Genomic DNA, 72089 nt, shown 5'->3' with positions numbered 1-72089 from the left:
TTGCAAGCATGTGAACATGGCAAAAACATAACCAGATTCAGACTTAGTGAAAAAACTGGAGCATGGCAAAACAGTTAACGACTAGGCATGTTTACGAGCTTGATGCACTCACTACAAAGCATGGCATGACAGACTAAGCATACACCCATCAAGAAGACATGGCATAGAATCTATACATGGCAAGAACAACAACATAGCATGCACGGATCAATAACAACAACCTCGGCAAAATCGCTAAACATGTTAACAATCTGCCAGAAACATTTTATAGCAAAAGTAGAGCTCGATTGACTCAAGCTAGGGTGCTCCATAAATGCAAACAAAGACATGGATGGATAGAGCACCACAATATTAACAAAACATCCTTACTGACCATCCTCAAAAGAGGCACGGATCACTAGGCAACAACATAAACATATGGCATAATAACAAAATCGGGACAAGGACTTAGTGAAATTCTAAGTCCCTGAAATCAGCATCAACGAATACGCTACTTTGCATGCTTGTGCTAGTCACCACATAGATCCCAAAAATACATGGCAAGCACCCCTGTAAAGATAACATGGCATTCTACAAAACACACGTAGAGCTCAGGATCATAGCATGCACACATAAATCATGGCAAAAATGACAAAAGGCTATTTGCTGAAACAGATCTGCTAAATTCCTCACATAGCTCTCTTCCAACAGCATTTCGGGCATCAAGATGAGCTCAAATGAAAATGATGCAATGAGATGAAATGATGTACACGTCGAGACGAACATTTTGATATGCTACACATATGAATCGGAGCTACGGATGCAGAGTTATGACATGATGAAGATGGCATAAAATAACTGAGATCTGGGGACTTGGTAAAAAACGACCTCCGGGAAAGTCAACGGGCGGAGATGGGCCAAATCGGCGATGAGGCAGGCCGGCGCTGTAGCTGGGCCTGGGAGGCCGAGGCCCATGCGGTGTTGGAGGCCGGCCCAGGAGGGCGCTGGGGCATCGCCGACCTTGATCCCGCATGGATCGAGGGAGGCAGGGCGGCGGCGCTACTCCGATGATGACCGGGCGACGACAGGACGGGGTGGTACCGGCCCGATCCGGTCGGCCGGAGCCGGATCCGGGCGGTGGCGGGGCGGACAGAGTCGGCGAGGTGGAACGGGGAGGTGGCGACGAACGGCGGCGGGGCGCGGACTGCCGGCGCGGGGCGGAGCCGGAGCTCGGCGACGGAGGAACGAAGGCGGCGCGGCGAGGACCACGGCGGCGGTCGGCGGCACTGGGCGGCGCGTGGGGCGCAGCTCGCGCGGGAAACGGTGGCCCGACTCGGGCCCGGGGAGGGCCGGATCTGGGCTCCTCGGGCCCCGACGAAGTGGGGGCGGTGCGCGGCGACATGGCGCGCTTGGAGTGGCTGAGGCGGCGGGGAAGGTGACGTGGCGGCCTTTGATTGGTCGGGCGATGTGGCGGCGGCCGACGAACATGTCCGACGCGGTGAGGACGCGTCCGACGGCGCGAGGGGAGGAGTTTTAGGGTTTCGGGGAAAAAGATCCGAAAACGAAAATGAAGGGGTCTATTTATAGAGGTAGAGGGAGCTAGGAGAGTCCAAATGAGGTGCGGTTTTCGGCCATACGATCGTGATCGAACGACCGAGATGATGGAGGGGGTTTAGGTGGGTTTGGAGCCAGCTAGAAAAGGTGTTGGGCTGCAACACACACGAGGCCTTTTCGGTCCCTCGGTTAACCGTTGGAATATCAAACGAAGTCCAAATGGCACGAAACTTGACAGGCAGTCTACCGGTAGTAAACCAAGGCCGCATGACAAGTCTCGGTCCAATCCGAAAACGTTTAACACCCGCACACGAAAAGAGGTAGAAAGGGACACTGGGTGACATAGGAGCGCCGGATTGCAAAACGGACAATGGGAAAAATGCTCGGATGCATGAGACGAACATGTATGCAAATGCGATGCACATGATGACATGATGTGAGATGCATGACATGCAAGCAATGACAAGGCAACAACAGCGAATAACTGGAAGGCACCTGGCACATCGGTCTCGGGGTGTCACAGCTTGGTCGAACCGAACAAAATTTAAAACTAAGTTTTTTAGCATGAAAGCGAGTAAGCGACTTAGTTGGTTAATGAGCTCGATGTTGATGACGCAAGCCGAGATTGTGGCGGGACGAGATCCCAGCCCCTAAGCCGGCCCCGAGATGTCCGAGTAAAGAGCTCGGCTTGATGAAGTGGTGACGCAGCATAGTCGATGGGCGAGGTGAAAACCCTAGTCCGACCACGGCGACGGAGCAGGCCGGCAGTGTGACGCCGAAGCCCCCAGCGTGTGTTAATGAAGTGATGATGAAGCCCCCGGTCTAGCCGAGGTGATGCGGTTGGTCGGCAAGGTGATGACAGAACCCCCACATCAGCACATTGGTGCGCCAAGGTAATAGCGTTGCCCGGCCGAAATCATTTACATATGCACAAAAAATAGTGCGATCCGGAGATAATAATAATAATAAAAATAAAAAAATCTCTGCATAATTAATAATTTAAGCAAAGTGAATAATAAAAGAAACATGGCATGTGTGTCGAACACTCGATGAGGTAGAGATCTCTTAGTGATGCCGAAGTCCCCGAGGCAACCGAACATGTCGGTATGGCGATTCGACCAACAAGGTGATCACGCGAGCCGATTTATGCCGATTGGGACAACGACGTCGGATTGCCAAAGTGACCGTGTGACGCAGTCGAAGTTGATCACCTACACACATAAAATAGTGCGGTCCAAAAAGGATAATTGCTTTTCGCAAAAATAATTTATTTAAAGAGGTGTAGCCTGGCGCCGAAGTCAACGTCGATGCAGGGCATCGGCGTGACGCGGTGAAGGCGTGGCAAAGACTGACTTCACAGGTCGGTTTGAGTTCCGGATGCGGCATTCGCCGAACTGTATACAGAAACTGACCGAACCACCACGCGACCATTGTTAATGCGGTCACCATTTGATAGACTTGTGTACAGATGATGAAACAAACTAGAGTAATAATTCCTTGGGAAAAATAAACCCAAGCAAGAAAAAAATACTAGGATTAATAGCACTTGGTTTATCTGTTGTAGCAATCTGGAGAAAGGTTACTCCCAAAATTAGGACTCGATCCGCACACCCATTGCCTGATGGGTGATGAAGCAGTGGCATGGTGATGCTGGCAAAGGTTGGCTCACCGAGGCAAAGCCCGTGGTCCAGCTAATGTGATGAAGTTGGTCGGCTGGTGACGCCGAAGTCTCCGAAGTAAGTTGATGAAGAGATGGCGAAGCCCTCGGTCTAGCCGAGGAGACAGAGCAGGTCAGTAAGGAGATGTTGCAGCTGCCATGTCAACTGAGTTGTTCAAGCAGTTCAGCGTGATGGACATCGGCTTGAAGAAGCAACAGTGCGGCCATGCCGACGCAGGTTGTAACTTGTGACACGGTCAATGCCGGCTTGATGAAGTGACCATGCGGCGATGCCTGTGTGCCCACTTCGTGTAGTCCGTGGGGCGGCGATATTGGTGATGATTTATCCTTGGTGATTCCAAACTCTTGTTCGCTCGCCGAGAAGATGATCTGAAGAAGTTGAGCTCGGCTCAAAAAGCGACGACGTGTCTAGCACAGGTCGGCAGCCGTGGAGCAATATTGCCGGACTGGTTTGACACCAGCATGATGGTAAAGATTACTTCAGAGGAGGCTTAAAATTTTATGGGCACGTGTTTAAAACAACGCTTAATACCCTAGAAGAAAATTCCTTTAAGAAGGTTGTCCAATATCACGTTCATATGAAACATGAATTCGGGTCGAATCCGTATTCGCGCAGGAAACAGATCCGAAAATTGGTCCACTCATCGGAAGGTTCCCAGAGTTTGAACCGTCGGATCGAGCTGAAATTTTGAGGGGTGGTAGATATGGGAATTCCGCATCTGATGAATGGTTGGATCTTCCAAAGGACATCCGAGCTGGGGTCTGGAGACCGCGTCCTAAACTCGTCCAGATTCTCGTTCATATTTGACAGGGCTCTGGTATATCATAGATTGCCGGAGATTCCTCCATCGGAACTCGACGAAATTTTGCATGGTTGTTGTAGACTCAATTCCGCACAATTTCACCAAAGGGATCATCAAAGCGATGCTTGAGGAGGTGGTGGCAGCGGATACAAGTTCGTTGTTTGGAAAAACAGCACGGTCTCCCGAGGGCAATGTTGACGTTGAGCCCCCGGGCTCCATGGATGATTCCTCCATGATCTTGATAGAGATCGGAGTTGATGTTGATGAAGGCCCCTGTCCAAACATGACAATCAAAGATGGAGCGCGGTCCTTGGTCGAGCCAAGGTGACCAGTCGAGCCGACGACGAAGATGTCGGCGTCGCAGTTGATCTGCGGGCGAGCCATTGATCCTTTGCCGATCACACAACGAAACTCTCAATGAAAGCATCATTGTCGGTGTCAAAACCGGCGGATCTTAGGTAGGGGGTCCCAAGTTGTGTATCATGGATCGATGGGTAACAGGAGACAGGGGACACGATGTTTACCCAGGTTCGGGCCCTCTTGATGGAGGTAAAACCCTACGTCCTGCTCTTGTTTATATTGATGGAGTATCAAGTACAAAGTTGATCTACCTCGAGGTCATATGTTGTGGTCTAAAACCTAAGGGTATGATGAATAATATCATAATCATATATTGACTAGCCTGGCCTCGGCTTATATAACATACCAGAGGCCTAGGATAACAAGAGTCCTAGTCGAATACGTCGGTGGAGAAGAGTCCTTGTCTTGATCACCAAGTCTTGTGGAATCTTCCTCGTATATGTCTTCGGCTGTCTGAACTGGCCCATGAGTAAATGGCCATCGGGGTCCTCGGCCCAATCCAACTGATCGGGAGAAGATGTGGTGAGTACCCCCTAGTCCAGGAAACCGTCAATACCGACGATCGAATCTCGGGCAAGTAACATACTGATGACAAAGGGAACAACATATACCGTTATGCGGTTTGACCGATAAAGATCTTCGTAGAATATGTAGGAACCAATATGAGCATCCAGGTTCCGCTATTGTTTATTGACCGGAGATATGTCTCGGTCATGTCTACATAGTTCTCGAACCCATAGGGTCCGCACGCTTAACGTTCGGTGACGATCGGTATTACGAGTTTATGTGTTTTGATGTACCGAAGGTAGTTCGGAGTCACGGATTTGATCAGGAACATAACGAGGAGTCTCGAAATGGTCAAGTCGTAAAGATCGATATATTGAAAGCCTATGTTTGGACATCAGAATGGTTCCGGATGAAAACGGGAGTATACCGGAGCACCGGGAGGTTACCGGAACCCCCCGAAAGGTATATGGGCCTTATTGGGCCTTAGTGGGAGAGAGGGGAAAGGAGCAAAGGAGGGGGCGCCCCCCCCCAAGCCCAATCCAAATTGGGAGGGGGGCCGCCCCCCCTTCCCTTCCTCCTCCTTCCTCCTTCCTTCTCTCCTAAATCCAACAAGGCAAGGGGGAATCCTACTCCCGGTGGGAGTAGGACTCCCCTTGGGCACGCCTAGGAGGCCGGCCCCCTCCCCCTCCTCCACTCCTTTATATACGGGGGAGGGGGGCACCCCATAGACACACAAGTTTATCATTGATCTTTAGCCGTGTGCGGTGCCCCCTCCACCATAATCCACCTCGATAATATCATAGAGGTGCTTAGGCGAAGCCCTGTTCCGGTAGCAACATCATCACCGTCATGACGTTGTCGTACTGACGAAGCTCTCCCTCGAAGCTCTACTGGATCGTGAGTTCGCGGGACGTCACCGAGCCGAACATGTGCAGATCGCGGAGGCCATATCTTCGGTACTAGATCGGTCAATCGTGAAGACGTACGAGTACATCAACCGCGTTGTCATAATGCTTCCACTTACGGTCTACGAGGGTACGTAGACGATACTCTCCCCTCTCGTTGCTATGCATCACCATGATCTTGCGTGTGCGTAGGAATTTTTTTGAAATTACTATGTTACCCAACAGTCGCATCCAAGCCAGGTCTATGCCTAGATGTTATATGCACGAGTAGAACACAAAGGAGTTGTGGGCGTGGGTATATACATATTGCTTGCCGTCACTAGTTGATTCTTGATTCAGCGGTATTGTTGGATGAAGCGGCTCAGACCGACATTACGCGTACGCTTACGCGAGACTAGTTCTACCGACGTGTTTCGCACACAGGTGGCTAGTGGGTGTCAGTTTCTCCAACTTTAGTTGAATCAGATTCAATGAACAGGGTTCTTTCTGAAGATCAAAAAGCAATCACTATACCGCGTTGTGGTTTTTGATGCGTAGGTAAGAACGGTTCTTGCTCAGCCCGTAGCAGCCACGTAAAACTTGCAACAACAAAGTAGAGGACGTCAAACTTGTTTTTGCAGGGCATGTTGTGATGTGATATGGTCAAGACGTGATGAGATATAAATTGTTGTATGAGATGATCATGTTTTGTTAAAGTTATCGGCAACTGGCAAGAGCCTTATGGTTGTCTCTTTATTGCATAAGATGCAGGCGCCATACAATTGCTTTACTTTATCGCTATACGATAGCAATAGTTGCAAAAGCAATAGTTGGCGAGACGACCATGTGATGACACGTTGATAGAGATCAAGATGATGGAGATCATGGTGTCATGCCGGTGATGATGGAGATCATGACGGTACTTTGGAAATGGAGATCAAAGGCACAAGATGATAATGGCCATATCATGTCACATATTTTTGATTGCATGTGATGTTTATCTTTTATACATCTTATTTTGCTTAGTTCAGCGGTAGCTTTATAAGATGATCCCTTACTAAAATTTCAAGGTATAAGTGTTCTCCCTGAGTATGCACTGTTGCGACAGTTCTTCGTGCCGAGACACCACATGATGATCGGGTGTGATAAGCTGTACGTTCACATACAACGGGTGCAAGTCAGTTTTGCACATGCAGAATACTCGGGTTAAACTTGACGAGCCTAGCATATGCATATATGGCCTCGGAACACTGAGACCGAAAGGTCGAGCGTGAATCATATAGTAGATATGATCAACATAGTGATGTTCACCATTGAAAACTACTCCATCTCATGTGATGATCGGACATGGTTTAGTTGATATGGATCACGTTATCACTTAGATGATTAGAGGGATGTCTATCTAAGTGGGAGTTCTTAAGTAATATGATTAATTAAACTTAAATTTATCATGAAACTTAGTACCTGATAGTATTTTGCATATCTATGTTGTAGATCAATTGCTCGCATATAGCTTCCCCATTTTATTTATGATATGTTCCTAGAGAAAGCTATGTTGAAAGATGATAGTAGCAATGATGTGGATTGGATCTATGATCTTGAGGATTATCCTCATTGCTGCACAGAAGAATTACATCCTTGAAGCACCGCTAGGTGACAAACCCGCTGCAGGAGCAACGCCAGATGTTATGAACACCTGGCAGAGCAAAGCTGATGACTACTCGATTGTTCAGTGTGCCATGCTTTATGGCTTAGAACTGGGACTTCAACGATGTTTTGGAGGTCATGGAGCATATGATATGTTCCAGGAGTTGAAGTTAATATTTCAAGAAAATGCCCGGATTGAGAGATATGAAGTCTCCAATAAGTTCTACAGCTGCAAGATCGAGGAGAATAGTTTTGTCAGTGAACATATACTCAGAATGTCTGGGTACCACAACCATTTGACTCAACTAGGAGTTAATCTTCCTGATGATAGTTTCATTGACAGAGTTCTTCAATCACTGCCACCAAGCTACAAGAGCTTCGTGATGAACTATAATATGCAAGGGATGGATAAGACAATTCCTGAGCTCTTCGCAATGCTAAAGGTTACGGAGGTAGAAATCAAGAAGGAGCATCAAGTGTTGATGGTCAACAAGACCACCAGTTTCAAGAAAAGGATAAAGGAAAGAAGGGGAACTTCAAGAAGAACAGCAAGCCAGTTGCTGCTCAAGTGAAGAAACCCAAGTCTGGACCTAAGCCTGAGACTGAGTGCTTCTACTGCAAAGGAACTGGTCACTGGAAGCGGAACTGCCCCAAGTATTTGGCGGAGAAGAAGGATGGCAAAGTGAAAGTTATATTTGATATACATGTTATTGATGTGCACCTTACTAATGCTCGCAATAGTGCCTGGGTATTTGATACTGGTTCAGTTGCTAACATTTGCAACTCGAAACAGGGACTACGGATTAAGCGAAGATTGACTAAGGACGAGGTGACGATGCGCGTAGGAAATGGTTCCAAAGTCAATGTGATCGTCGTCGGCACGCTACCTCTACGTCTACCTTCGGGATTAGTTTTAGACCTAAATAATTGTTATTTGGTGCCAGCGTTGAGCATGAACATTATATCTGGATCTTGTTTGATGCGAGACGGTTATTCATTTAAATCAGAGAATAATGGTTGTTCTATTTATATGAGTAATCCTATATACCTAAGAAGTTCACCCCCACTACTATATTTATCTCTACATGCAGCCTATCCACATCATCAAGTGGGCCATGTGTGACACATGAGCAGCTCTTACAACATGCATAATGACACGTGTGTTCAATAAGCAATTTAAAAAATGAACCGTTTCCGTTTCCAACTTTCCATGTAGACCCATGCATCACCCATCGTCCACACAATTACTCCCCATCATTAGTTTTGCCGGTCTCTACATCTTCTTCACCAAATCGTTTCTTTTCATCTCCTTCACTATTTTCGGACGGATGGATCTATGTTTTGCCTATTCATCTTCTCTTGATAACCCTCCTTTTAATCCATGGGTTCGTTCCCGTCACCTACACCAAAGCTGAATCGATCAATTGCTTGATGGCAGGAAACACTCACATTGGAGGAAGAGGCGTTGGCAGAGAAAGGGCTTGCATCGTCTCAGCTGGTGTGTGCCAAGGTGAGGAGCCGCCATGACGGTCGATCCCCCAACCTCCCCTAACCCTCCCCAATGTGTGGCTCCATGAGTTCCATGCTTTGTGTTGCGCTCGCGGCAGAGAGATCGTTAATGTCTGGTTGCATGGTGCAGCGGCTTGCCACGAGACTCCACGGTACGGTCGCCGGCGTTCTGCACCTTCCACCGTTGTCTCCTGTAGGTGTATAGCTCCCTTCCTCTGGCCGCCCATGTCCCTGCTACAGCCGGTGGACCTCCACAGATCGGGGACGACAAGGGCACCGACGACCATGGTCAGTCCCGTGACGCCAGGCATGTTCGACCTCTTTCGGTGGCTTTCTGCTGCCCCTACATGTGGAGCTCAACATGGAGGAACTCGTCGTGGCCCGAGTATCGCTCTGGGCGCGGCTGCCCACCGCCCCGCATGACAACTGGTCCAACGCCCACCAAGTGTTTGGTGTAATGTCGATATGGGCGGATGGCTGTTGGTAAAAACAAAATTCAGTTTAGTCTAGAAATTGTATTGCTATACCCTTAATTTTGTGTTCTTCCATAAGATTAGATTTGAATTTACCACTAACATATCAAATGTATTGAATCTGAAGTACGATACCAAAATGAATGACTTACGTGAGTTTGTGAGACATCTCCTGCGAGTCTGGGACTGTTTTCAACAATTTGTACTGCAGGTATAAGCACTCAAGGTGATGGATGGCTTCATGTTGTAATCTGTTATGTTCACTCCTTCCCAAATTAAACTTTAGCAACCTTATCAATTGTACAATCTCTTGGTGTTGCTCCTGGGTCCAATATATATATCTGCTTGCTTAGCCAACTCATGGTCTCCGAAGTTAGGCCATAATAGACAAATATTTCCTTTACTCACATTCAACTGATGTATATCTCGGCGTGTTAGTTAATTTCCAAATTAATCTGTAAAGTAGGCTTATTGGTTACAATTAGAAAACCTCTTGGTGTTCTCCTTGGTCCAATATTTATCTTCTTGCTTAACAAAACTACGCCATATGATTAGTTCACATAAATAAGTGATATTCTACTTTTTTTGGCGGCTGGAAGAAGATCAGTTTGTCATATCATGTGAAAATGAGTTTATTTACCTACATTGTTGCTTTTATTTGTCAGTTAACAAAGATGTTTGTGAAACAGTAAATTAGTCAGCATAGTTTAGCTTGCTGAGAACCTGGATGTGGAGACTCAGAAGGTTCATTTCATTCATTTGCCGCTCTGAAATGTTGTCCTCATTAGATGGTTCTGCTTTGTAGAAATCAGGAGTGCAAGTCGAAGTGTTTCCTTCTCTAACACCGTGTTTCGAGGTATGGATTTCGTTACACCCGCATGTTTGGATTTTGCAGCATCGGCCACCCAACGGATCTGATTACCGAATGCCATGCGACGACCGCAGTGGTGCTGATGCATCATGCATGCCTGCGACATGACCGACACACTGGAACAACTCAACTCCTTCTAGCTTCCCAACTTCTGGCGTGCCCATGTGATGCTGCCTACAGCCTCCCATGGATCAGGTGAAGCTGCTGGAGATCATGGTGTGGGTTCAAGATGAACCTCATGGATGAACGACAGGGTCACAAGTTGCCTCCATGCCAGATACACTCTGCTGCCATGCTGCCGATGTTGCGTCAACGGCGCCGAGGGAATTTGCATGTGAGCAAGTAGCTAACCACTTAATCCATGATTAAATCTCCTAATTAGTCTCGTCATGTCGTTCATTTCAGTTCCTGCATCTCTGACTCTGTTCCTACAAGTCATGATGGGAAGGATGAATTTGTAATCCCCTTTGCCTGCTGGCATTGGATTAGGCCCGCCCTTCAATCCTCTCAATGTATTAAGTTTCTGATTCCTCCATGTCTCCATCCTACTCTAACATCTTGCTTCACTGTGAGGTTATCATATAGGATAGCTGACTATCTACTACAATGCATTTTGTAATTATGTTCTGATGAGTGAATGTTTGTAATACTTGCCATGTCACACAACATGCTTATTTACTGGCCTTTTAAATTGTTGGCAAACAGGTGCCATCTGATTTCCTATATCAGAACAACAAAGCATACATTTTTATGCTACGTGGGTTTTACTTATTGGAAACTATAGGAAATCTTCGTACTGAAAATAAATAGGACAACAACTCGCTGCTCACTTTAATCTCATTTAATATTGCCATATCTCCGTAATTTCTTATCAGTGGTTACGACATGGCTACGAGAATTTTAACATTTGGATACAGGTGAATAAATGCCTCTTATGAGGTCACTACAAGCCAACTAAGTGTACTAGAACCATTTCAGTGGTTTTACAATGCTATGAATATTGAGGAGAATTCCATGATAATGCTAAGCCTTTGTAAGTTTGCACAAAATTGTATTCGTTAAGATAAATACCAATATTTCATTGAATCTTTAATAGCCATCTTTATTTTCATTCGATCACATTGTTCATTGAAGCTAAGGCAAAAAGTCCCGCAGCAACGCGCGGGGTGTCATCTAGTATCTTTTATGGTCATGCACCCCTGATGAGTGGTCTATTTTTACTAAATCTTGATAGTAGTGATACACATGTTCATAGTATTGAAGCCAAAAGATGCAGAGTTGATAATGATAGTGCAACTTATTTGTGGCACTGCCGTTTAGGTCATTTTGGTGTAAAGCGCATGAAGAAACTCCATTCTGATGGAATTCTGGAATCACTTGATTATGAATCACTTGGTACTTGCGAACCATGCCTCATGGGCAAGATGACTAAAACTTCATTCTCCGGAACAATGAAGCGAGCAACAGAGTTATTGGAAATCATACATACTGATGTATGTGGTCCAATGAACATTGAAGCTCACGGCGGATATCGTTATTTCCTCACCTTCATAGATGATTTGAGCAGATATGGGTATATCTACTTGATGAAACATAAGTCTGAAACATTTAAAAAGTTCAAAGAATTTCAGAGTGAAGTGGAAAATCATCGTAACAAGAAAATCAAGTTTCTACGATCTGATCGTGGAGGCGAATATTTGAGTTATGAGTTTGGAATTCATTTGAAACAATGTGGAATAGTTTCACAACTCACGCCACCTGGAACACCACAGCGTAATGGTGTGTCCGAACGTCGTAATCGTACTTTACTAGATATGGTGCGATCTATGATGTCTCTCACTGATTTACCGCTATCATTTTGGGGTTACGCTTTAGAGACAACTGCATTCACATTAAATAGGGCACCATCTAAATCCGTCGAGACGACACCTTATGAACTGTGGTTTGGCAAGAAACCCAAGTTGTTGTTTCTTAAAGTTTGGGGCTGCAATGCTTATGTGAAAAAGCTTCAACCTGATAAGCTCGAACCAAAATCGGAGAAATGTGTCTTCATAGGATACCCAAAGGAGACTGTTGGGTACACCTTCTATCACAGATCTGAAGGCAAGATATTCGTTTCTAAGAATGGATCCTTTCTATAGAAGGAGTTTCTCTCGAAAGAAGTGAGTGGGAGGAAAGTAGAACTTGACGAGGTAATTGTACCTTCTCCCTTATTGGAAAGTAGTTCATCACTGAAATCAGTTCCAGTGATTCCTACACCAGTAAGTGAGGAAGCTAATGATGATGATCATGAAACTTCTGATCAAGTTACTACCAAACCTCGTAGGTCAACCAGAGTAAGATCCGCACCAGAGTGGTACGGTAATCCTGTTCTGGAAGTCATGTTACTTGACCATGACGAACCTACGAACTATGAGGAAGCAGTGATGAGTCCAGATTCCGCAAAATGGCTTGAAGCCATGAAATCTGAGATGGGATCCATGTATGAGAACAAAGTGTGGACTTTGGTTGACTTGCCCGATGACCAGCAGGCCATAGAGAATAAATGGATCTTCAAGAAGAAGACTGACGCTGACGGTAATGTTACTGTCTACAAAGCTCGACTTGTTGCGAAAGGTTTTCGACAAGTTCAAGGAGTTGACTACGATGAGACCTTCTCATCCATAGCGATGCTTAAGTCCGTCTGAATCATGTTAGCAATTACCGCATTTTATGATTATGAAATTTGGCAAATGGATGTCAAAACTTCATTCCTTATTGGATACCTTAAAGAAGAGTTGTATATGATGCAACCAGAAGGTTTTGTCGATCCAAAAGGTGCTAACAAAGTGTGCAAGCTCCACCGATCCATTTATGGACTGGTGCAAGCCTCTCGGAGTTGGAATATACGCTTTGATAGTGTGATCAAAGCATATGGTTTTATACAGACTTTTGGAGAAGTCTGTATTTACAAGAAAGTGAGTGGGAGCTCTGTAGCATTTCTGATATTATATGTAGATGACATATTGTTGATCGGAAATGATACTGAATTTCTGAATAGCATAAAAGGATACTTGAATAAGAATTTTTCAATGAAAGACCTCGGTGAAGCTGCTTATATATTGGGCATCAAGATCTATAGAGATAGATCAAGACGCTTGATTGGACTTTCACAAAGCACATACCTTGATAAAGTTTTGAAGAAGTTCAAAATGGATCAGGCAAAGAAAGGGTTCTTGCCTGTATTACAAGGTGTGAAGTTGAGTCAGACTCAATGCCCGACCACTGTAGAAGATAGAGAGAAAATGAAAGGTGTTCCCTATGCTTCAGCCATATGCTCTATCATGTATGCAATGCTATGTACCAGACCTGATGTGTGCCTTGCTATAAGTTTAGCAGGGAGGTACCAAAGTAATCTAGGAGTGGATCACTGGACAGCGGTCAAGAACATCCTAAAATACCTGAAAAGGACTAAGGATATGTTTCTCATATATGGAGGTGACAAAGAGCTCGTCGTAAACGGTTACGTTGATGCAAGCTTTGACACTGATCCGGATGACTCTAAGTCACAAACTGGATACATGTTTTTATTAAATGGTGGAGCTGTCAGTTGGTGCAGTTCCAAGCAGAGCGTCGTGGCGGGATCTACGTGTGAAGCGGAATACATAACTGCTTCGGAAGCAGCAAATAAAGGAGTCTGGATGAAGGAGTTCATATCCAATCTAGGTGTCATACCTAGTGCATCGGGTCCAATGAAAATCTTTTGTGACAATACTGGTGCAATTGCCTTGGCAAAGGAATCCAGATTTCACAAGAGAACCAAGCACATCAAGAGACGCTTCAATTCCATCCGCGATCAAGTCAAGGAGGGAGACATAGAGATTTGCAAGATACATATGGATCTGAATGTTGCAAACCCGTTGACTAAGCCTCTCTCACGAGCAAAACATGATCAGCACCAAGACTCCATGGGTGTTAGAATCATTACAATGTAATCTAGATTATTGACTCTAGTGCAAGTGGGAGACTGAAGGAAATATGCCCTAGAGGCAATAATAAAGTTGTTATTTATATTTCCTTATATCATGATAAATGTTTATTATTCATGCTAGAATTGTATTAACCGGAAACTTAGTACATGTGTGAATACATAGACAAACAGAGTGTCACTAGTATGCCTCTACTTGACTAGCTCATTAATCAAAGATGGTTAAGTTTCCTAGCCATGGACAAGAGTTGTCATTTGATTAATGGGATCACATCATTAGAGAATGATGTGATTGACTTGACCCATCCGTTAGCTTAGCACAATGTTCGTTTAGTTTGTTGCTATTGCTTTCTCCATAACTATACATGTTCCTATGACTATGAGATCATGCAACTCCCAAATACCGGAGGAACACTTTGTGTGCTACCAAACGTCACAATGTAACTGGGTGATTATAAAGGTGCTCTACAGGTGTCTCCGATGGTGTTTGTTGAATTGGCATAAATCAAGATTAGGATTTGTCACTCCGATTGTCGGAGAGGTATCTCTGGGCCCTCTCGGTAATGTACATCACTATAAGCCTTGCAAGCAATGTAGCTAATGATTTATTTACGGGATGTAGCATTATGGAACGAGTAAAGAGACTTGCCGGTAACGATATTGAACTAGGTATTGAGATACTGACGATCGAATCTCGGGCAAATAACATACCGATGACAAAGGGAACAATGTATATCGTTATGCGATTTGACCGATAAAGATCTTCGTAGAATATGTAGGAACCAATATGAGCATCCAGGTTCCGCTATTGGTTATTGAGCGGAGACATGTCTCGGTCATGTCTACATAGTTTTTGAACTCGTAGGGTCCACACGCTCAACGTTCGGTGACGATCGGTATTACGAGTTTATGTGTTTTGATGTACCGAAGGTAGTTCGGAGTCCCGGATTTGATCACGGACATAACAAGGAGTCTCTAAATGGTCGAGACGTAAAGATCGATATATTGAAAGCCTACGTTTGGACATCTGAATGGTTCCGGGTGAAAACGGGGGTATACCAGAGCACCGAGAGCTTACCGGAACCCCCCAAAAGGTATATGGGCCTTATTGGACCTTAGTGGGAGAGAGGGGGGAAAGGAGCAAAGGAGGGGGCGCGCCCTCCCCAAGCCCAATCCAAATTGGGAGGGGGGCCGGCCCCCCTTTCCTTCCTCCTCCTTCCTCCTTCCTTCTCTCCTAAATCCAACAAGGCAAGGGGGGAATCCTACTCCCGGTGGGAGTAGGACTCCCCTTGGGGCGCGCCTAGGAGGCCGGCCCCTCCCCCTCCACTCCTTTATATACGGGGGAGGGGGGCACCCCATAGACACACAAGTTGATAATTGATCTTTAGCCGTGTGCTGTGCCCCCTCCACCATAATCCACCTCGGTAATATCATAGCGGTGCTTAGGCGAAGCCCTGTTCCGGTAGCAACATCATTACCGTCATCACGCCGTCGTGCTGACGAAGCTCTCCCTCGAAGCTCTACTGGATCGTGAGTTCGCGGGACGTCACCGAGCCGAACGTGTGCAGATCGCCGAGGTGCCATATCTTCGGTACTAGATCGGTCGATCGTGAAGACGTACGACTATATTAACTGCGTTGTCATAACGCTTCCGCTTACGGTCTACGAGGGTACGTAGACGATACTCTCCCCTCTCGTTGCTATGCATAACCATGACCTTGCGTGTGCATAATTTTTTTTTGAAATTACTGCGTTCCCCAACAGAACAACCAAAATTTTGCATTGTTGTCCTGGTTCGAACCCATATATTCTCGACCAGCTCATAAGAGCACCCACACACTTCTAGCCACACTGCAGCTGAGCCATCTTCCACCCCACAAAACAATCACAATAGACGGCCATCTTGCGAACCAATTTTTTTATTTTAGCAAAGCGTACGAAACCAGCTGGCTCGGCCCGTTCGGGGGCTTTTTGTTTTTTAGGTTGCCCGCTAGCGGGGAACAACTAGTTAATGAGCGCTCCTTCAGGAGCATCGTAACGATCAGCGCCACTTGGCGCGCTCTCGGCCATTCGCCATGTGTCGTGCTCTGGGCGCTTTCTCTGGATTTTATTTTTTATTTTTCCGCACGCGTTTTTGTCTTTTTAAACGGTTTTTTCAACGTTTTGGTTTTGCACCGGTCTTCTTATCTTTTCAATCAAAAATAAAAAAAATTGCGCGAAAAAACATGTTTTTTCTCTTTCATGAGAGTCACGGTTTTGCTTCCGCGAGAGGCACGGTCGTGCCTCTCGAAAACAAAAAAAACGCTTTTCTGTTTTTTTTCGCGAGAGTCATAGTTTTGCTTCCGCGAGAAACACGGGCGTGCTTTCGCAAGAGTCACGGCTGTGCCTCTCGGAAACGAAAAAAACGCATTTTCTATTTTTTTCCTTTCGTGAGAGTCATAATTTTGCTTCTGCGAGAAGTATGGTTGTACTTTCGCGAGAGTCACGACCGTGCCTCTCGGAAAGGGAAAAACCGTGTTATATATATTTTTTTCCTTTCGCGAGAGTCATGGTTTTGCTTCCGCAAGAGTCACGGTTGTGCTTTGACGAGAGTCTCGGCCGTGCCTCCTCGGAAACGGAAAAAAAATTATTTTCTCTTTTTTTCTTCTGCGAGAGTCACGGTTTTGCTTCCGCGAGAGGCACGGTTGTGATTTCGTGAGAGGTACGGGCATGCCTCTTTCGGAATGAAAAACCCGTGCTCCCGGTTCGGTTTTTTCGTTCGTTTTTTCATGAATTTTTTTTCATAAAAACCTATCAACATAAGATCTAGTTTTGAAGATCTCGACGCGAGGGATCCAACGATAAAATCGATTCAAGATTTGGACGCACGGTTTGAGAGATAAAATATATTTTAAATAAACGGATATATGAAAAAAAAAACTCTCACGCACTGTATACGCAATTAGGGGAGTTGAAGTAGTGATTTCGCCGCTAGCGGCCGGTGAGAGCCATAGCAACAATCTCGTACTGGGCCACGCCGGATCGGTTTGGAGCCAAACAAAACGCCCCTTTCTCCCCTGCGCGGCCTTGAACCCCAACCGACGGCGTTACATAAGCAGCGCGATGCTTCCATCTCCCACGAACGCTGTCGCATAATGCGCGTTAAAAGAAGGCAAGAATCCGGCGCATCTATATCTGCTTCCCAATAATGCGCTAACAACTCCTCGATAAATGCCCCCATAGCGGCGGCTACGCAGCGCAGCACCCCGCCGCCGCCGTAGAAGAAGACCAGAGGACGACGACGCTACCTTCGCTAATCCCGATTCTGGAGCGTGCGGCGGCGGTGGAGAGTAGTAGGCCTGCCGGCTCTGTGGCGCTGAAGGTGCGCCCCCTCCCCCATCCCAGCGCCCCAATCTTGCGTTCTGTTTGCGTGTTTCCCCATCTTTTTGGGCTCTTTTTGGATCTTTGATTAGTCCTCATGTCCGTACTGGCGTGCCAAAAGTTTCAGCAATCCCGTTTCGTCTAGATCTGGGGTTCAAACGGGTTTCCTTTTTCTTTATGGCTGAAGAGAAAGTATTGGTGTTGATTGGCTTGTTAGGTTCATGGTTTTTCTTTATAAGATTTGACAATCTTTGCTTTCTTCTTCATATTATTCTTGTATTTCTTTTTTTTATTTCTTATAGTGAGTTGTTTGGATTTAGATCAGATTCTCATGTTTCGAGATTATATATTTATGGGTTTATTTAGGACACATCTAGATGTGACATAGTTATGTCATATCTAATCTGATGTCTACCATGTTTGTGACCTGTTTTTTTTGTCCTGGCTTTTTTTTTGTTCCTTGTTGCTACGTTATTTGTAGAAGATTAGATATAACATTCTTATAAAACATCTAAATGTGAATTAGACAAATTGATATTTTATTAAGTGATTTTTTATTCCTTCCTGATTGTTGATAAACCCCATATTGCTTAAGCTTGTTTCAACATATTTTTTTTGGCTTAAGCTTGGTTAAGACAAAATTGCATGTGTGTATCTTGTGATGTCTTCAAATTTATCACTTGTGGCAAAAAGAAAAAAAAAGAAAAAACAGTGTTTGTTAGAAAACCTATTGGTATAAGATATACTCGAAGTATCGTACTCTTATTACTGAAACTAGTAAATTTGTATGTTGATATTTAGTATTCTTTTCATACCAAAATGAGTGTCGCGCTCTTAGTTCAAATTTTTATTTTGAAATGAAGAAATTTTTATTGCACACTCATATTAGCTTGGATATTAAGCATGTTAGTTATGTGATTACTGATGATATTCGTATTTTGTATGATATTAATTTTACGCTAAAATGTTGAGCGTGTGCCATTTAAGCAATCTAGATAGTAAAATTGACATTGTTTGATGGCCGAGATTAATTTTTGAATCTTTTCATATTGATATAGATGCAAGTTAATCCAAAATTTTGAAAATTGGTGCATCTTATATTTTGGACCGGATGTAATATTTGTTATTTAATTTGTGCTCAAAGTTACACTCAAAATTAATAAATCTCACATTATATTCTGTTCGTTCCTTTATACTCCCTTCGTTCCTAAATATTTGTCTTTCTAGAGATTTCAACAAGTGACTACATACGGAGCAAGATGAGTGAATCTACACTCTAAAATATGTCTATATACATCCGTATGTGGTAGTCCATTTAAAATCTCTAAAAAGACAAATATTTAGGAACGGAGGGAGTATTAAGGTGTATTTGTTTTTCACAAAAATTACACAATGTAAGATGCATTTATTTTAACTAGATGATTTCCCGCGCGTTGCGGCGGGAACATCTGCATATAAACTGATGTGAATATTATTTTTTACTATGGATTATTGAATCTTTGAAGTTTGCAATTTAGTAATTCAAGGAATATTTAATTATTTCACAAAAAAGAGGCAAAAGGAAGATTGATGAGGAGTTGTCAAACAAAAAATATTGGTGCCACTCAACTGGAATTTTAGCTTCAATTGAAATCCAACTTGACTCATATCCACAAAGATAAATATTGCAGCCATCAAAACGATAGTCAATACTAAATTATCCCCCGAAGAGCCATTGTTATGTTCATCACGCCATTAATCATTGGACAGAAATTGCAAAATGCAATAACTGAGAAAAACCTAAAGACCTACTATATGGTGAAGTGGTGATTAGATCTGATAAAAAATCAACAGAGTTGTAGCCTCCAAAATATGAATAAACATGTTCAAATTTGATTTGTTGCCTCTGAAATCTGAATAAACATGTTCACAGAGAAGGAAAAATGAGAGGAAGTAGGGGATATACAGTGAAATAAATAAATACAACATGAAGTTAGTCTTGTGTTTATATGTGGACTTCTCAATGGCTGAAACCTACTGTCCGAGAACAGCAACAACAATCATCATTCCTGAACGTCTGCAAGAATGAGCCTAGAATTAAACCAATCAGTCAGGAATTCACAATGCATTCGAAGCAAACAACTGGGCAAGCAAAAAACATCATATGTTCGTGTGCATTACTAAGCAGAACTACCACATCGAAATAATAGCCAAGGAGAATAGCTTACAACCATGTCCGTTGGTGCTAGCGATGTCTGATGGAGATAACTGAATAAGAATGGAAGAGGCAAGCAGAACTGTAAAGACCCTCTCCTCTCCCTCTCCCAGCGTACACTATGTTGTTCGCTCGCTGAGCTCCACACCAAAGCAAAGGGAGGAGGGACCAAGGGACGGGTAGTGGCACGATCCTTGATGGCGCTGAAACGGTGTGGGGTGGGTGCCGAGGGTAGTGCCGGACGGTCAAAGCCGGTGCGGACGATCAGATATGGTTGGCCAGGCAAAGCCAATGAGGAGCACCAGAGGCGCTGCGGGCATGCGGCGGCGCCATCTAGGCGCAACGTCGTGGCAGGCCGAAGTTGTAGCGAGGAGTAGTGAGGCGCAGCGGACGTGCAGCGGCGCCGTCCAGGCCTGACATCATGGCCAAGCGAAGCGGACGTGGGGCACCAGGGACGCGCTGTAGGAGTGCGGCGGCGCCTTCCAGGCATGGTGTCGTGACTTGGCGAAGATGAAGCAGGGCAGCAGGTAGGCGCTGTGGGCGTGCGTCAGTACCGTAGCACCGTCGACGTTGAGGCGCGGCATCAATATCCATCTCGGTGTGGTGATGAGGCTAAACACCTCCGAGCTCAATTCTGGTGGAGACGACTCAATTACAAATAGGAGAAGAATGAGATGTGTAGATCAAACACTGTGTTACCCATGCATCGGGCCCTTTGACTACTCATTTACTATAGAAGATGGAAGAACAAACAACCAAGGGACAGCTGATCCTTTCCCCTATCCCATAAATAAAAGTGTTAGTGGAAGAACAAACGATTAATGATTAAGTAAAAGTTGTGTCGCACTATTTTTTTTCTGAGATGGAATGTGTGGGGCATGTGGGGTGACGTGGATAGCTTGCATGTGTAGATAAATTAGATAGTGGGGGTGAACTTCTTAAGTATATAGGATTTCTTGTAATTCCTTTTTAGTCGTCCATAAAATGGGAAGTATCTTTTTCTTGATTGTTTGTATCTCTTCTTGTAGCAAAAGAAGGAAAGCATGTATCTCATACTTTCCTGGACTAATTGATTTACTTGCCACAAACCACACATTTGCTAAGGGTAATTTTGTCCTAACATGTTCATAACCATGTGCCTTGTTCACCGTGTCAAAAACAATACATCTTATATAAAGGAACGGAGGGAGTATGATATATGAAAATAGTTGTGCTTGTCTTTGTGAGATTGTCCAATTTGTTTTGTCTAGTCATTTGATGAATTTTTTAATTGCTTTGTGCTTGTACAAATGAGTGTGTTTAGACCTTTGATGGATCTTAGCATTGACTTTAAAAAAGTTATTTCTTATTCAACTAAAAAATAGCAAAAATTACATTATTATTCGTAGTTACCCTTATGTCGATCGTAATTGTTGATATAGTACAGTTGTCACCATGATTTCCATGCAATCTTGTTAAGAGCCAAATCCTAGGATACATTCCAATCCTCTCTTTGTACCGCCTCCTCCCCTCTCAACTTTGGTCGCCGCATACCCCCTAGTATTTTCGCTGCTCTTTAGAATAATTACTATTCATTGGTGCTTCTGCAGGCCTTCATTGGATATGTCCAAACCACATTAGTCGGTGTTGGACAAGCTTCTTTTCAATTAGTGTCACCCCTACCTTATCACATTTTCCCTCATTCCTAATTCAGGCTTTGATTGCAAGCCCATACATCCACCTTAGCATTCACAAATACCCTCATTCCTAATTCAGTCCTTGATTGCATGCCCATACATTCACGTTAGCATACGCATGATACTCATTGTTGGATGTGTTGTCTCTTAATACGCCAGCATGTTGCTCCATATAGTATCACATGTCTAATTGTCATCTCGCTTTGATTTTGTGGCTAACATTCCCATTGATACATCATTGCTTTGTAGCATTGATCCCAAGTATCTCCTAGGCATTATATGTCCCTATAAACTAACTTCTCGGTCTAAACCCTAAAGTCACACCTCATACTCGGTCTTGGTTCTATTAAGCCTAAACCCCTTGGCATTGATCCATGCTAGTATTTTTTTGATGAATTTTTTGGCCTCTATTTGTTAGGTTAGTCATTTGCTTATAGATAAGTTATAGCCAGCTAGTTAGTAGCTTAGTTCATTTCACCTAGTTACCAACTTATTCCAGTATTTACTAGGTTAGTTAGAGGGACTCCTGACCGATTAAGTTTTGCGTGATGGTATTTCTGTTGTTTGGTACCATCTTTTACTTGATGGAAATGCTTTACAAATATGCATATGGTATCAAAATGCACAAAAGATCAGCTCAGCCTATATAGTGAGGATGCACCCAAAAGTGGCATAGAAATTAGTGGAACCAACTTGGTGTGAGTTCTTATAAGTATACAATGACTTTGACCCATTCTAAGCTAAGATGAAGTTGTCTAAGATAGATTGCTAATATGTGTGAGCAAAGTGTTCTTATATGAAACTAAACCTTTTGGACGTGGGGTGATATACTATACAAAGTCACGTTGTGACTAGAGAGAACACAAGTAAACCAACCAATCCAAGCTACCCCCTCTATCCATATATATAGGGCCTAATGCGTTTTTCGAGGTTAACTTTGACCACATGTTAGAGCAATAATATATGACATGCGAGTTACGCAAAGCATACCGGAAAATTCGTACATGGGAGGAGTTTCTAATGATATAATTTTCACATTATACATCTCATATATTATAAATCTTACAAGTAGTCAAAGGCTGTCCCAAAAACCGTATTAGGCCCTATATATATATATATGGATGGAGGGAGTAGAAGTAGTTAGATCATTTGAGATGACAAGAGGCTAGGTTATTAGCATTATTATTTTGTATAAACAAGAATTCAAGTTAATTGATTGAAATGGTTGTGAGAGCCAAAATATTTGTACCATTTGGAGGTTGTGATGATTGAATGTATTGTTGGTCTAATTACTTTGCTCCTATGGATTTTGTCATTGGTATTCAGGTTCATCTTTTATATTTTTGTTACTGTATAAGTCTATTTGTCAATACCCCGATATCACTTCTTTTCACAATGGCATGTGATATACTCTCGTGAGATACATCATGAGTGTGTAATACTGAAAAGCAGATGATCCACTTTTTAAGATAATCAAAATAAATATGATAATATTTGACAGCCATGCCCTTGGAGTGTACCAGCAGCCTAGGAGTCAGCCCATCAGTAGTTGCGCTTGTTTTGACGATGCTCTCTACATTGGAGTGTACAATAAATAGGCCAAGAGTAACAAGAATTTAAAACAAAAAGAAGGGCGTGTGATCTTTAGTGGTTGCGCTTGTTTTGACGATGCTCTGTACATTGATGTTTCATATATTTTGTTATTTCATCGTATTGCCTCGCCATTTTTTCTGTTGTTTGTTTTACTATAGTTGTACATGGTCTTGGGTGTTTCACTATGCTTGCATGTGGCCTTTGATGACTTTTCTTCAAATACTACAAACTCATGCTTGTGATTGTTTTGGTGTTTCCATTCTATATATGGCATTTACTAGTGTTACGCATGGTATATTAGTTTTTCCTAGAACTAGCGCTTTATTATATGCACACATGGTGTGATGTGAACTATTGTAATGGAGGAAGTACTATAAGTCCAACATTGTGCTAACACCCATTGTTTCTTCTATTAGTACTGCCTTTAGATTGGCTGGATATGGATCTAATTCTCCCGTTCAAAGTTGGAGATCTTGCCGAGTCAAAGTCTTTTGTTAAGGGTTACACAGGTGCATGGTTCCGCTCCAAGGTGGGACATTTAATGTTTTTTTATTTGAATTTAGTGATTTAGGAAGCAAACAACTACTCTCAGCATGTTCTTTTTGCGTCTTTAAAGCTTCCATTGACTCCATGTACATCGTAAAATCGGTGGTGCATTAATTGTTGACGACCCCTTGTGCTCTGTTGTCTTGACAAGAGCTTTCTTAATAACAAGCAAGTGCACAAGTACCAAACAAGTGCACAAGTACTACCTAGTGAAATTGCCTGCCAGATTTTGGCCACTAATTTTTACTGTTCTATATTTTCCTGACTAAAAAATTTATAGATAAGTACAACCTAAATATTTAAAAGAGAATGTATTTCCATAGTGCTAGCAGAGTACATGTGACCCACATTTTCTTTGCACTTCTGGTATACTATCAATTTCTCATATCATCTCTGTTTGTTTGTCCTTGTAGTGAACTAGTGAAGCAACTAGGGTGTATTCTAGCCTCAAAAAAGGTCGTTGTACATGGACAGAAATAGTGACACCTAAATTTCTATACAAATCCACTTGCCCTAAGATTGGATCCAAAAAACATTTGGTTGAGAGGGTCAATATTGGGGCTTAGGATATCATTAATGCATGCTTCGGGCAACTATTTTATGCTCTTTATAGAAACTCTTGCACAAACTAGGTAGAAGAGACTAGCTAATAAATCATAAATGACCCAAGGGTTCATATAAGCCTAGAGCCTTGTTGCTTGAAGACCACCACCTCCCTTAGTGGGAGGGAACAAAAGGCAATAGCGTAAAAGGACATAAGTTGCCACTACACCTTTAGTGGGAGAGAAAAGCAAGGCTATAAGAGGAAACTAGGAACCATGGACCATACTTTATTATATACCATTGATTATGGACCTAGATCAAGGTCTATGGTGGACCTTTGACCTTGACTCTCTAGGGGTCTTGACTTCTTTATCCTTCTTAGGCTTCTTTTTTCTAGGATTTGTTTGACTATTGAATTTCTTTATTTCATTGGGTCGTGTGCATGACCCAATGTGGCATGTTCCAAACTTGAGCTGGCCACTTGCCCCCCTGCACATATTTTAGCCCCTGGTTATGCTTATATTAGGTCCTGACCAAGCCCCTGTGGCATTACTCTTATCTTCGGCCCTCCTCTAGCCTAATGTGTTAACCTTCATTTTTATTACAAACTGAACTTCTTAGAGCTCACAACCCATAAGGTCACCCATTTAAATACCAGAATATCATAATGAAATCCACACAAACAGCCCACCAATGATTAGTTGGTGAGAGTTGAACTCTTGTCATTACTCCCTCCATGCTTGAAAAGAAGGCGTATAAATTAGTCTGAAGTCAAACGGGCTAAAAATTTATATAGTTTTCCTACAAACTCTGTTAAACTTTGCACCATTTGACTTCAGACAAAATTTATACGCCTTCTTTTCAAGCACGGAGGGAGTTGTTTATAAAGCTATGCTACACATCTAGGCTTTGCTATTGTAGCCCTGAAGTCTATCAACAACAACAAAGCCTTTAGTCCCAAACAAGTTGGGGTAGGCTAGAGCTGAAACCCGTAAGATCTTGAAACCGATGTGTGCTGAAATACATATTACAAACATAGATGATGAAGCTTTTTCTTTCCAATATATCATGCTAGTATGGTACTACTTTTAAATAAAAAATAATGTAGACTCTCATCGTTTGACCATGATCTCTTGGATGACAAACATAACACTTCTCTCCTTATTCATTCCATGGTGGGGTATAGGGCTTTACTAACACATATTGTATTAATTCTTTTTCAGATTATTGATATGCGTGTCACAGAATCTGGGCACCTTGAGTATTACTTGGAGTATATTGACTATACTGAAGAAGGCAAGCATATTTTTACAGAAGCTCTGTTTTTTTCGTTTCCACATAACCTTTTGCTTGAAGGGATCGTGAAGGGACCATGTGCAATAATCAATTTGAAAACTCATTTTTGAACTTTTAGCTTAAGGATATTGGTGCAAGCACCTTGTTTTTGTTTTGTGGACATAATTTGTATTTGGAATTATCCTCTTGTACACCACTGAGGCCCTGGAGGCAGCCGATATATTTTACGGCATGCACCCAATTTTTGAAAGTAGACCTGCTAATTATACACGTTTTCTCTCTATATATATGATATAGTTATCTTTCGTTTAAATTTTTGTCAGTCCAGAAATATGCCACATGTTTGCTTGGACGATTAAACATTATTGTAGGTGGTACCCTTGAGCAGGAATCTACAATATAATGAAGAAACATCTGTATTTTACAAATCTTATAATATTGCCTCAAGCTTTTAATGGATCATGTATGATGCCTGGCCAACACTATTTACCTTTAATGAGATGGATCATGCAGTGCTTGAAAAACCATGTGATCTCTCTATTTATATCTCCCCCAAAATGGTTTGTGCTGTACAGATCATAATTGATGAGTTTGGTTTGATGTTTGAACAGGAAGTTGCAAAGCCTGTATTCGAATCTGCAGAGCTAGTAATACATGAAAACATCTGGCTATACCTTGCATTCCAATTTACCTGACAATTGATCAACCAGTGCACTAACATTTGTCTAGTACCCAATAAAGCATGTGCTTTCTTGCCCAAATGTTTATCTTGTCTGGGAGTGGGGGCAGGACAGTTGCTGGCCGTAGCCATGTAGTGCAATTATGTCTTGCCGTGATTAATTACCTTTATACTAGACACCAGAAAATCTTGGAACACTTGAATCTGACCAAGATTATAACTGTTGGTTTTCTGTGCACCTCATATCATTACTGTCCATGCCCTTTTGCAGAGAATGAATGGATCAGAGTCTTTCAAAAGAACCCACTCAGCCCAGCATGCGGGGAAGGGAAATCAAGTGAGAGTACTGAAATAATGTTGCGTCCTGCCTTTCCTCATTGGTATAGGGGGGGACAAGTTCCTGCGCACTTTCCAAAGAATGAGCTTGTTGCAAGTGTTTGTGATACCTGGAAAGTAGGTGACAAGGTTGACTGGCGGTGTTCAGATTGTTACTGGACTGCGGAAATTATTAGGTTGAACAGTAGAGATGTGGTTCAGGTAAACATCTAGTAATTTGCTGTTTTAGTCATAAATTAGCTCCTGCTTGTCATTAACTCTCTCATTGTTCGCTGTTATCGTGGACCACTATGTTTCATGTTACTGCCATGTGGATACCTCAATCATTTTTTTGTGCTTGTTATCTGGTGGTCCAATAGCTTTAGGGGCTGATAATACAATCAACTTTCTTGCTGGTGAAGATGACACAAAATAATATGATACCAAATGAACTTCCATGCTCTGGTCAATAATTAAAATATGAAGTGGGCCGAATTGTGTTACTCCCTCCGATCCATATTAATTGCCGCTCACTTAGTACAACTTTAGTAGGGAGTATCATTTAATCTCCATGTTTTCATGCTGGTTAACCGGGGACAATAACTCACGTGTTCGTCCTTGACATTTTTCTACAGGTAATGCTGTTGGATCCTCCCATGGGTGAAGGCGGGCAACATCCTGCTAAGAAAAAGGACCTGAGGCCTGCACTTGATTGGTCCATCATTAAAGGTTGGACTGTACCTGTTTCGGCGGTAAGTTTCTAATGCTTAGGTTCTAGCTTCTGAATACATTTTGTTGATTAATGCTTGTAGTAGGCCGTTGAGGTGATCCTTGACCAGTTGTGGAATGGATTCTACTTATATACCACAGTTTAAACTGTTGTCTATTTTTGTATACATCTTACAGTGTATCTATTTATGGTCAGGCAAAAGGGAAATACTGGCAAGCTGCTCGTCTGGTTCATCCTAAATCTGGTATGGCCGACCTTTTGTGGAAATATATGGCTGTCATGCATAGTAGGCTAATTAATATGGTACGGTCTACCTTCAAATTAAGTTTCATCTGCGCCTGGTGGTTTTCAATGCTTTACATAATTCTAGAGTCAAGAACATAAATGGGGAAGTAACAAACAGTAAGCCACACTAAAGCATTAGATTGTTAAGACAACAAGGATGTACCCAACCATGAAGGAACACAGGAACAGCTTCCGAGGTAAGTTGCATTACAGAACTCAAGAGATTACTGTTGAAACTTGAAAGTTAAAAGGTACTCCCTCCGTTCCAAAATAGATGACTCAACTTTGTACTAACTTTAGTACAAAGATGAGTCATCTATTTTGATACGGAGGGAGTAGCAGTTAGATGCGTCCTATGGTCTTTCCCCTTTTCCTTGGGCGAGCTGTCTTAATATTTCAATTAACAAATTATTAAACAGCCATGTTATTGGCCACATTAACCCCAAAATTGGAATCTAGTCCTAGTTCCTTTGTTGACTGAGCACAGCTGGGATATTTAGTTAATCCAGTTCAGTGAAGTGTATTATTTTCCCTTGTAGCTTTTCATGTACTGTCTGTGAAGCAATGAAAGACTTCACAGGGATATGTTAGCCCCGGGAAACTTACCATCTTTGCTATTCCCTGGTTTCAGATATAGAAGACAGCATCACAGATGAAGATGAAGCCCCGGGATCTCCAACCGTCAAAAGACCCTCATCGGACACAAGCAGCATATCTAAGCTAAGCAATCGGAGCGACACCATCCTGGCGTCCACCGAAAAGTTGGGGCAGGCACATGAATCATCAGACCCCAGTCGACGGGGTACCCGCAGTTCCAGTAAGCGACAGATATCTCCTGCCACTGTCAAAGGAGCTGCTATGGCAGAACCGAACGGGCCCTCTAATGGAAACGGTTCCCGCCGCCGGTACCCCTTTCGGGTCCGAAGGAACGCAGCAGGGCAGCAGAGATAAGCTGGTAATGCGGCACACCAAGTTGACCCCCCTATGGGGTTGACGGGCATTACGGATACTTAGGGCCTGTTCGGAGTCCCTCCCGCTCTGTGACCCCGCTCCCGGAGCTGGCGGAGCTGAAGTTAAAAATCACGGAGCAGGAGAGCAGGTGCTCCGCAGATCCTCGGATTTCGCGGAGCCGGTGGATTGCCGAACAGCTCCTTAGTGTTATACTCCCTCCATTCTAAAATTTGTACAAAGTTGAGTCATCTATTTTGGAACGGAGAGAGTACCACATAGCTCTAGATACATCGAGGAAATGGTTGATAGCTGCCTTTGCGGAATCGGCCACATAGGCACGTGACATTTCTGATGAGAGTATCTGGGGTGTGATCCATTGACTGATTGTTATACTTGGTAAAAGTTGTAAACTTAAGGCTGGTTATTACTCTGCCTCGCGTTGTCAAGTGTCCGAATCAGATATGCTGCACCGTGATGAAAATAGATATATTACCCCTAGTTATTTCAGTTTTTCTTCAATCTGAACACATTGACGCACAATCACAGAATCATGGATACTTTTACCTCTACATCTTTTTTAACTCCAGCACAGAATCAAACTGAACACATTGCTCCAGGTTTTTTTACCTTTTTTTTAGGGCACAGATTTTTTACTTTAGTTCGCTGGACCTGGAGGGGCTGGGGCTACAAAAATTCGGGTGAATAAATCATCAAAATTGAGATGCATACGAGCATATTTTTTTTATTTACTTCGCAATGCCGATGCAAGCGGCGTCCTGGTCGTAAGATTAACAATAAGTTTATGAAATGGTGTTGCACGCAAACCCGACTTCTTTGCACGTCAGTAGCCTCAAACACCGTAGTGAGTCGCGACAGCTTCAATTGGGTGCCCATTATGCTTAGGTAAACGCCTCGCGCATGACGTCCTCTGCCTCTTTTTCTTCTCTTCGCCCTGCTCCACAGCCATTTCTCCTCGCGGCTGCTGCTGGCCAGCACTAAGGCGCCGTCGCTGATGCGGGGAAAGAGAGCTAGTACCCCAGTGTGCTTCAACAGCAGCAACCACGGTGACCATGGGTGACCCTGCGTGCTACGAGTTATTTATCCAAAATCACTACATTATGGGCTAGGGTAACAGATCGGTACCACATTTGAAACAGGGCACAAAAAACCACCAACAATGAAGCTAATCTGTAACGCGGAGCATTGATTCTTCGTTTTAGCCCAGAAAACAGCAAATCCGACAGGTGGGTCCCTCCTGTCGGGCTGACGTGGAAAAAAAATTCAGGTGGGCAGGTTGACTAGTCTCTTTCTCCTCTCTCTCCTCTCTTCTCGCCGTTCCCGTCGGCCATGGCTGACCTCGGTTGCGCGTACGCACCCACGCACACCTGCCATCTCTCCTGGTCCTGGCACGCACGCGCACTTGCAGCCGCCCCTGGCCGTGGCACGCACGCAGGACCGCAGCCGCCCTCGCCGCCACCGCAGGCGAGACCAGGAGCACTCTTGCAGGCTGCAGCCACCGGTAGCCGTGACGATTCCGGCAACCATTCAACGCTAGGCTGCGTTTTATAGGATGCTGGTGACCGTGCGCATCGACTGGTGGTGGTGGAAAGTGCTAGGTTGGCCGGCAGAGTTGACGGCGGCGAGCTGGGCGGCGGCAGAGCTCCGGCTTGCGCGAGCGCCGGGTTACAGCTTGCAACCGAGCGGCCTAATAGTCCAGATGGCCTCCTGCGAGCTCTAGCATCTCGGTACGGTGCTCAGACGTGACCAATTCGTGCCCAAACGACGGCGGTGGAGACTGGAAAGGCACGTCAGCGGGAGCTCTCGGGCATGGCGGACGAACTAGTTATGGGACGAATTGACAATGGGGGAAAGGGGTAGACAGAGAGGGAATCATGGTGATTCAGATGAGCAGGCCGACGAGGTCGGGGGTGCTCTGAAGGTGGCGAATTCGCCGCCGGCGACGCAATCGATTCTGTCGTTCTGCGGCGTCTAGGCTCTTGTTCGTTGTTGAGGATGACCAGCGCGAGGAGGCAAAGCTCTAGGATATTATTTGTCGGCAAAACTACGACGATGGCCACGCTAGCGCGGAGCGGCGTCGACGGCTAGCTCTCGGACAACAACGGGGAGAGGGCTGTGTAAGTGCATCTAGTGCCACCCCTAATTGGTTTTGGAGTATTGACGACAAACCTAGTTGAGGAACTAATGTGTTTGTGAGAATTGCAGGATAACACAGGGAGAAGTCCCTCATTGATTCAGTTTTACTACCAGAGATGACCCCTAAAAATGTATGAAGACATTGAAGTCAAAAGTGGTATATGAAGATATTCACATTGAAGACTATGACAAAAGAAGACACATTATGAAGCCTATGGAGCTTGAAGACTTAGATCTTTCGTAGTTCTTTTCCTTTGTGTTGAGTCATAGGAACCACCGTACTGTTAAGTGGGGTCCAGGAGAACCAGTTAGAATGACTGAAGTGATGCCTAAACCAAAAACCTATGTCTTCGAGTGAAGACAATGAGAGCGAATCTTGTCCAGAGCTGGACAAGTCAGCTTTGCTTGTAGCCCAAGTAAAGTTGCCATGAGAGTTTGAAATCTGACCGTTGAGACACGTGTCAGTTCCTTAGTGACCCAGGGTCATTTCGGACAAATCAGGTCGAGTCGCCAAGTGGCTATAAATAGCCCACCCCCTACAACCCTAAACGGTTGGCTGCTCAGATTTCAGTGCACGGCTTTTGTCGTTTGAGAGCAACCCACCTCGAAGCCTTTGAGAGAGAGAATTCCTTGCGAGGATAAAGCCCTAACCACCCAGAGCCAGAGAACATTGGGCATCACTTAAGTCTTCTTGTCTGTTTGATCTGAAGACTTATTACACTTGAGGACCATGCATCCTCCAGACGGTTAGGCGTCGCGTTCAGAGCATCCAAGAGACATTGTGGATTGCCAGTGAACGAAGTCTGTGAAGGTTTGGGAGTCTACCTTGAAGACTTACCAGAGTGATTGGGCGAGAACTAAGTGACCTTAGCTCAAGGAGAATACGGTGAGGACTTGGTGTCCTGAGCTGCGTGTTCAGGACTGGGTGTCCGGGACTGTGTGTCCTAAGGTTTAAATACCTAGACGCTCCAACCAGACGTACAGTTGTCACAGCAACTGGAACTGGTCCAACACATCATTGTCTTCAACGAGTCACTGGTTTCATCTTCACTTCCTCTTACTTACTGTTGCTCATTGTGAAGCCATTGCATGCTTGCTATATCTTTTGTCTTCACAACGTAACTGTATGATTTGTTTGGCTTCATAACTTCTTCCTACCTGATCCTTATTACACTACAGCTACTTGTCATTGTGCTTTCACTCTATTGAATACTTGACCATGGCTTGCCTAGTGTAATCTAACTTCCGCTGCATAGTGATAGGCATATCTCTACTGTTTGTCTTCATAACTTCCATGTTTTGAAGACTTTCATAAAAATCGCCTATTCACCCCCCTCTAGTCGATATAACGCACTTTCAATTGGTATCAGAGTAAGGTGCTCCCTTGTTCTGTGTGATTCGGTTTAACCATCTGGAGTTTTAGCCATGTCGACTGCAGGGATAATCAAAGTCTCCGCTGCGTGCCCCGTCTTCGATGTAACTGAATATCCCTATTGGAAGAATAAGATGCGTATGCATCTTGAAGCCATTGACGTCGACCTATGGTATGTCGTCGAGAACGGCGTTCCCAAGGCTGGAGAAGGTGTCACTGCTGCTGATGTCAATAAATTCGTTCAACTGGACTCTACTGCCAAGAACATCATCTGTGGTCATCTGACCAAAGGACAGTATGGCCGTGTGAGTGCTTTGAAGACATCCAAACTGGTCTGGGACTGGCTCTCAAAGGTCAATGAAGGCATCTCAACCCAGAGAGATCAAAGAATCAGTGTCCTTCGCAATCTCTTCAACCGCTTCAAGCGAAATGACAATGAGAATGTCCAGCACACATTTGACAGACTCACTAACATCACAAATGAGCTTCAAGCCCTCGGCGCTACTGAGATCATCAAACATGAAGTCAACAAGACGCTGCTGAGATCACTTGATAGTTCGTTTGACATCCTAGCCCTGATGATTCAAGAACATCCTGATTTCAAGACACTCGATCCATCTGACATACTTGAGAGGCTCAACACACATGAGTTTCAGCTTTCTGAGAAAAGAGATATCTACGGTCCAAACTATGGGCGAACTCGTGCCTTGAAGGCAAAAGTTGTTTCCTCATCTGAAGAAGAATCTGACAGCAGTTCTGATGATACTGAAGACATTGGAAGGGAACTTGCAATGCTAGTGAAGAAGTTCCAAAAATTCACCAAGAAGAAAGGCTTCAGAAAGTCTTCACGATCAAGCTCAAGGAATGATGAAGCTTCTGCTCATGACTACAAGAAGAAAACATGCCACAAGTGTAAGAAAACTGGACACTTCATCTCTGAGTGTCCACAGTGGGACAATGAGAACAGAAAGAAGAAGAAAAGCAAGGAATATGACTCTGACGACAAGAAGAAGAAGAAATACACAAAGTCTTCTTCCAAGTCTTCCTCAAAGTCTTCATCACACAAGAAGAGCTCATCTGGCAAGGCACGTGCATTTGTTGGCAAGGAAATGGACTCAGAGGAGGAGTCCGCTTCTGAGGAGGCAGAGATGGACTCTGAGGAGGAGTCTGATTCTGGCATTGCGAGTCTGGCTACAGCATACGTCGCCAAGTCCATCTTCAACACTGAAGACAATGACTTCACCACCGACACCGATGCAAATGACAAGAACGACTCCACTCCTACCTACTGCTTTATGGCACGCGGTGCAAGGTAAACACACGCACTACTCGCTATCAAACATCCAGTGACGATGACTCTGATTGTGATTCAAAACCCAGTTACAAAACACTTGCTAAAATTGCAACTGAACAACAAAAGGCCATGGAACATATTCAAAAACTGTTAGACAGAAGCGATGATCTGTTGGGTGCTGAAATGACTCGATCTGAATCCTTAATTGAAGACATAAAAAATCTTCACGTTAAGTATCAGGAACTTGAAGATCGTCTTGATACTCTCTCAACAACTCATGAAAAGCTTTCCTATGATTATCTTCAAAGGAAGCAAGAACTTGAGAAATTGAGAGTGGCTCATGAAGATCTTCAAAAGGAAAACGAGTCACTTCGCGCCGAACAGATCAGTTCCGCTCAGGAAGGATTTGAACCACCATGTCTTAAATGCATTGAGCGTGATAATGCTACTTCTGTTGCTGAATGTTCCACTGCTACTGCTGTTGCAATATCTTCAACTGTTGATGTGGTAACTAACCCCTCTGCTGAGGATACCACTGCTATTGCTGATGAGAATGCTAGGTTGAAGACATTGCTTGAAACAGGGATGTACAAAAGTCTTAAAGGACATCAGACATTATGTGATGTCCTCAAGAAGCAGATTCTGAACCGAAACCCTAGGAAAGAGTGTGTTGGGTTCGAAAGGAAAATAAATGCAGATGGCTCTTACTGGAAACCTGAGCAGTACCCCAAAACCAAGTGGGTTGCTGCACAGGAACCTTCAGCAGATCCATCCAATTTATCTGGCTTCACTTGTGCTAACCCCATTATCATTGATGAATCCTTTGATGCAAACTATATACTGTTTAAGAATCAGAATGGTGAAGTGTTTGCCAGGTACATTGGTACTAACTGCAGGAATGGACCGCCTATGACGAAGATCTGGGTGCCAAAACGTATCTGGAAAATCTTCCTGTGAATGTCTTCATGACACCTCACATGAAGAAGACAAACCTCAGACCAAAGGCTTCATATGGTCCAAAGGCTTCATACAGACAGAGGACTCACCTGAGTCGCACTAACGCAAATGTTTTGCAGAGAAACCATACTCAGGCATATGAATATGAGAGTGGTTCATCAAACCGCCATGTTCACATGACCAAAAATTATTCTGCCTATTCTTATGACTACTATTGTCCACCTGCTAGACTGTTTGCTAGGGCTCCAAAGCCAAAATTCTCAGATGCTGCACTTAGACTTATTGCTTCTAAGCCACCCTTGAAGATGTGGGTGGCTAAGAAAGCTTAACTCTCTTTTGCAGGGAAAGGTCTCCAGCAGAAAACCAAAATCTTCTGACGCTATTGCTGGGGACCTTAAAAATCTTGTAGGGCGCAAGATAAAATGCCCGAATGGCATCATTATGTACTTCGTTCCTGAATCGCATGCTACTCTCCCTATTAGTCCTAATCTGGATCTAAGTTTTCATAACCCACTGGTTCGTCAAATGTTTTTGCTTCACAATTCTCTTCATGAAGCCTATCCCCCTAACTGCACTGTAGGGTACGACACCAGCGTCTTCAAAGTCTTCAGAATGGATTATTGACAGTGGGTGTACAAATCACATGACTGGCAAAAGAAGCCTTCTTATGGACTCAACCTTACGTCCATCCGACAAGAGCCACATCACATTTGCTGACACTGGTAAAAGTAAGGTATTGGGTCTAGGTAGAGTTGCAATCTCAAAGGATCAACACATGGATAAAGTCATGCTTGTCGAATCCCTTGGCTTCAACTTAATGTCTGTCTCGATGCTTTGCGATTTGAACATGATCGTAATGTTTGGAAAATATCGTTGCCTTGTACTAATGGAATCTGACAAGTCTCTAGTGTTTGAAGGGTATCGAAAAGATGATTTGTATGTGGTAGATTTCTCAGCAGGGCCATAGCTTGCAGTATGTCTTCTTGCAAAAGCTTCAGAATGCTGGCTTTGGAATCGGAGGCTTGGGCATGCTGGCATGAGGAACCTCCACACCCTTGCGAAGAAGAAACATGTCATAGGCATCGAGGGCGTCAAGTTCAAGAAAGATCACTTATGCGGTGCCTGTGAAGCAGGGAAGATGACGAGGGCAAAACATCCCTCGAAGACAATCATGACCACTACTCGACCCTTCGAACTGCTTCACATGGATCTTTTTGGTCCCACTCACTACTCAACTTTTACCACTACTGCTTGCCTCTATGGCTTCGTTATTGTTGATGATTATTATCGATATACTTGGGTGCACATAATCCTTTACAAGACTGAAGTGCAGAATGTCTTCAGACGCTTCGCCAATCGAGCTATGAACAATTTTGGCGCCAAGATAAAGCACATCAGAAGTGACAATGGCACTGAATTCAAGAACACTGGCCTTGATACATATCTTGATACCTTGGGCATCACACATGAATTCTCAGCTCCGTACACGCCACAGCAGAATGGCGTCGTCGAACGCAAGAACAGAACACTCATTGAGATGGCCAGAACGATGCTAGATGAATACAAGACTCCAAGAAAATTCTGGACTGAAGCCATTGACACTGCATGCCATACAATCAATCGTGTTTATCTTCACAAGCTTCTGAACAAGACATCTTATGAACTCCTAACTGGCAAGAAGCCAAATGTCAGTTACTTCAGAGTATTTGGCGCAAGGTGCTGGATCAAGGACCCACACCACACCTCAAAGTTTGCACCAAAAGTACATGAGGGTTTTATACTTGGATATGGAAAGGACTCGCACTCCTACAGAGTCTTCAATCTCTTTCATTACAAAGTGGTTGAAACAGTGGATGTGCGGTTCGATGAGACAAATGGTTCACAAAGAGAGCAACTGCCAAATGTGCTAGATGAAATTCCAGCTAGTGAATCAATCAAGCTAATGGGAACTGGAGAGATTATACCTTCTGAAGCTCATCCTGAAGAAGAACTTATCATCTCAGCACCTGATCAACATGAAGACAATGCTCAGCCTGAAGACATTCCTCTCAACAACAACACAGATCAGCAAGAGCAAAGTCTTCGCCCTGTACATCCTCGTGTTGCCAATGAAGTGCAGATTGACAGCATCAATGCACCTGGTCCACTCACTCGTTCAAGGGCAACTCAACTGGCAAATTTCTGTGGGCACTTCGCATTCGTCTCAATCTCAGAACCCAAGAAAGTTGAAGAAGCCTTTATGGAACCTGAATGGATTCAAGCTATGCAAGAAGAGCTTCAACAGTTTGAGCTGAATAATGTATGGGAACTGGTTAAGTGTCCTGATCCTCGCAAGCACAATATAATAGGCACCAAATGGATATACCGCAACAAGCAAGATGAGCATGGTCAAGTTGTCAGAAACAAAGCTCGTCTCGTTGCTCAAGGATATACTCAAGTGGAAGGCATTGACTTCAATGAAACTTTTGCTCCTGTGGCTAGGCTTGAAGCCATACGCATACTGCTGGCCTATGCAAATCATCATAACATACTTCTGTATCAAATGGATGTGAAGAGTGCCTTTCTAAATGGCCAGATTGAAGAAGAAGTGTATGTTGCACAACCGCCTGGCTTTGAAAATCCAAACATCCTGACATGGTATACAAGCTCAACAAGGCGCTGTATGGCCTCAAACAAGCCCCTAGGGCCTGGTATGATACACTCAAATACTTCCTGAAGAGCAAAGGCTTCATACTTGGTTCCCTATATCCCACTCTTTTCACGAAGACATATGATGGTGAACTGTTTGTGTGCCAAATATATGTGGATGACATTATCTTTGGATGCACCAATCAGAAGTACAGTGAAGAGTTTGGATATATGATGCAAGAGCAATATCAGATGTCCATGATGGGGGAGCTGAAGTTCTTTCTTGGTCTTCAAATACGACAACAACGCAATGGCATCTTCATATCTCAAGAGAAGTATCTCAAAGATTGCCTGAAGAAGTTCGGTATGCAAGACTGCAAAGGCTTCACAACACCAATGCCAGCCAAACATCATCTGGGTCCTGACGACAATGGTAAAGAGTTCGATCAAAAGGTATACCGCTCCATGATTGGTTCTTTACTTTATCTATGTGCATCTAGGCCAGATATTATGCTTAGTGTTTGCATGTGTGCTCGATTTCAAGCGGCACCAAAGGAGTCGCATCACTTAGCTGTGAAGCGAATTCTTCGATATTTGGCTCACACCCCAACTCTAGGATTATGGTATCCAAAGGGCTCAGAGTTTGATTTGGTTGGATTCTCGGATGCTGATTATGCTGGTGACAAAGTTGATCGCAAGTCTACGTCAGGCACATGTCACTTTCTGGGACGATCACTTGTATGTTGGTCTTCAAAGAAGCAGAACTGTGTATCTCTCTCCACTGCTGAATCTGAATACATTGCCGTTGGATCTTGCTGCGCTCAGCTTCTGTGGATGAAGCAAACACTCAAGGACTATGGCATTCATCTGAAGCAAGTGCCACTTTACTGCGACAACGAAAGCGCCATCAAAATTGCCAACAACCCAGTTCAGCACTCGAAGACAAAGCACGTTGAAATTTGTCATCACTTTCTCAGAGATCATGTTGTGAAGGAAGACATTGATATCATACACGTCAACACTGAAGAGCAATTGGCAGATATCTTCACCAAGCCCTTGGATGAGATGAGGTTTTGCAAGTTACGGTGTGAGCTAAATATCCTGGAATCCTCAAATGTCCTGTAATCAGGCACACATCCTAACCCTTATGCATATTGATAACTTAGATGTGCAACACACGAAGTAAAGTATATCTTCAATCAATGAAGACATACATTCTAAGTGTGAATACATTAATGTGGAATTTGACTTCGGAGCGCCACGATAATTGTGCGCCGTGTCTGGGTCTAATACTTCCTATACGGTGGGTAACGCCACCACCAAACGTTCTCTTTGAAGTGTTTCTCTCATGGCGTTACCTTGCAATGTCTTCACATTTGGTTGTCTTCACATTTGGTTTGGCTTCCAACATGTCTTCATGATTATCTTCACTATGTTGATTGTATAGATATATATATATATATATATATGCTAGTGTTCTGTCCTCTACAGCATTCACTTATAGCTATGTCTTCGTGTTGAATCTTTTGAACTAAGTGAATGTGATCGGACCCCAAACCTCTCTATGCTTTCTATCTCAAACTCTATCTCTCTAAGTCATATGCATTCTATTGAAACTGTCGAATGTCTTCACTGCGTCCTTGTCAGCAGAAGATATAGAGACAACCATAAAGTCTGTTTTCAATGCTCATTCCTCCACATAAAATCCGGAGAAGTAGGAACGACCGCCCGATAATCCAGGCGTGCGTGGGATGTGGAACTACCCCCAAAATACCGCATAATGGCCACGTACTACTCAAATACGAATCGCCAGGGGCACCTGAGTAATAGCGCAGTGCCGCCCCTGCGCCTATAAATTCACACTTACCGCGGTCATTATCTCCTTCTTCCACCCTCGCACGAACCCTAGCGCCACCGCTAGCTCTCGACGACGCCGGCGACGAAGCGCTTCGCTGCCGCAACCTCTCCGACGCCGTCTTCACGCCGATCGCGGACATCGTCCTCTCCGCAGTCGCCGTAGGTGTCTTCCGTCGCCAAGTTAGGGCACGGAGGATTGAACTGCTCGGCATCATCTCCCACTTCGTCTAGCAGTTCCAAGTGTGGTAAATAAAACGTCTTTTTACAGCCCCTTTTGATCCCATGGTTCTGTCACTTTCTACCATAAGAAGTTTTTCTTCACACAAGTTAGATCTCTCAATCTGCATCTCATAACATGCCTAGTATATTCACTTGTGCTTCATGAAGTAGTTAGATTCCTCACTTGTACTGATCTGTGGGTTCGTACAAATCTGGAACCAACTTCTTTTCTATGAGTGAATGTCTTCGCACGATGAGGTCAATGTCTTCTAAACTGATTTATCTTCAAAATCTTCTGAGAATGTATATGACCTCTTCCCCTTCCCTCGCACCTTAATGCTGTCACAGGTACATGTCCGTGGGAGAATCCTTTGGTTCTCATAGTCTGCATTCATTTGCAGAGTTTTTACAGCAACACATAAATTCTCCTGAAGCCAGTTCCTGTTAGTCCAGCAAAAGAAAGCCTTTGAAGCCTTTGAAAGTTTTGAAGCCTTTCAAGTTAAAGTTTATGGCTTCAGAAGCAGCAGCAAGGAAGGGGGGCAGACAGAGACGTGGAGGAACATCCAAAGATCTGCCTGATGACCTGGCAGAAATGTATAAAACAGATCTTGAAGAGAATTATGGGCAGCACAAGACCAGAATTCAATGGATTCGACGCTACTGGGCAGAACAATGGTTCAAATACCGCTTCACAACCCAAGAGTATGCTGAGAAAAGTGCCATCAAGAAACCGTGGGAGGACATCCTTTACAAGAACCTTGTACCCAGGTCCAGAGATGAAGCTATTGCCCAAAGCTTCTACCCATGCATGGTTCGAGGACCACTGCCTGATGATGCACATCCGTCGTCACTACTCTGGTGTCGTGACGACAATCTGTTCAAGCGCAACTTCCAGTTTGCCAAACAATCAGCGAAGCAGAACAAGAAGAAATTTGGGTTAGACTTCAACCCTGGTCCCTCAGCACCAAGGGTAGATGGCACACGCGAAGCAGAACCCAATGTCATCGGTCCGTTTGCCAACCTCGAAGGCCTCATCACCTACATCTTGGTTCAAGGGACTGCAGTGAATGAGCCTGCAGCTGACACTGAGTCTGATGAAGCGCCTGCAGTGCCTGCAGTGGTGAAGCCTAAGCAGTCTAAGAAGCCAAAAGCTTCAAAGCCGGCCCCTTCACCAAAAATCTCAAGGGCGAAGCCATTGACAACTGCACCTCTTGAAGACAGTGTGTAGACTGAAGACGTATCCCGCGTCTCCAAGCCCCAGAAGGCCAAGATGCCTAAGCCACACACCGGCAAAGAGCTCACAGCTGCTGCCATTCTGCGCAGCGAAGCCATTGATCCGTCAAGTGATGAAGATCTTGGAGATGACGCTCTCGGGAAGCTCATCAAGAGCAAAGAAGAAGCTGAAATATTCAACAATCTGCCTCTCTTTGATGTTGCCATCATCCACGACTTCATTGATGAGTGGTTTGCCTCCCCCAATATCAGCTTCGAAGATCTGCAGCTGCCCGTTGGCCTCAGCGTCGCCTTCCAAGGCGCTATTGCTTCAGAACTTGCAATTGCCCAGCGCATTGTTGAACTGAAGCAGAAAATTGATTATGAAAAGGCTCAGTTCAAGAAGCATGTGGCCAAGCTCAGCGTGCAAGAAGTGAAGAGCTTCAAGATCATGATGCACGAGCTCAAGGAAAACTTTTTGAAGAAGCGTGCAGAAGCTCAAGGTTCACGTGAGCGGATGAAGTCTCTAGCTGAGAGATGTGTGCAAGCCTACAATGAGGCTGAGAAGCGCAAGGCACTTGGGCGTCCTGGCATCGACCCCAAGATGGCCGCAAAGAAAAAGAAGAACACTGTTCCAGCTGAACCAGAGGCATCAAGGCAGGAAGCAGTTCCGCTTGTCTTCCCAACTGCAACGACTGGCTCGAAGCCAAAGAGCCGGTCAACAGCTTCAGAGCTCAAGAAGACAAGAACTGCTGAGGCTGAAGCCCGGAAGCGGAAAAGCTCTGAAGCCTCTCCTACTGCTCCCAGCAAGAAGAAAAGAAAGCCCAAGAAATCTCGGGCTGCTCCCACAGAGCCCTTGATAGTTGAACCTATTTCTATGGTTCACCCGAACGCAGAACGACAACTGACAGTTCATGAGCCTACTTCCACAGAGGCTCCTGAAGCTGAAGACATACCAGCAGTCGACCCCATCGCTGCTGAAGACATTGGTCATCAGGACAATGTACAAGATGATGCAGCCCTTCCCCAGTATGAACACAGCGAAATCATCAGCATTGGTCGTCCTCTGACGCCAATTGCACAAGATGCGTCATGGGCGGATCGCCCTCAAGAGGAAGAAGACTTTGAGGCCCAGCCCACTCCAACCCCACAGGCGTCGTCTGCATTCCGCAGGCTTCGCAGAGGTCCAAGGCCTCAAGTCTATGCTGAAGACATTCCGGCTGCATCAGCCGAAGAAAATGAAGAAGTACCACAAGATCCTACTCCCCCGCTACACCATGAAGCAGTTCTCCAGGAGAACGTGCCTAAGTCTGACCCTCCAGCTAGTCAAGTGGAGGCTGAAAATATTGAGGCTGCCACAACCAACACTGAAGCCAATGTGGAGCCCTCCCCACCAAAAGCTTCAGAAGACAGCAAAGCTACTGATCCAGACACTTCTGTTCCTGAGTCTGCTGCAGGTCCTCAATTTGATTACCATGTTGAGCATAGGCCTCATGTCCAGAAGCCAGTCCCACGGCTGCCGAGGTTCCCAGGTCCTGCATCAGCACCTGGGTCCTTTAACATCAATAGCTTCATGGCAGATAATACATTCTTCAACAGCTCCAAGAACCCCTATTCAAGGGAAAGGATTTCATCAGATAGGTTCTGGAGCTATCCTCAGCGCAGCTACTATTCATGCATCCTATACAACCAAGGTCGCATCTTCCCGCACAAGCGCCTTGATGTTGAAGCCATTGCTGGTCTGCCATGTTTAGAGGAAGCATTGGATTGCTTCAAGCAAGTGGGTCTGCTGCAGTTTGTGACTGATGAAGAGCACTGGAATGAAGAGCTTCTGCTGCAATTCTATGCCACCCTCCACATCAAAGGATACAACAGAGATCCGAAGACTTGGACCCTGGAGTGGATGACCGGCAATGTCCATCACGAAGCCAATGCATTTGATATCATTGAGCTCACCGGCCTGCCCACTCCTGGCGAATTCTTCGAGGAAGGCTGTCCACTACACACTGAAGCTCTTGAGAGCATATTCCAGAGGCCTGAACCGAATATGAGTCAGATGCTCTCCATGATGAAGCCGTTGCCCCTCGATGCTCCTTATCCAACAGAGTTCTTCGTTGAAGACTTTGAGTACCTGCCACGAACCATCTATCACATTATCCGGCGGACTCTCTGGCCTATCAAAGGGCACTCTCCAAATGCCAAGATCGAGGGTGCAATGAAAACTCTGATATTCTGTATCCTTCATGGCAAATGCTTCGACGCACAGGACTTTTTCATACGCCAACTTGCTGCATCTGGCTCAGATTTACTTGGTTTGAAGTTCTATGCTCATTGGGTAATGAGACTGATCAAGCTTCATTCTGCGATCTCATATCAGCCCTCAGCCCGCAACCATCGGATCTTCTTGCCAGATGTGGATACCTCTGCTGAAGCCATCTATGCTGAACCTGCCAAGCAACCTTTGAGTCTTCAGAATGCAGAACACCAGAGCTTCACTCAAAACGTTGAAGGTGTTGAAGCCATCTCCAGGGTGTATCCTTTGGCTGGCACTACACGTGCACCACACCCGGCTTCAACTGAAGCCACTGATAGTGCAACTGCTTCAAGACCCAAGAAGCGCGCTCGTGTTCTCACTGACCGAGAGCTTCTTGTGGCCCTTCATCAAAAACAAGATAGGCATCATGACTGGATAAAGCGACAGATGAAAAGCCTCTTGGTGGATGTTAATCGTCTTCGAAATCTTGCCACCAAGAATGCCTTCGTTACCCATGAAACCTGTCGTCGTACATGGAAAGGGCTATCAATGATGTGCACTGAAGCTGAACTTGAAGAGGATGGCTTCACTGAGCGATTCAAGTTTGACACCACACCTCCTAGAAGGGCTGTGATGCGAAGCACACCATCACTTGAAGACTCTGAGTTTTCTTCATCTGCTGCCACAGTCACTGCCAGAATCATTGATGAAGAAGACGATGCTACCTCACCACCACCTGCTTCAGCACCTCCAAGCTCTTCTGCACCGCCAAACACCTCCAACGACCCTGCTGCTCCTAGGAACGAGTAGACACTCTATGTCTTCAAACCTTTTTGGTCCTTACTGACAAAAGGGGGAGAAGCATATGGGTTGATAGTCTTCAAGCGGGTCAATATGGGCGGGTGCTTTATGTTTTGTTATATTTTGCTTCGTGCTTACAACTCTTGTTTTACATTTGGTTCTTATGAGTTGTAGCACTTAAACCAGATGGTCGTCTGCTACTTGTTTGCCACTCTGTTTTGTGAAGATAAATTCCGCATGTGCGACGATAAATTCCGCACTTATCCCATTCTGCAGACGTCCATTTTCCATTATGCATGTCATTATCTTCATATATCTTCACATGCATAGTGGATTGTCATCATAAGCTGAAGTGGATCTCCACAAGTACAACCTGCCATGTGCATTTGCATTCCAAAAGCAAATTAACTTGTATGCACATCTTCAGGGGGAGCCCTTGCAACTTATGAAGACAATTCCTTATCCTTTACAATTTCACAGACTATATTCCCCGTTGAAAACTTCAACTGGTTTGTCATCAATCACCAAAAAGGGGGAGATTGTAAGTGCATCTAGTGCCACCCCTAGTTGGTTTTGGAGTATTGACGACAAACCTAGTTGAGGGACTAATGTGTTTGTGAGAATTGCAGGATAACACAGGTAGAAGTCCCTCATTGATTCGATTTTACTACCAGAGATGACCCCTAAAAATGTATGAAGACATTGAAGTCAAAAGTGGTATATGAAGATATTCACATTGAAGACTATGACAAAAGAAGACACGTTATGAAGCCTATGGAGCTCGAAGACTTAGATCTTTCGTAGTTCTTTTCCTTTGTGTTGAGTCATAGGAACCACCGTACTGTTAAGTGGGGTCCAGAAGAACCAGTTAGAATGACTGAAGTGATGCCTAAACCAAAAACCTATGTCTTCGAGTGAAGACAATGAGAGCGAATCTTGTCCAGAGCTGGACAAGTCAGCTTTGCTTGTAGCCCAAGTAAAGTTGCCATGAGAGTTTGAAATCTGACCGTTGAGACACGTGTCAGTTCCTTAGTGACCCAGGGTCATTTCGGACAAATCAGGTCAGGTTGCCAAGTGGCTATAAATAGCCCACCCCCTACAACCCTAAACGGTTGGCTGCTCAGATTTCAGTGCACGGCTTTTGTCGTTTGAGAGCAACCCACCTCGAAGCCTTTGAGAGAGAGAATTCCTTGCGAGGATAAAGCCCTAACCACCCAGAGCCAGAGAACATTGGGCATCACTTAAGTCTTCTTGTCTATGTGATCTGAAGACTTATTACACTTGAGGACCGTGCATCCTCCAGACGGTTAGGCGTCGCTCAGAGCATCCAAGAGACATTGTGGATTGCCAGTGAACGAAGTCTGTGAAGGTTTGGGAGTCTACCTTGAAGACTTACCAGAGTGATTGGGCGAGGACTAAGTGACCTTAGCTCAAGGAGAATACGGTGAGGACTTGGTGTCCTAAGCTGCGTGTTCAGGACTGGGTGTCCGGGACTGTGTGTCCTAAGGTTTAAATACCTAGACGCTCCAACCAGACGTACAGTTGTCACAGCAACTGGAACTGGTCCAACACATCATTGTCTTCAACGAGTCACTGGTTTCATCTTCACTTCCTCTTACTTACTGTTACTCATTGTGAAGCCATTGCATGCTTGCTATATCTTTTGTCTTCACAACGTAACTGTATGATTTGTTTGGCTTCATAACTTCTTCCTACCTGATCCTTATTACACTATAGCTACTTGTCATTGTGCTTTCACTCTATTGAATACTTGACCATGGCTTGCCTAGTGTAATCTAACTTCCGCTACATAGTGATAGGCATATCTCTACTGTTTGTCTTCATAACTTCCACGTTTTGAAGACTTTCATAAAAATCGCCTATTCACCCCCCCTCTAGTCGATATAACGCACTTTCAGGCTGGAGGACGGGAGCGAGCTCCAGACGAAGAGGAAAAGGGAGAGGAGGATCTGGACGTCGGGTAGGGCCTCGGCTGCCATGGCCATGGAGCTCTCGACTTGCATCGGCAGAGATGGCTCGCCGCACACAAGCTGCTCGACACAATGCTCCATAGAAATAGAGATGGGATGAAGATGACCATGTAGTCAATGACAGGCGGGGCCCGCGGCTCATCTGCCACCTCAGCTAGTCAAAGGTTTTTTGTGTGCTTGGTATTTGCCACGCCATCCCGACTGACGGGCCCCACCTGTCGGTTTCACCGTTTTCTCGACTAAATTCGAGTATCAGTGCTCCGCGTTACGCATTAGGCGCAAAACCGGTGGTTTTTTGTGACCTGGTCCAAATGTGGTATCAAGTTGTTACCCTAGCCCATAATGTGGTGGTTTTCGGTAAATAACTCGCGTGCTACCGATGCTAGAATTGGCTACCGCGGATGTTGGAACCGTGCGCTACAACTGCAGGCACGTATCCCAAGGAACTTGGTAGGGGAGCTACAACCAGTGCACCAATTGCTACCGTTGGCGCCATTTTTTGCTGGAAATAGAGAGCAGGGGTCGCGATCGGCGCTCAATGGAGCAGCAACCAGCAGCGTCAAATGCTATGAATCGGTGTCGTCGGTTTTTTTCCTGCAGGAACCAGAGAAAGTAGGGGATGTCACCGTCACACGGAGGAGCTGCGACCAGCATCATAAAATGCTACGATCGGCGGGTGAGAAAGCTACAACCAGCTTTTGAAAAAGTTTCAACCCGAGACGAGGCAACCGCAAAATGTTGCAACCAGCGGCCAAGAAAGCTTCAACCGGCTGCGGCGACAACAAAAATTGCATGGCGAAGCAATGGGTGATGCGACAGGCACGTGGCATGCTACGACAATGACTGGTGGCAATGTTGGAACCCCACACAGCGATGTTGCAACCAAGAGGGTGAAGGCAAAGCGAGCTGCAAGGCCATGCAGCTCGGCCTACAATGAGGGCAACTGGCTGTGCGGTGACAAACTACGTGTTCGCGCAAGTCGACGAACACAGAAGGTAGCTCTTAAAAAGCATGGTTAATAGTATAGCCAACAATCGGCTACATGAATTTGCCATGTCACTTATAGTCAATTTTATAACCCACTCATACAATAGTTAGTCATACTAGTATACTACTCCCTCCGTTCCTAAATATTTGTCTTTCTAGACATTTCAACAAATGACTACATACGAAGCAAAATGAGTGAATCTACACTCTAAAATAAGTCTACATTCATTTGTATCTTGTGACCATTTGAAATGCCTAGAAAGACAAATATTTAGGAACGGAGGGAGTACATCAATATATGACCCACATGTTTCTCAGAGTGTTGGAGATCATGTTAAAGCCCACTTCTCTTCTCTCTCATCCAACTCAGCAAAAATATATTATTTAAAGTATTACAGCCTACCTACATTACCTCATCGTACTTGCTCTTATGCTTAGCGAAATTGCAATGCTCAATAAAGGCCTGATGGGACCCAGTAAACTGACAAGCAGGCATGTGGCATAAGTGAAGAAAAGAAAAACAGAAGTCTATCAAACAAGTTGGGCAGATGAGTAAAAAATAATGATAGAAGAAATAATAATACAAATTACCCATCTTCAAGTTCATTAAATTGTGGCACAAACATTCCAATCCAACACATCACGGATCCAACATCAAAGGCTACAATTGTCTCAAACTGGCAAGCCAAACTTCAACAGCAAACATGGCTCCATCCACCAAAGGAAGGACCTTGAAGATGCCATACAACTACTACCGGAAATTGGTACAGAGAGACAAGGGCCGCCGTCAAATTACGATAAGACAAGCAAACAACTGAAAGCCCATGATTCTCGCACTCCCGTCGCTCCTAAGGGTATCTTCTCCTTGGTGGGCTCCTTGAGCGATTAGGCCTCGGTGATCTGAAATGAACACAGTACAAACTCAAGTATTATATTCTGTTCTGAGAGCTGTGTAAAGAACATACTGAACTATGTATGCATTTGGTCGGTGACTCGGATTCAGACTATGATTAAAAAGTGAAACAAAGACAAGAAAAGCATAGCCAAGGTAAAACTAGGAAATATTGGAAGAAATAAATCATATGTACAAGCCAATGTATAATTAAAATCCATGAAATCATATTACATAGCCAAAAGCACTTGGCCAAAATTTAACTGAAATCCCCTATGATTAACTACTGTAGAAATACTCCCTCCGTCCTAAAATAACTAACTTTAGTACAAAGTTGTACTAAGCTTGAGACACTTATTTTCGGACGGAGAGAGTACTACATTATTACTTGGGGAATCTCAGCAGATATTAGAAAAGAAGTGCATAAAGCAGAGGGGGGAAAACTACTTGTTCGGGAGAGTACAAAAGGAATAAAGGATAACTTGTGTAATTAACCAGGGACCTCATATAACATACTTAATCTGGCATTCCTCCAAGGATGTGTTATGAATGAAGTGAACCCCAACCCCTCAGATTAAAGCATTTCAAGAACTTGAAAACCAGCCAGGAAAAATCTTCTTGGGATTATACTAAGCATGCAAGAAGAGTTCAGAAGGTACATAACTTCATCCAATTACTAACAACTAAGTTTAGCAAACTTATAATTTAGATTTATAATTTTTATTCCTAATGTTCTTTTTATCATAATGATTTGGTGGTTTTCAGTTGGGTGGCCAGTACACGTTTAAGCAAAGTACCAAACCAAAACTAACTTCATCAAACTAGGTTTAGCAAACTTAAGCTAGCATGTTTGGCAACATTTGGGAAGGGGAATGGGAATTTAGAGTAGGGAGTTCTATTGAGATTAGACATGGGATGAGTCATTTTATCCCAATCCTCCGTTTGGCGCATGATAGGAATTATGTGTGAGAATTTGAGGAGAAACTGTATTCTGTTGTTTGGTTTGTGGGAATTGACGAGGGACTAGACAAGGAAGTTAACATAAGTTATGATAAAGGGTTAAGATTGACTCACTAAAACAAAACAATTCCCTTCCAACTCCCCCCCCCCCCCCCTGTTAATAAAACGGTGGGAGTTGGAGTCTCAAGTCCCATGACTATTCCCATATGAATTCCCAATCCCCCTAACCAAACAATAGATTTGAAGTCTCATACCCCTTCAATTCCCATTCCCTAGCTCGTTCCCTAGCTCTAACTACCCCCAAGCAAACACGCTGTAGATTTATATTCTTCATTCCTAGTCTAATTTTTTTATCATAATTTAGAATGATTTGCTCTCCCCACTTTCAACTCTCAAGTAAGCGTCTGGTGACATTTCACCCGAGCAGTCTGTGCGCCAAAATCTAGAGCTGGCTCCTGCTTTAGTGCTTGCCTAAAAGCCTCATATATGGATGATAATTATGGCCAGTTGGACACTAATTTGTAGTTCAGAGTACCTAAGCAACGTTTTTATCACTATATCTGGAAGGTTCTCACAAATATATTGGGCAAATCAAACCTGTAGCTGTCATGCCTGCAGTTTCCTTCTAACATAACCAAAAAAAAAAGAACTAAATACGAAAGCTCACATAAACCATACCTCTTCCGAGTACTTCTCTGTTTGACAGGGCCATTACTAAATGCCCAGTCAACACTTATTATCTGCGATAGAAGCTCAGTTCCGTCTGATTCTCTTATTGCACGCTTGGCTTGCTCAAAGTTCTCATACTCAATTAGAGCATATCCCTGCATAGGAGAAGGGAAGCCACACATATATTAAGGAGGGGATAAGAAAGGATGCAAGCAAACCCTGTTCTTATTCTATGGATGACAAACTATGCTGCCTGTCTTACTCATAATTAAGGAATAGCCTGAGGATTTCACGAGTGCAAAACTAGAAAACAAAACTAAACCGAATGGCATCACCGCAAAATGTAAGGACTAGAGGTGGTAGGAAGCATACCTTCACAAATCCAGTCCGGCGATCCAAATTCAAATGCAAGTTCTTGACCTGACCATAATCCCCGAAAATATTATGGAGGTCCTCCTCCTGAGCTTCTTCATGAACTCCAGTAACCAGTACAATCCACCCTTCAATGGCTGTACACAAGGCAAAGCATACAAGAAAATAACTCCATTAGTGACAATTTCTGCAAGGAAATACACATTGAAAAGGACAGCGTCCAGAAATGCAGTTGCAGTTATTTAGTTACTAATAGTATATTATTTGATTCATTGCTTTATACAAAGCAAGCTTTGGTATGAGCAGAAAATAGCAACGGGAGTATGTCATGCAACACTTCGCTAATAGAACTCAACAGAAGTTGAGACTAAAAATATTCAAAGGTTTTGTGGATGTATGGCAATCAAGCACCATCAATTGCATAATGAAAAATAATACAGAATGTTAAGGGGAATGCTGGTTGGAAAGACAGAGAAATAGGATAATGAGAAACATATGGTCTGCTTGGGAAGATAAGCGAAGAAAGCTCTAAGGTTTCCCTTCCTGCATTCAGAGCTTATCAATTCGTACCAAGCTTATTGGAGGAACTGAATGTTAAGGGGACTATTAATTTAATTATGTAATGAAAAATAATACAGAAGACAACGCCCTAAGTCATGACCGTTCACATCACAAGAAGTAAGATAGCCACAGCTTCAATCAAAGAACAACCTCAGCAGTCAAGCACATTAAAAAAATCTTTTTCACAAACAAAAAATAATCATCCCAGCAAACCAACTCACGGGCTGCAATTAAAAGTAACCCACAGTCTCAAGCAGAAAACGAATCCTGAGGCAAACATCCAAAAAGAATCGTATTTATGCTCCACGCTGGTCACTAAAATGTAGGATGAAACGGTTCAGAGATCTACACTAAAATCATAGGTAAACAATCTTGGTAAACTATGAACACGCAGCAATTTCCAACCCCAAGGAAACCAGCCGACCAAATCGCCCAAAGCATCCATCTGCATATCTACATTGCTCAAGAAAAAGGCAATCTATAGCAGCAAGGAACCCAAATATCTCCTTGCCGTACGCAGCAGCCCATGGGCATCGGAAGAAACCTATCAAGACGGGATCTTTGCAGTGCCTTGGCATTCAGATCTCGTTCCTCAAACAGCAAAACTAACACGTCGAAGAAGAAAACATACTAGGTTACCAGACCTACGCGAGCGTCAGACCACGCCGCCCTACCTGACTAGAAATCTTCTTATCGGGAAACACGGGAGGGAGGGACAGGGATGGAGACGTACAGCGCACGGGTCCAGGGCCGCCATCGGAGGCGAGGGCGTCGAAGCCAGAGCGGCCTGCGCCAGCTAACCGCGAGTCGCGGTGCGCGGACGAGGAGTTAGGGTCCTCGCGGAAGCCGCGCCCCTTAGTCTTACGCGGGGCATCGTCGTCGCCGCCGCCGCCCCCTGCGATGGTAGATCGGAGGCGGGGAGCGGGGGCCGGCGAGGGTTCGATGGCACCCTCCTCGTCCATGAGATCGTCGTCGTCGGAGTCGAAGTCGACCGCCTCCACGTCCGTGTTCATCGCCGCCGCCGCCATCGCTGCAGCCGCCGCCGGTGTTGGTTTTGGGTCTGGGTTCGGATCGGGAGGGGCGAGACCTACTGGGGTTTGGGCCTTCGGGGTTTGCACGTCGGGTTATCTTCTCTCTCTCTTTTCAGAAACACCCTTGACAGTACTGGAAACATGCTAATCCCTACAAGAACACGGATTTGCTAGCAAAAGTAACTCTCTATTCCCTCCAAGTTTTCTTTAGACTAGTCACAATGAAAATAACTTAACTAGTAACATCACACATTACAATACAAGATTGCTTATGTGGCAGTTAATTAATGAGGAGAGAGAGATTTATGGTAACTTATGTAGTTACTATAACATCACACATTTCAAGGCATAATGAGTCTATGGCCTAATAAATGAACTATTTCATGATACGACTCATATGTTACTATCCACTATGGAGGTAGTAACATAGACTAATAACATCGACAAGTTACTACTCTATGTTACTCCTCACTGTGAGCAGTCTAACACGGTACAATCGCATCGAATGTAAATCTAGTGGAAACCGGACATTCAGCGAAAACAAGAGAACTTGATCTTGTATCATTGGATAAATAATGTGCAATGCGAGAAGGGAGGATGAGGATGTACAAATTTCAAACTGAACCCCGCGAGAATCCTCTCCATCGGTACGGAAACATCTTGAGGCTGAGTCGTCCCGTACCTTTCCACGATTCGGTTTCCTTTCTCTTCCTTACCATGAGAATCTAGGGTTAGGAGACGAGCCGGCGAGCAGCGTGGGTGATTCCTCCCTAGTGATTGTCCCGCCAACAGTGGCAGCCCTCCTTCGAGCGTTCCGTGTTGGGTCGGCGGTCAGCGAGCGGCACGAATGATTCCTCTTAGCGATTGTCCGGCCAACCATGCGGGTACTCGTCTGAGCGTTTCTTAGTGGCGTCGTACTGGATCTAGGACCCCATGTATGAGGATAGTTTTGTACCCTTCATATTTTCTACTTTGCCCCATTCTCTTTTATCTCGTGGCTCATGCAGTTTTGTACCCTTCATATTTTCTACTTTGCCCCATTCTCTTTTATCCCGTGGCTCATGTAGTGCTTCCCTCTTCTCTAGATTGGCTAGATTTGCAAAGCAAACGAAGGAGGGGACAAAGTCGTGGCTCATTGGGTTGTCTCCTCCAAGATCAGCACATCCTTTATCCGAAGAGTGCAAATCTAGTGGAAACCGGACATTCAACGAAAACATGGAAACTTGATCTTGTACCATTGGATAAAAATGTGCAATGCGAGAAGGAAGGATGTACGAATTGCAATCTAAACCCCGCAAGAATCCTCTACATCGGTACGGAAACATCTTGAGACTGAGTTGTCCCATACCTTTCCACGATTCGATTTCCTTTCTCTTCCTTACCATGGGAATCTAGGGTTAGGAGACGAGCCAACAAGCAGAGCGGGTGATTCTGTTGGGGAACGTTGCATGGGAAACAAAAAAATTCCTATGCTCACCAATATCAATCTAGGAGATGACCATCTACGAGAGGAGAGATTGCATCTATATACCCTTGTAGATCGCTAAGCGGAAGCGTTAAGAAATGCGGTTGATGTAGTCGAACGTCCTCGCGATCCAATCATGATCCGTCCCGCGAACTCCCGATCCAAGTGCCGAACGGACGGCACCTCCGCGCTCAACACACGTACGGATTGATGACACCTTCACCTCTTCGATCCAGTGAGCGATTGTGAAGTAGTAGCTCGAGTCCTCCGGCAGCACGACGGCGTGGTGGCGGTGGTGGTGGAGAAATCTCGGCAGAGCTTCGCTAAGCACTATGGAGAAGAAGATGACTACGAGAGAGAGGGAGGGCAGCCCCGTGGCATAGATGGGCGCGGCTGCCCTCCCTCTACCCCTCTATATATAGGGGGAGGGAGGAGGAGGGGCGCCCTAGGGTTCCCTAGGGGGGCGACGTGTTGGGAATCGTTGCATGGAAAAGAAAAAAATTGTACGCACACGCAATGATCTATCCATGGAGATACATAGCAACGAGAGGGAGAGTGTGTCTACGTACCCTCGTAGACCGTAAGCGGAAGCGTTTCACAACGCGGTTGATGTAGTCGAACTTCTTCTAGCTCCGACCGATCAAGCACCGAACATACGGCACCTCCGAGTTCTGCACACGTTCAGCTCGATGATGTCCCTCGCCTTCTTGATCCAGCAAGGTGTCGAGGTAGTTTATGAGTTCCGTCAGCACGACGGCGTGATGACGGTGATGTTGAAGTGATTTTCCCTTGGCCCATTAAGCCCATATCTTTTTCGAGGGGTGCCCGGAACCCCTTCCGGTGACCCTATATGTACCCGATACTCTCCGGAACACTTCTAGTGTTTGAATACCATCGTCCTATATATCAATCTTTACCTCTCAGCCATTTAGAGACTCCTCGTCATGTCCGTGATCTCATCCGGGACTCGAACAACATTCGGTCACCAAATCACATAACTCATATAATACTATATCGTCATCGAACGTTAAGTGTGCGGACCCTACGGGTTCGAGAACTATGTAGACATGACCGAGACACCTCTCCGGTCAATGACCAATAGCGGAACCTGGATGCTCATATTATCTCCTACATATTCTATGAAGATCTTTATCGGTCGAACCATTATGACAACATACACAATTCCCTTTGTCCATCGGTATGTTACTTGCCCGAGATTCGATCGTCGGTATCTTCATACCTAGTTCAATCTTGTTACCGGCAAGTCTCTTTACTCATTCCGTAATACATCATCCTGCAACTAACTCATTAGTCACTTTGCTTGCAAGGCTTCTTATGATGTGTATTACCGAGAGGGCCCAGAGATCCCTCTCCATTACTCAGAGTGACAAATCATAATCTCGATCAATGCCAACCCAACAAACACCTTCAGAGATACCTGTAGAGCATCTTTATAATCACCTAGTTACGTTGTGACGTTTGATAGCACACAAGGTACTCCTCCGATGTCCGGGAGTTGCATAATCTCATAGTCGAAGGAATATGTATTTGACATGAATAAAGCAATAGCAATAAAAACTGAACGATCATTATGCTAAGCTGACGAATGGGTCTTGTCCATCACATCATTCTCCTAATGATGTGATCCCGTTATCAAATGACAACTCATGTCCATGGTTAGGAAACCTTAACCATCTTTGATTAACAAGCTAGTCAAGTAGAGGCTTACTAGGGACACGGTGTTTGTCTATGTATTCACACATGTATCTGGGTCTCCGATCAATACAATTCTAGCATGAATAATAAACATTTATCATGAATAAGGAAATATAAAATAAAAACCCTATTATTGCTTCGAGGGCATATTTCCTTCACGACGACCACCATGGGAAAACCCTAGATGGGTTTTGGTGCGCCTGCCCCCGGGAGCCTTGGGCCCCAAGGCAAAGGGCGTGGCTGCCCTAGGGGAGCGCCCCCGCCCCTTCTGGTTACGTGGGAAAGGGTGAGTGGGCGCACAACCCCTTAGTGGGCTGGTTTTCCCCCTCCCCTTGGCCCATGGGCCCCCCACACTTGTCGGGGCCCCCCAAAACCCCTTTCGGTGATGCTGGTCATCACCCAGTACCCCCGGAACAATTCCGGACTCCAATACCCTTCGTCCAATATATCAATCTTCACCTCCGGACCATTTCGGAGTTCCTCGTCACGTTCGGGATCTTATACGGGACTCCGAACAACCTTCGGTAACCACCATAATGACTGAACTATACTTATATTGTCACCGAACATCAAGTGTGTAGACCCTGCGGGTTCGAGCACTATGCAGACATGGCCGAGACAACTCTATGGTCAATAACTAATAGCGGGACCTGGATGCCCATATTGGTTCCTACATATTCTATGAAGATCTTATCGGTCGAACCTCAAGGTCAAGGATTTTACTAATCCCGTATGCAGTTCCCTTTGTCCATCGGTATGTTACTTGCCCGAGATTCGATCGCCGGTATCTACATACCTAGTTCAATATCGTTATCGGCAAGTCTATTTACTCGTTCCGTAATACAAGATCACATGACAAACCCATTGCTCACATTGCTTGCAAGCTCATTGTGATGTTGTATTACCGAGTGGGCCCTGAGATACCTCTCCATCATACGGAGTGACAAATCCCAGTCTTGATCCATGCCAACTCAATAGACACCCTCGAAGATAGTTGTAGAGAACCTTTATAGTCACCCAGTTACGTTGCAACGTTTGGTACACACAAGGTACTCCTCCAGCGTCAGTGAGTTGCATGATCTCATGGTCATAGGGACATATACTTGACATGCAGAAAACGGTAGCAATAAACTTGACACGATCATATGCTACGTTTATAGTTTGGGTCTTGTCCATCACATCATTCTCCTAATGATGTGATCCCGTTATGAAATGACAACTCTTGTCTATGGCTAGAAAACCATAGACATCTTTAATCAACGAGCTAGTCCTGTACAGGCTTATTAGGGACATGTTGTTCTCTATGTATCCACACATGTATTTGAGTTTCCAGTCAATACAATTATAGCATGGATAATAAACGATTATCATGAACAAGGAAATATAATAATAACCACTTTATTATTGTCTCTAGGGCATATTTCCAACAGTCTCCCACTTGCGATAGAGTCAGTAATCTAGTATTACATGGTAATGAATCTAACACCCATAGAGTTCTAGTGTTGATCATGTTTTGCCCTTGGAAGAGGTTTAGTCAACGGATCTGCAACATTCAGATCCGTATGTATCTTGCGAATGTTTATGTCTTCCTCCTTGATGTAATCACGGATTGAATTGAAGCGTCGCTTTATGTCTTGGTCCTCTTGTGAAACCTTGGTTCCTTGGCTAGAGCAATGGCACCAGTGTTGTCACAAAATAGAGTCATCGGGTCCAGTGCACTGGGCACAACTCCAAGATCTGTCATGAACTGCTTCATCCAGACGCCTTCCTTCACTGCCTCCGAGGCAGCTATGTACTCTGCTTCGCATGTAGAATCAGCTACCACACTTCGCTTGGAACTGCACCAGCTTACCGCTCCCCCATTCAGAATGTATAAGTATCCGGTTTGAGACTTAGAGTCATCCGGATCAGTGTTAAAGCTTGCATCAACATAATCCTTTATGGCGAGCTCTTGATCACCTCCATAAACGAGAAACATTTCCTTAGTCCTTTTCAGGTACTTAGATATTCTTCACCGTTGTCGAGTGATCCACTCCTGAATTACTTTGAAACCTTCCGGCCATACTTATGGCAAGGCTGACATCTGGTCTTGTGCACAACATCACATACATGATAGAGCCAATGGCATAGGCATAGGGGATGACACTCATATTTTCTCTATCCTCTGTAGTCGCTGGGCATTGAGTCTGACTCAACTTCACACCTTGCAAAATAGGCAAGAACCCCTTCTTGGACTGATCCATTTTGAACTTCTTCAAAATCTTATCAAGGTATGTGCTTTGTGAAAGTCTTATCAAACGTCTCAATCTATCTCTATAGATCTTAATGCCTAATATGAAAGCAGCTTCTCTGTAAGTGCATCTAGTGCCACCCCTAGTTGGTTCTGGAGTATTGACGACAAACCTAGTTGAGGGACTAATGTGTTTGTGAGAATTGCAGGATAACACAGGTAGAAGTCCCTCATTGATTCGGTTTTCCTACCAGAGATGACCCCTAAAAATGTAAGAAGACATTGAAGACAAAGGTGGTATGTGAAGACATTCACATTGAAGACTATGACAAGAGAAGACATCACATGAAGACTATGGAGCGCGAAGACTTAGTTCTTTCGTCATTCTTTTTCTTCTTTGTTGAGTCATAGGAACCACCGTACTGTTAAGTGGGGTCCAAGAGAACCAGTCAGAATGACTGAAGTGATGCTTAACCAAAATCCTATGTCTTCGAGTGAAGACTATGAGAGCAAATCTTGTCCAGAGTTGGATAAGTTAGCTTTGCTTGTAGCCCAAGTAAAGTTGCCGTGTGTTTTGGGGAACGTAGTAATTTCAAAAATTTCCTATGCACACGCAAGATCATGGTGATGCATAGCAACGAGAGGGGAGAGTGTGATCTACGTACCCTTGTAGATCGACAACGGAAGCGTTAACTTGGTTGATGTAGTCGTACGTCTTCACGGCCCGACCGATCAAGCACCGAAACTACGGCACCTCCGAGTTCTAGCACACGTTCAACTCGATGACGATCCCCATGTTGGAAATATGCCCTAGAGGCAATAATAAAAGCATTATTATTATATTTCCTTGTTCATGATAATTGTCTTTATTCATGCTATAATTGTGTTATCCGGAAATCGTAATACATGTGTGAATAAAAGACACCAACATGTCCCTAGTAAGCCTCTAGTTGACTAGCTCGTTGATCAACAGATAGTCATGGTTTCCTGACTATGGACACTGGATGTCATTGATAATGAGATCACATCATTAGGAGAATGATGTGATGGACAAGACCCAATCCTAAACATAGCATAAGATCGTATAGTTCGTTTGCTAGAGTTTTCCAATGTCAAGTATCTTTTCCTTAGACCATGAGATCGTGTAACTCCTGGATACCGTAGGAGTGCTTTGGGTGTGCCAAACGTCACAACGTAACTGGGTGACTATAAAGGTATACTACGGGTATCTCCGAAAGTGTCTGTTGGGTTGACACGGATCAAGACTGGGATTTGTCACTCCGTATGACGGAGAGGTATCACTGGGCCCACTCGGTAATGCATCATCATAATGAGCTCAAAGTGACCAAGTGTCTGGTCACGGGATCATGCATTACGGTACGAGTAAAGTGACTTGCCGGTAACGAGATTGAACGAGGTATTGGGATACCGACGATCGAATCTCGGGCAAGTAACATACCGATTGACGAAGGGAATTGTATACGGGGTTGCTTGAATCCTCGACATAGTGGTTCATCCGATGAGATCATCGAGGAGCATGTGGGAGCCAACATGGGTATCCAGATCCCGCTGTTGGTTATTGACCAGAGAGCGATCTCGGTCATGTCTACATGTCTCCCGAACCCGTAGGGTCTACACACTTAAGGTTCGGTGACGCTAGGGTTGTAGGGATATGTATATGCAGTAACCCGAATGTTGTTCAGAGTCCCGGATGAGATCCCGGACGTCAGAGGAGTTCCGGAATGGTCCGGAGGTAAAGAATTATATATAGGAAGTGCTATTTCGGCCATCGGGACAAGTTTCGGGGTCACCGGTATTGTACCGGGACCACCGGAAGGGTCCCGGGGGTCCCCCTGGTGGGGCCACCTATCCCGGAGGGCCCCATGGGCTGAAGTGGGAAGGGATCCAGCCCAAAGTGGGCTGGGGCACCACTTCCCCCTAGGACCCATGCGCCTAGGGTGGGGGAAACCCTAAAGGAAGAGTCCTTGGAGGGGAAGGCACCTCCTAAGTGCCTTGGGGAGGAGGGATTCCTCCCTTGGCCGCCGCCCCCCTAGGAGATTGCATCTCCTAGGGCCGGCGCCCCCCTAGGCCCCCTATATATAGTGGGGGGAAGGGAGGACCTCTCACCCTTGCCTTTGGTGCCTCCCTCTCCCTCTCCAACACCTCCTCCTCCTCCATAGTGCTTGGCGAAGCCCTGCCGGAGTATTGCAGCTCCATCACCACCACGCCGTCGTGCTGCTGCTGGAGCCATCTTCCTCAACCTCTCCTTCCCCCTTGCTGGATCAAGAAGAAGGAGACGTTACGCTAACCGTACGTGTGTTGAACGCGGAGGTGCCGTCCGTTCGGCGCTAGGATCTCCGGTGATTTGGATCACGTCGAGTACGCCTTCCTCATCCCCGTTCTTTGAACGCTTCCGCGCGTGATCTACAAAGGTATGTAGATGCAATCCGATCACTCGTTGCTAGATGAACTCCTAGATGGATCTTGGTGAAACCGTAGGAAAATTTTTGTTTTCTGCAACGTTCCCCAACAGTGGCATCATGAGCTAGGTCTATGCGTAGTTCTCTTGCACGAGTAGAACACAATTTGTTGTGGGCGTTGATGTTGTCAACTTTCTTGCCGCTACTAGTCTTATCTTGCTTCAACGGTATTGTGGGATGAAGCGGCCCGGACCAACCTTACACGTACGCTTACGTGAGACCGGTTCCACCGACAAACATGCACTAGTTGCATAAGGTGGCTGGCGGGTGTCTGTCTCTCCCACTTTAGTTGGAGCGGATTCGATGAAAAGGGTCCTTATGAAGGGTAAATAGAAGTTGACAAATCACGTTGTGGCTTTCACGTAGGTAAGAAAACGTTCTTGCTAGAACCCTACTTCAGCCACGTAAAACTTGCAACAACAATTAGAGGACGTCTAACTTGTTTTTGCAGCAAGTGCTTTGTGATATGATATGGCCAAAGTTGTGATGAATGATGAATGATATATATGTGATGTATGAGATGTTCATGCTATTGTAATAGGAATCACGACTTGCATGTCGATGAGTATGACAACCGGCAGGAGCCATAGGAGTTGTCTTTATTTTTTGTATGACCTGCGTGTCATTGAGAAACGCCATGTAAATTACTTTACTTTATTGCTAAACGCGTTAGCCATAGTAGTAGAAGTAATAGTTGGCGAGCAACTTCATGGAGACACAATGATGGAGATCATGATGATGGAGATCATGGTGTCATGCCGGTGACAAGATGATCATGGAGCCCCAAGATGGAGATCAAAGGAGCTATGTGATATTGGCCATATCATGTCACTTTTATTATTTGATTGCATGTGATGTTTATCATGTTTTTGCATCTTGTTTACTTAGAACGACGGTAGTAAATAAGATGATCCCTCATAATAATTTCAAGAAAGTGTTCCCCCTAACTGTGCACCGTTGCGACAGTTCGTTGTTTCGAAGCACCACGTGATGATCGGGTGTGATAGATTCTAACGTTCACATACAACGGGTGTAAGACAGATTTACACATGCAAAACACTTAGGTTGACTTGACGAGCCTAGCATGTACAGACATGGCCTCGGAACACAGAAGACCGAAAGGTCGAGCATGAGTTGTATAGAAGATACGATCAACATGAAGATGTTCACCGACATTGACTAGTCCGTCTCACGTGATGATCGGACACGGCCTAGTTAACTCGGATCATGTTATACTTAGATGACTGGAGGGATGTCTATCTAAGTGGGAGTTCATTGAATAATTTGATTAGATGAACTTAATTATCATGAACTTAGTCTAAATATTTTACATTATGTCTTGTAGATCAAATGGCCAATGTAGTCCTCAACTTCAACGCGTTCCTAGAGAAAACCAAGCTGAAAGATGATGGCAGCAACTACACGGACTGGGTCCGGAACCTGAGGATAATCCTCATAGCTGCCAAGAAAGATTATGTCCTACAAGCACCGCTAGGTGATGCACCTATTCTCCCTGCAGAACAAGACGTTATGAACGCTTGGCAGGCACGTATCGATGACTACTCCCTCGTTCAGTGTGGCATGCTTTACAGCTTAGAGCCGGGGCTCCAAAAGCGTTTTGAGAGACACGGAGCATATGAGATGTTCGAAGAGCTGAAAATGGTTTTCCAAGCTCATGCCCGGGTTGATAGATATCAAGTCTCCGACAAGTTCTTCAGCTGTAAGATGGAGGAAAACAGTTCTGTCAGTGAGCACATACTCACTATGTCTGGGTTACATAACCGCTTGACTCAGCTGGGAGTTAATCTCCCGGATGACGCGGTCATTGACAGAATCCTTCAGTCGCTTCCACCAAGCTACAAGAGCTTTGTGATGAACTTCAATGTGCATGGGATGGAAAAGACCATTCCTGAAGTATTTGCAATGCTGAAATCAGCAGAGGTAGAAGTCAAAAAGGAACATCAAGTGTTGATGGTGAATAAAACCACTAAGTTCAAGAAGGGCAAGGGTAAGAAAGCCTTCAAGAAGGACGGCAAGGGAGTTGCCGCACCCGACAAGCAAGCTGCCGGGAAGAAGCCAAAGAATGGGCCCAAGCCCGAGACTGAGTGCTTTTATTGCAAGGAAAGTGGTCACTGGAAGCGGAACTGCCCCAAATACTTAGCGGACAAGAAGGCCGGCAAAACGAAAGGTATATGTGATATACATGTAATTGATGTGTACCTTACTAGTACTCGTAGTAGCTCCTGGGTATTTGATACCGGTGCGGTTGCTCACATTTGTAACTCAAAACAGGAGCTGCGGAATAAGCGGAGACTAGCGAAGGACGAGGTGACGATGCGCGTCGGGAATGGTTCCAAGGTCGATGTGATCGCCGTCGGCACGCTGCCTCTTCATTTACCTACGGGATTAGTTTTAAACCTCAATAATTGTTATTTAGTGCCAAGTTTGAGCATGAACATTGTATCAGGATCTCGTTTAATTCGAGATGGCTACTCATTTAAATCCGAGAATAATGGTTGTTCTATTTATATGAGAGATATGTTTTATGGTCATGCTCCGATGGTGAATGGTTTATTCTTAATGAATCTCGAGCGTAATGCTACACATGTTCATAGTGTGAGTACCAAAAGATGTAAGATTGATAATGATAGTCCCACATACTTGTGGCACTGCCGCCTTGGTCACATAGGTGTCAAACGCATGAAGAAGCTCCATGCTGATGGACTTCTAGAGTCTTTTGATTATGAATCATTTGACACGTGCGAACCATGCCTCATGGGTAAAATGACCAAGACTCCGTTCTCAGGAACAATGGAGCGAGCAACCAACTTATTGGAAATCATACATACTGATGTGTGCAGTCCAATGAGTGTTGAGGCTCGCGGTGGCTATCGTTATGTTCTCACCCTCACTGATGACTTGAGTAGATATGGGTATATCTACTTAATGAAACACAAGTCTGAAACCTTTGAAAAGTTCAGGGAATTTCAGAGTGAGGTTGAGAATCAACGTGATAGGAAAATCAAGTTCCTACGATTAGATCGTGGAGGAGAATACTTGAGTCACGAGTTTGGCACACACTTAAGAAAATGTGGAATAGTTTCACAACTCACGCCACCTGGAACACCTCAGCGTAATGGTGTGTCCGAACGTCGTAATCGCACTCTATTAGATATGGTGCGATCTATGATGTCTCTTACCGATTTACCGCTATCTTTTTGGGGCTATGCTTTAGAGACTGCCGCATTCACTTTAAATAGGGCTCCGTCGAAATCCGTTGAGACGACACCGTATGAATTATGGTTTGGGAAGAAACCTAAGCTATCGTTTCTAAAAGTTTGGGGATGCGATGCTTATGTCAAGAAACTTCAACTTGAAAAGCTCGAACCCAAATCGGAAAAATGCGTCTTCATAGGATACCCTAAAGAAACTATTGGGTATACCTTCTTCCTCAGATCCGAAGGCAAGATCTTTGTTGCCAAGAATGGGTCCTTTCTAGAAAAAGAGTTTCTCTCGAAAGAAGTAAGTGGGAGGAAAGTAGAACTTGATGAAGTATTACCTCTTGAACCGGAAAATGGCGCAACTCAAGAAAATGTTCCTGAGGTGCCTGCACCGACTAGAGAGGAAGTTAATGATAATGATCAAGATACTTCTGATCAAGCTCCTACTGAAATTCGTAGGTCCACAAGGACACGTTCCGCACCAGAGTGGTACGGCAACCTTGTCTTGGAAATCATGTTGTTGGACAACGGTGAACCTTCGAACTATGAAGAAGGGATGGCGGGCCCGGATTCCGACAAATGGCTAGAAGCCATGAAATCCGAGATAGGATCCATGTATGAAAACGAAGTATGGACTTTGACTGACTTGCCCGTTGAGCGGCGAGCCATAGAAAATAAATGGATCTTTAAGAAGAAGACAGACGCGGATGGTAATGTGACCATCTATAAAGCTCGGCTTGTCGCTAAGGGTTATCGACAAGTTCAAGGTGTTGACTACGATGAGACTTTCTCACCAGTAGCGAAGCTGAAGTCCGTCCGAATCATGTTAGCAATTGCCGCATTCTATGATTATGAGATATGGCAAATGGACGTCAAAACGGCATTCCTTAATGGTTTCCTTAAGGAAGAATTGTATATGATGCAGCCAGAAGGTTTTGTCGATCCTAAGAATGCTAACAAGGTGTGCAAGCTCCAACGCTCGATTTATGGGCTGGTGCAAGCATCTCGGAGTTGGAACATTCGCTTTGATGAGATGATCAAAGCGTTTGGGTTTACGTAGACTTATGGAGAAGCCTGCGTTTACAAGAAAGTGAGTGGGAGCTCTGTAGCATTTCTCATATTATATGTAGATGACATACTTTTGATGGGAAATGATATAGAACTCTTGGACAGCATTAAGGCCTACTTGAATAAGAGTTTTTCACTGAAGGACCTTGGAGAAGCTGCTTATATATTAGGCATCAAGATCTATGGAGATAGATCAAGACGCCTCATAGGTCTTTCACAAAGCACATACCTTGATAAGATGTTGAAGAAGTTCAATATGGATCAGTCTAAGAAGGGGTTCTTGCCTGTGTTGCAAGGTGTGAAATTGAGCTCAGCTCAATGTCCGACCACGACAGAAGATATAGAAGAGATGAGTGTCATCCCCTATGCCTCAGCCATAGGTTCTATTATGTATGCCATGCTGTGTACCAGACCTGATGTAAACCTTGCCGTAAGTTTGGTAGGAAGGTACCAAAGTAATCCCGGCAAGGAACACTGGACAGCGGTCAAGAATATCCTGAAGTACCTGAAAAGGACTAAGGAAATGTTTCTCGTCTATGGAGGTGATGAAGAGCTCGTCGTAAAGGGTTACGTCGACGCTAGCTTCGACACAGATCTGGATGACTCAAAGTCACAAACCGGATACGTGTATATTTTGAATGGTGGGACAGTAAGCTGGTGCAGTTGCAAGCAGAGCGTCGTGGCGGGATCTACATGTGAAGCGGAGTACATGGCAGCCTCGGAGGCAGCGCATGAAGCAATTTGGGTGAAGGAGTTCATCACCGACCTAGGAGTCATACCCAATGCGTCGGGGCCAATCAAACTCTTCTGTGACAACACTGGAGCTATTGCACTTGCCAAGGAGCCCAGGTTTCACAAGAAGACCAGGCACATCAAGCGTCACTTCAACTCCATTCGTGAAAATGTTCAAGATGGAGACATAGATATTTGTAAAGTACATACGGACCTGAATGTAGCAGATCCGTTGACTAAACCTCTCCCTAGAGCAAAACATGATCAACACCAGAATTCCATGGGTGTTCGATTCATCACAATGTAACTAGATTATTGACTCTAGTGCAAGTGGGAGACTGTTGGAAATATGCCCTAGAGGCAATAATAAAAGCATTATTATTATATTTCCTTGTTCATGATAATTGTCTTTATTCATGCTATAATTGTGTTATCCGGAAATCGTAATACATGTGTGAATAAAAGACACCAACATGTCCCTAGTAAGCCTCTAGTTGACTAGCTCGTTGATCAACAGATAGTCATGGTTTCCTGACTATGGACACTGGATGTCATTGATAATGAGATCACATCATTAGGAGAATGATGTGATGTACAAGACCCAATCCTAAACATAGCATAAGATCGTATAGTTCGTTTGCTAGAGTTTTCCAATGTCAAGTATCTTTTCCTTAGACCATGAGATCGTGTAACTCTCGGATACCGTAGGAGTGCTTTGGGTGTGCCAAACGTCACAACGTAACTGGGTGACTATAAAGGTATACTACGGGTATCTCCGAAAGTGTCTGTTGGGTTGACACGGATCAAGACTGGGATTTGTCACTCCGTATGACGGAGAGGTATCACTGGGCCCACTCGGTAATGCATCATCATAATGAGCTCAAAGTGACCAAGTGTCTGGTCACGGGATCATGCATTACGGTACGAGTAAAGTGACTTGCCGGTAACGAGATTGAACGAGGTATTGGGATACCGACGATCGAATCTCGGGCAAGTAACATACCGATTGACGAAGGGAATTGTATACGGGGTTGCTTGAATCCTCGACATAGTGGTTCATCCGATGAGATCATCGAGGAGCATGTGGGAGCCAACATGGGTATCCAGATCCCGCTGTTGGTTATTGACCAGAGAGCGATCTCGGTCATGTCTACATGTCTCCCGAACCCGTAGGGTCTACACACTTAAGGTTCGGTGACGCTAGGGTTGTAGGGATATGTATATGCAGTAAACCGAATGTTGTTCGGAGTCCCGGATGAGATCCCGGACATCACGAGGAGTTCCGGAATGGTCCGGAGGTAAAGAATTATATATAGGAAGTGCTATTTCGGCCATCGGGACAAGTTTCGGGGTCACCGGTATTGTACCAGGACCACCGGAAGGGTCCCGGGGGTCCACCGGGTGGGGCCACCTATCCCGGAGGGCCCCATGGGCTGCAGTGGGAAGGGATCCAGCCCAAAGTGGGCTGGGGCGCCACTTCCCCCTAGGGCCCATGCGCCTAGGGTGGGGGAAACCCTAAAGGAAGAGTCCTAGGAGGGGAAGGCACCTCCTAGGTGCCTTGGGGAGGAGGGATTCCTCCCTTGGCCGCCGCCCCCCCTAGGAGATTGCATCTCCTAGGGCCGGCGCCCCCCCTAGGCCCCCTATATATAGTGGGGGGGAAGGGAGGACCTCTCACCCTTGCCTTTGGTGCCTCCCTCTCCCTCTCCAACACCTCCTCCTCCTCCATAGTGCTTGGCGAAGCCCTGCCGGAGTACTGCAGCTCCATCACCACCACGCCGTCGTGCTGCTGCTGGAGCCATCTTCCTCAACCTCTCCTTCCCCCTTGCTGGATCAAGAAGAAGGAGACGTTACGCTAACCGTACGTGTGTTGAACGCGAAGGTGCCGTCCGTTCGGCGCTAGGATCTCCGGTGATTTGGATCACGTCGAGTACGCCTTCCTCATCCCCGTTCTTTGAACGCTTCCGCGCGTGATCTACAAAGGTATGTAGATGCAATCCGATCACTCGTTGCTAGATGAACTCCTAGATGGATCTTGGTGAAACCGTAGAAAATTTTTTGTTTTCTACAACGTTCCCCAACACCCCGGACTCCGATCCAGCAAAGTGTCAGGGAAGAGTTCCGTCAGCACGACGGCGTGGTGACGATCTTGATGTACTACTGTCGCAGGGCTTCACCTAAGCACCGCTACAATATTATCGAGGACTATGGTGGAAGGGGGCACCGCACACGGCTAAGAATATGATCACGTGGATAAACTTATCTCCTTAGGGGTGCCCCTTGCCTCCGTATATAAAGGTTCAAAGGGGGGGCCGGCGGGCCAAGAGGAGGCGCGCCAGGAGGAGTCCTACTCCCTCCGGGAGTAGGACTCCCCCCTTTCCTAGTTGGAATAGGATTCGCGGAGGGGGGGAAAGAGGAGAGAGAGGAGGAAGGGGGGCCGGCCCCCTCTCCTTGTCCTATTTGGACCAAAGGGGGGAGGGGCGCGCGGCCCATCTCTGGCCACCTCTCCTCTCTTCCACTAAGGCCCACTAAGGTCCATATACCTCCTGGGGGGGTTCCGGTAACCTCCCGGTAATCCGATAAAATCCCGATTTCACCCGGAACACTTCCGATATCCAAACATAGGCTTCCAATATATCAATCTTTATGTCTCGACCATTTCGAGACTCCTCGTCATGTCCGTGATCACATCCGGGACTCCGAACAACCTTCGGTACATCAAAACGCATAAACTCATAATATAACTGTCATCAAAACCTTAAGCGTGCGGACCCTACGGGTTCGAGAACAATGTCGACATGACCGAGACATGTTTTCGGTCAATAACCAATAGCGGGACCTGGATGCCCATATTGCTTCCTACATATTCTACGAAGATCTTTTATCGGTCAGACCGCATAACAACATACGTTATTCCCTTTGTCATCGGTATGTTACTTGCCCGAGATTCGATCGTCGGTATCCTATACCTAGTTCAATCTCGTTACCGGCAAGTCTCTTTACTCGTTCTGTAATACATCATCCCGCAACTAACTCATTAGTTGCAATGCTTGCAAGGCTTAAGTGATGTGCATTACCGAGAGGGCCCACAGATACCTCTCCGACAATCGGAGTGACAAATCCTAATCTCGAAATACGCCAACCCAACATGTACCTTTGGAGACACCTGTAGAGCTCCTTTATAATCACCCAGTTACGTTGTGACGTTTGGTAGCACACAAAGTGTTCCTCTGGCAAACGGGAGTTGCATAATCTCATAGTCATAGGAACATGTATAAGTCATGAAGAAAGCAATAGCAACATACTAAACGATCGGGTGCTAAGCTAATGGATTGGGTCTTGTCAATCAGATCATTCAACTAATGATGTGATCCCGTTAATCAAATAACAACTCTTTGTCCATGGTTAGGAAACATAACCATCTTTGATTAACGAGCTAGTCAAGTAGAGGCATACTAGTGACACTCTGTTTGTCTATGTATTCACACATGTATTATGTTTCCGGTTAATACAATTCTAGCATGAATAATAAACTTTTATCATGATATAAGGAAATAAATAATAACTTTATTATTGCCTCTAGGGCATATTTCCTTCAGTGTGTGTTTGAAATCTGACCATTGGAACACGTGTCAGTTCCTTAGTGACCCAGGGTCATTTCGGACAAATCAGGTCGGGTTGCCTAGTGGCTATAAGTAGCCCACCCCCTACAACCATAAATGGTTGGCTGCTCAGAGTTAGAGTACGGCTTTTGTCGTTTGAGAGCAACCCACCTCGAAGCCTTTGAGAGAGAATTCCTTGCGAGGTAAAGCCCTAAACACCCAGAGCCAAAGAGTGTTAGGCATCACTTAAGTCTTCCTGTCTGTATGATCTGAAGACTTATTACACTTGAGGACTGTGAATCTCCAGCTGGTTAGGCGTCGCGTTCTGAGCATCTAAGAGTCATTGTGGATCGCCGATGAACGAAGTCTGTGAAGGTTTGGAAGTCTACCTTGAAGACTTACCAGAGTGATTGGGCGAGAACTGGGTGTCCTTAGCTCAAGGGGAATAAGGTGAAGACGAGGTCTTCTGAGTTGAATCTCAGCCTCCCTAACCAGACGTACAGTTGTCACAGCAACTGGAACTGGTCCAACAAATCATTGTCTTCAATGAGTCACTGGTTTCATCCTTCCCTTCCCTTTGCTTATTGTTGGTCCTTGTGAAGTCATTGTATGATTGCTTTATCTTTTGTCTTCACTGAGTGACTGCTTGTTCTGATTGGCATCACAATATCTTCCTACCTGATCTTTACTGCCTAGCTTCTATTAGTCATTGTGCTTTCACTTCATTGAATACTTGACTATAGTTTGCCTAGTGTAGTCTACCTTCCGTTGTATGGTAATAGGTTTATTTCTATCGTTTGTCTTAGAAACTTCCATGTTTTGAAGACTTTCATAAAAATCGCCTATTCACCCCCCCCTCTAGTCGATCACTAGCACTTTCAATTGGTATCACAGCAAGGTACTCCCTTGTTCTGTGTGATTCGGTTTAACCACCTGGAGTTTTAGCTATGTCGACTGCAGGGATAATTAAAGTCTCCGCTGCGTGCCCCGTCTTCGATGGAACTGAATATCCCTACTGGAAGAATAAGATGCGCATGCATCTTGAAGCCATTGATGTCGACCTATGGCATGTCGTCAAGAATGGCGTTCCCAAGGCTGGAGAAGGTGTCACCGCTGCTGACGTCAAGAAGTTCGTTCAACTAGACTCTACTGCCAAGAACATCATCTGTGGTCATCTGACCAAAGGACAGTATGGCCGTGTGAGTGCTTTGGAAACATCTAAGCTAGTCTGGGACTGGCTCTCCAAGGTCAATGAAGGTGTCTCAACCCAGAGAGATCAGAGAATCAGTGTCCTTCGCAACCTCTTCAACCGCTTCAAGAGAAATGACAATGAGAACATCCAGCTCACATTTGATCGACTCACTGACATCACAAATGAGCTTCAAGATCTCAGCGCCACTGAGATCACCAAGCATGAAGTCGTCAAGACACTCCTGAGATCACTTGACAGCTCGTTTGACACCCTGGCCCTGATGATTCAAGAACGTCCTGATTTCAAGACACTCGATCCGTCTGACATACTTGAGAGGCTCAACACACATGAGTTTCAGCTTTCTGGGAAAAGAGACATCTATGGTCCCAACTATGGGCGAACTCGTGCCTTGAAGGCAAAAGCTGTCTCCTCATCTGAAGAAGAATCTGACAGCAGTTCTGATGATCCTGAAGACATTGGAAAGGAGCTTGCTATGCTTGTGAAGAAGTTCCAAAAATTCACCAAGAAGAAAGGCTTCATAAAGTCTTCACGATCAAGCTCAAGGAATGATGAAGCTTCTGCTCATGACTACAAGAAGAGAACATGCCACAAGTGCAAGAAACCTGGCCACTACATCTCTGAGTGTCCGCAGTGGGACAATGAGAACAACAACAAGAAGAAGAGCAAGGAATATGACTCTGACGACAAGAAGAAGAAATACTCAAAGTCTTCTTCCAAGTCTTCCTCAAAGTCTTCATCACACAAGAAGAGCTCATCTGGCAAGGCACGTGCGTTTATTGGCAAGGAAATGGATTCAGAGGAGGAGTCCGCTTCTGAGGAGGCGGAGGTGGAGTCTGAGGAGGAGTCCGATTCTGGCGTTGCGAGTCTGGCTACAGCATACGTTGCCAAGTCCATCTTCAACACTGAAGACAATGACTTCATCACCGACACCTATGCAAATGACAAGGACTACTCCGCTCCTTCCTACTGCTTCATGGCACGCGGTGCCAAGGTAAACACACGCACTACTCACTATCAAACATCTAGTGATGATGACTCTGATTGTGGTTCCAAACCCAGCTACAAAACACTTGCTAAAATTGCAACTGAACAACAGAAAGCTATGGAACATATTCAAAAACCGTTAGACAAAAGCGATGATCTGTTAGACGCTGAAATGACTCGATCTCGGTCCTTAATTGAAGACATAAAAAATCTTCACGTTAAGTATGAGGAACTTGAAAGTCGTCATGAAATGCTCTCAACAACTCATGAAAAGCTTTCTTATGATTATCTTCAAAGGAAGCAAGATCTTGAGAAATTGAGAGCGGCTCATGAAGATCTTCAAAAGGAAAACGAGTCACTTCGCGCCGAACAGATCAGTTCAGCTCAGGAAGGATTTGAACCACCATGTCTTAAATGCATTGAGCGTGATAACGCTACTTCTGTTGCTGAATGTTCTACTGCTGCTACTATTGCAATATCTTCAACTGCTGATGTGGTAACTAACCCCTCTGCTGAGGATACCACTGCTATTGCTGATGAGAATGCTAGGTTGAAGACACTGCTTGAAACATGGATGTACAAAAGTCTCAAAGGGCATCAGACACTATGTGATGTCCTCAAAAGGCAGATCCTGAACCGAAACCCTAGGAAAGAGGGTGTTGGGTTCGAAAGGAAAATGAATGGTGATGGCTCTTACTAGAAACCTGAGCAGTACCCCAAAACCACATGGGTTGCTGCAAAGGGACCTTTAGTGGATCCATCCACTCTATCTGGCTTCACTTGTGCTAATCCCATTGTTATTGATGAATCCTTTGATGCAAACTATAAACTGTTTAAGAATCAGAATGGTGAAGTGTTTGCCAGGTATATTGGTACTAACTGGAGGAATGGGCCGCCTATGAAGAAGGTCTGGGTGCCGAAAAGGTGTTTGGAAAATCTTCCTGTGAATGTCGTCATGACACCACATGTGAAGAAGACAAAACCCAGACCACAAGCTTCATATGGCCCAAAGGCTTCATACAGACAGAGGACTCACCTGAGTTGCACTAATGCAAATGTTTTGCAGGGAAACCGTACTCAGGCCTGTGAATATGAGCGCGTTTCATCAAACCGCCATGTTCATAAGACCAAGAACTATTCTACTTATTCTTATGAGTACTATTGTCCACCTGCAAGACTTTTTGCTAGGGCTCCAAAGCCAAAGTTCTCAGATGCTGCACTTAGACTCATTGCTTCGAAGCCACCCTTGAAGATGTGGGTGGCTAAGAAAGCTTAACTCTCTTTTGCAGGGAAAGGTCTCCAGCCGAAAACCAAAATCGTCTGACGCTATTGCTGGGGACCTTAAACATCTTATAGGGCGCAAGATCAAATGCCCAAATGGTCTTATTATGTACTTTGTTCCTGAATCGCTTGCTACTCGCCCTATCAGTCCAAATCTCGATCTAAGCTTTCATAATCCACTGGTTCGTCAAATGTTTTTGCTTCACAATTCTCTTCGTGAAGCCTATCCCCCTAACTGCACTGTAGGGTACGACACCAGCTGCTTCAGAATGGATTATTGATAGTGGGTGTACTAATCACATAACTGGCAAGCGAAGCCTTCTTATGGACTCAACACTACGTCCATCTGACAAAAGTCACATCACATTTGCTGACACTGGTAAAAGCAAGGTATTGGGTCTAGGTAGAGTTGCAATCTCAAAGGATCAACACATGGATAAAGTCATGCTTGTTGAATCCCTTGGTTTCAACTTAATGTCTGTTTCAATGCTTTGTGATTTAAACATGATTGTGATGTTTGGAAAATATCGTTGCCTTGTACTAATGGAATCTGACAAGTCTCTAGTGTTTGAAGGGTATCGGAAAGATGATTTGTACATGGTAGATTTCTCAGCAGGACCACAACTTGCCGTATGTCTTCTAGCAAAAGCTTCTGAATGCTGGCTCTGGCATCGGAGGCTAGGGCATGCTGGCATGAGGAACCTCCACACCCTTGCAAGGAAGAAGCATGTCATAGGCATCGAGGGCGTCAAGTTCAAGAAGGATCACTTATGCGGTGCCTGTGAAGCAGGAAAGATGACGAGGGCCAAGCATCCCTCGAAGACAATCATGACAACGACTCAACCCTTCTAACTGCTCCACATGGATCTTTTCGGTCCCACTCATTACTCAACTCTTACTACTACTGCTTGTCTCTATGGCTTTGTCATTGTTGATGATTATTCAAGATATACTTGGGTGCATATAATCCTCTACAAGACTGAAGTGCAGGATGTCTTCAGACGCTTCGCCAATCGAGCCATGAACAACTATGGCGTCAAGATCAAGCACATCAGAAGTGATAACGGCACTGAATTCAAGAACACTGGTCTAGACACTTATCTTGATACTTTGGGCATTACACATGAATTCTCAGCTCCATACACACCACAGCAGAATGGCGTCGTGGAACGCAAGAACAGAACACTTATTGAGATGGCCCGGATGATGCTTGATGAATACAAGACTCCAAGAAAGTTCTGGCCTGAAGCCATTGATACTGCATGCCATATCATCAACCGTGTTTATCTTCACAAGCTTCTCAACAAGACATCCTATGAGCTCCTTACTGGCAAGAAGCCAAATGTCAGTTACTTCAGAGTATTTGGTGCCAGGTGCTGGATCAAGGATCCACATCACACTTCAAAATTTGCACCAAAAGCACATGAAGGTTTTATGCTTGGATATGGAAAGGATTCACACTCCTACAGAGTCTTCAACCTCTTTCATT

The 72089-nt window shown here is 44.8% G+C and overlaps 2 protein-coding genes across 5 annotated transcripts; one reads left to right on the top strand and one right to left on the bottom strand.

Moving 5' to 3' along the window:
* The first annotated feature begins 17223 nt into the window (after positions 1-17223).
* Positions 17224-28860, top strand: LOC125548283 (uncharacterized). Of its 3 annotated transcripts, none has more exons than XM_048711942.2 (7): positions 17224-17593; positions 23484-23584; positions 25368-25440; positions 26391-26656; positions 27070-27186; positions 27360-27408; positions 28081-28860. In XM_048711942.2, the coding sequence occupies exons 2-7, from the start codon at positions 23495-23497 to the stop codon at positions 28398-28400; spliced, it is 915 nt and encodes a 304-aa protein (XP_048567899.1). In that variant the 5' UTR covers positions 17224-17593; positions 23484-23494; the 3' UTR covers positions 28401-28860. The 3 variants fall into 3 exon arrangements, with proteins under 3 accessions (XP_048567899.1, XP_048567893.1, XP_048567905.1); XM_048711936.2 differs by having other exon boundaries at positions 17225-17593; positions 23472-23584; XM_048711948.2 differs by lacking the exon at positions 23484-23584 and having other exon boundaries at positions 17225-17593.
* Positions 28861-46704: 17844 nt separating this feature from the next.
* On the bottom strand, positions 46705-50701 carry Y14 (RNA-binding (RRM/RBD/RNP motifs) family protein). Of its 2 annotated transcripts, XM_048711927.2 has the most exons (4): positions 50314-50699; positions 49020-49156; positions 48657-48802; positions 46705-47026 (listed from the first exon to the last, which is right to left on the bottom strand). In XM_048711927.2, exons 1-4 carry the CDS (start codon positions 50606-50608, stop codon positions 46975-46977), a joined length of 630 nt encoding a protein of 209 aa, XP_048567884.2. In that variant the 5' UTR covers positions 50609-50699; the 3' UTR covers positions 46705-46974. The 2 variants fall into 2 exon arrangements, with proteins under 2 accessions (XP_048567884.2, XP_087403849.1); XM_087547723.1 differs by lacking the exon at positions 46705-47026 and having other exon boundaries at positions 48518-48802; positions 50314-50701.
* Between the last annotated feature and the right edge of the window lie 21388 nt (positions 50702-72089).

This window comes from Triticum urartu, chromosome 1A, assembly GCF_056163025.1.
Source record: "Triticum urartu cultivar PI428250 chromosome 1A, HENAU_Tu73, whole genome shotgun sequence".
Taxonomy (NCBI): Eukaryota; Viridiplantae; Streptophyta; class Magnoliopsida; order Poales; family Poaceae; genus Triticum; species Triticum urartu.
This window is presented reverse-complemented; position numbering and strand designations above follow the sequence as displayed.

Coding starts and splice junctions, on each gene's coding strand:
- LOC125548283 (XM_048711942.2), top strand. CDS start 23,495: ATGGATCTAATTCTCCCGTTCAAAGTTGGAGATCTTGCCGAGTCAAAG. Junction 25,441..26,390: donor TATTGACTATACTGAAGAAG/GCAAGCATATTT, acceptor GCCCTTTTGCAG/AGAATGAATGGATCAGAGTC. Junction 27,187..27,359: donor GGACTGTACCTGTTTCGGCG/GTAAGTTTCTAA, acceptor ATTTATGGTCAG/GCAAAAGGGAAATACTGGCA.
- Y14 (XM_087547723.1), bottom strand. CDS start 50,608: ATGGCGGCGGCGGCGATGAACACGGACGTGGAGGCGGTCGACTTCGAC. Junction 49,157..50,313: donor CGGCCCTGGACCCGTGCGCT/GTACGTCTCCAT, acceptor CCTTGTGTACAG/CCATTGAAGGGTGGATTGTA. Junction 48,803..49,019: donor GCCGGACTGGATTTGTGAAG/GTATGCTTCCTA, acceptor TCTCCTATGCAG/GGATATGCTCTAATTGAGTA.